Source organism: Micromesistius poutassou (assembly GCF_964030765.1).
Source record: "Micromesistius poutassou genome assembly, chromosome: 15".
NCBI lineage: Eukaryota > Metazoa > Chordata > Actinopteri > Gadiformes > Gadidae > Micromesistius > Micromesistius poutassou.
The window spans coordinates 7,922,248-7,994,336 of NC_140285.1; the positions used below are offsets into that span (position 1 = coordinate 7,922,248).

The following is a 72,089-nucleotide window of genomic DNA, read 5'->3' on the forward strand; positions in this document are numbered from 1 at the left end:
CTCACAAGACATTCCGACTGCAGCTTGGGCCTGGAACACAGAGCCACTGAGCGTGGCTGCTTACAAGTTGTCTTGGTAACCTTGACCAAATAAACAAACTATATTTTTGGCAGCCCGATTGCATTTAAGAATGAAACACACGCTATGTTCAATTAAACATTTAACGATTACATGTAATGGTTTTAGCTCGAGAAAATATGATGCCTGAGCCGACGCAGACGTGGCCATAAATCAGCTGCACGATGTGAAGCCGTGTTGATTCTTTGGTTCCGTTTTGCTTTATTTAGAAAGTGATGCTCTCTTCCTCTTATTCTACTTCCCCTTCCCTCTTCACCTTTTTACACTTGAGTTACATTCAATCGAGTCTTGTGATTTTGAGAAGACAACAGCCCAGTTTCAACTTCCCCAAAACATGCTGTCATTGAACATCTGCAGTTGAGATCTGCTGTGAGAGGGAGCGCCAGTACAGTAAACCCCCACACTGAGCGCATTGGATCGCCTGCACTGCGTCTCTGAAACCAAACGGGAGCGTGGATGCCCTGCAGACGTAGTAACCAGCGCGGCAGGGCTCCTGTTTGTTTAAGTCTGTGGTGGAATTCCCTTTGACACCTCACGCCTTAAAGACACTTTCATCTCGCCCAGTGGTGCCTCAGGGTGTTTTTTTTCCTGAGCATAAAAAAAACAGGCATGGAACGGGAGAGAGACAGCCAGAGAGAGAGAGAGAGAGAGAGAGAGAGAGAGAGAGAGAGAGAGCCAGAGAGAGAGAGAGAGAGAGAGAGAGAGAGAGAGAGACAGTCAGAGAGAGAGAGGGAGAGAGAGGGAGAGAGAGAGAGAGAGAGAGAGAGAGAGAGAGAGAGAGAGAGAGCGAGAGAGGGACGCGAGCAGGGGGGAGCCACAGCCGGTCAGACACACACAAGCAGGGCTTTGCTGAGCCTAATGAAGGGTTGGCACGGGGAGCGGCCGGGCCCAGGCTGGCATGAGGAACGCTCAGGGACTCCTGCGCCTGCACAATAGGTGAGTGTCTGTCTGGACTGTTTACCGACTGGTTCACCGGTGTGGGAGCACAGAGGGCATCCCTGTACTGGCCCCCGAACGAGACTCAAGAGAGAGACGGCCACGCCGCCGCCGCCGCCGCCGCCAAACGAAGGGTGACAAAGAGTGGGTCAGTGGTGTGTGGAGGGAGCAGAAACCCATCCCAGGAGGCTGTACCCGCAGCACACACACACACACACACACACACACACACACGCACACGCATACCTAGCAGCCAGCTCATGAATACTGCACACACAGCAGTATACTATACTCTCACTTTAACGCTACACTCTTTTCACTGGATTATACCCCCATGCCATCACCTTGGGTTAAAACAGGTTTGAAATGATCAGTGTTATGAGAATAAATCCATCCACACACACGGATGGGTGCAACAAAGGTGTTACACGGTGTTGGTTTAATGATACAGCCATCGAGTTGGTTATATTGTTTGTTGTTGTAAAAATGGGTTTCAATGAAATGGACGGCAGGGATGATCCAAAAAAGACCAAAAGCTAACTCCTCCTCCAACACAGGGAGACAACGAGACAAACACACTGGATATAAGTCGATGATTACATAACACGTAACATGCTACATATTGAGGCGTATTTGTTCACTAAAGAATATGAAGAAGGGGCAGAGGGAGGCGGAAACCATCGCGAGTATCGTTGGTCCTTCCTCTCCAATGGGGCGGAAGTGAAGTGAAACTAATGCCCGTCCGCCATGCTCTCTCCGTGTGCTTTATCTCTCCACCTGTGGGAACAATTTTCACCTGCTCCACTGCCTCTGGGCGTTATTCCACCAGCACCACCACCACCCTCACCTCCCCCCCCCCCCACCACCCACCACCACCACCCACCACCCACCACCCACCACCCACCACCCAGCTCGGCCTTGGGAGGCCGTGCAGGCCAGGCCCTGCGGCTCTCCCTCCGGCTCTCTCCCTCCGCTCCTTCCTGCTGAACAGGGACAGCGGACAGCAGCCAGCGGGCGTCAGCCTCGGCCGGCCTTCAGAGGGAAACCAACACAATGGTCTTTGTGATTCCTCAGCCAGCCGCGTGAAACGTTGAGAGAAAACATGGTCGGAAAAAAGTACCAATGACTTACTGAGGTATTCAACCGATTCAGAACAACGCACAGAAGATATTTGGCAGCCCCGACGGACCCCGGGGAGAATTTGATCGGAGTGGAAACGTTAATTTGCGGTCTCGCTTAAACTTGGCGCTTTGAGAGACGTGGGAAAACTGAGATGGAGGTGGTAGCAAACACATGTGTGGGGGAGGTGAAGTTGTTTTTGACCTCAAATAAAGGGCACGACATAACATGCAGCGAATGCACGACTTAGATACGTGACAGACAACCGCCCAAGGGAGATGACGCCACTATGCGTTCCCTCATTTCCATTAACGACTGAAAGGAAGAGAGAAAAACAGCTCTCATTTTCTGCACAATATCATGTGTGCTTGTGCTTTCCTCTAAATACGCAGTACATTAAGGGGCAGCCCCTCATTTGTTTCTTGAGGCTGAAAGTGTTTCAGTATCAGTATAGGTGTGTGAGGATGTGGGATGCAGTCTCTGTTTTCTTAATGTCAACATACATCTGCTCCACCATTAAATCCTTATGAAGTTAAAGGACTAACAAGCTACTTCAGCGGGACACTCTAGGCCTGCGCTGCCTACTGGCTGACAGCTGACAGCTGACACGGTTCAATAGACCGCTGAAGAATAAGTCCCGCCTCCGAGGCTCCCGGTTCCCTCGGTCAAATGTCTATGGGAAATAACATGTTTTTTTTGAATGATCATACATAGCAAACTTTGTAGGTGGCGAAGAAGTAAAAGCTGTGTCACGTTTTGAACTACACACATTTTCCATCTAGTTTCGACTGGCTTTTTGGATTGTCTGTGCCGTTAAAATAGCATTTATAATCGTTTACTACTTTAACGGCACCGACAATCCAAAAAGCCAGTCGAAACTAGATGGAAAATGTGTGTAGTTCGAAACGGTTTTACTTCTTCGCCACCTACAGAGTTTGTTATGTACGATCATTCAAAAACCCCATGTTATTTCCCATAGACATTTGACCGAGGGAACCGGAGGCGGGACTTATTCTTCAGAGGTCTATTAAATGCATGTACACTGATAGGCCCTCAATTTAAGATCTATCCAATCACACACACACACACACACACACACACACACACACACACACACACACACACACACACACACACACAATCTTTCTCTGCAAAGTTAAAGGGGGAGTTCGGAATTTTGGACATCGGACCTCATTTCCAAGTGAGCCAGTGCGTTATTTATCATTGGAGACCGTTTTCAACCTGTTTCATTCAGTCCTTCTAGTTGCTGAAATCACTGGTGCTAGGCTAGCGCAAGTTGAGGGGAACTTCTAGCCTGCCAATAAAAACAGTTTTACCCACTCCACAGTGCACCCGAGGCAAACCAATTATAACGGCAGGCTATCTATGTAAATGTCTGTGTTGATAGAATAATGTTAGAAATAAAACTACCCTTGCATCACATTGCATTTAGTTTATAATCCCTGTAGTTGGAAGCAGGCTACGGTAGCGGCGGACTGACATTATCTGGAGTGCGCTTCTCTGTTTACGTTCTGCTGTAGTGAATTGTTTGCTACACAGGAGTAAAGTGAAAATCCGCCACTGCTGAGAAAGTAGTCCCTCAAAATGTTGATCACTGGATACAAGGACCAGTGATCAACATAGTTTTATTTCTAACATTATTCTATAAACACAGACATTTACATAGATAGTCTGGCGTTACAATTGGTTTGTCTCAGGTGCACTGTGGAGTGGGTAAAACAGTTTTTATTGGCAGGCTAGCAGTTCCCCTCGACTTGTTCCCCTCGCTCGTGCTAGCCTAGCACGAGCGATTTCTGCAACTAGACTAGACTGAATGAAACATGTTGAAAACTGTCTCCAATGATAAATAAATATTTCCTCCACCACCGACCCAGCCTACACCTGCTATGGTTCTACTCTATATTTTATGCAACCTACCCAGTCGGTTGAGATATCTGATTGGGGGGCGTTGTGTTCTCTGTGGTCAAACGTTGCATCTGACATCTGTATGTCATGCTTTAAATCCCACCGCAGGTAACACCCTCAAAGAGAGGATCCACATTGCCAAACCAAAGTGTGTTTACCATTTCATGCAAAGCTGCTGGGTTTAAAATGGGGAATGCAGGAGAACGGCCACATCAGGCAGCAACCAGGAGGGGATCATGTGGCCTGGCCATCACCCTGTGATCAGTGTGCCTCCCCCTGACCCGACGTGCCTGGACCGAGCCCTGCCCCGCTCCGAAAACAACCCTGTGTGAATTCACCCAGCTCCAAAACCCTGTTGCTGTTTACCGTGTAGGGAAGCCCTGCATCTACCAGATCCAAAAAACACAAATTCCATTGCTGGCCTCTTTTCTTCGTTTCATTTTTTCCACTGCCCCTTCCCCCCATCGCCCCCCCACCCCACCCCCCCAATCACCCCACCACACACCGCCCTTCCCTTTTCCTGCGGACCGCCCGCTCCACCCTCCTCCCCACTATCTTACAGGGATCAGGCTGGGTTTTTCTGGAGGGGCGCAGCTGCAAATGGGAATTTCTAGTGCCAGATTGGCAGAATCCCATGGTCGGAAAAAAAAGCTAATCCTCTGCTGGGTTCCCCCGCAGAACGGGGTGGCTCGCGGCCAAAGGGAGCCCCGGCCAACTACAACAAACACAGAGGCTTTCCCCAGCTCTCCCAGGCAGCGCCGTTCCACTGTGTGACAATGGTTGCCATGGAAGTTGTTTTTCAGCTCATAACAGTGTCAACACATCCAGGCCATCAGGAGAACTGACACCTCTTTCTTATTTTTTTCGTCGTTCTTCCTCGTGTTTTTTGAGTGTCTCCTTTTTCACATTATTTTTCAAGAGAAAGTTGAGGCAAAAAAAAAGGGAAAGAGACAGGGGCTGTATGTCTTGACAATGCTCAAACCCCCCCCCCACCCCCTTCCCTCCATCCCCATTTCTGGGACAAGCCAACATGTACGGAGGCGGGGGTTCACCCGTCAACTGACAAACGAGGGGGAAAAACCTGCAACTCATCAATTGTAAAAACTCACCGATGTGGCTGGTGCGGACGAGAGACTCGATTGACTCTCAGAAGGGGCCATTAGGGCGTAACAAGGTGTAGTTGGGAGGACCTTTGCAAAACAAGGAAAAGATTCAACCTCCTGACTGCGGCTGGATGTGGCCTGACATTAATTCTATCAAGAGGGCAACGGGGTTGACAAGCACAAGTATAAACATGCGACTCACGAGCCTCCTTGGCAAACATTGTTTTAAAGATGGGAGATTGGGTGTTTGTTTTTTTTATTATTTTTCCAACACCAACACTATGGCCGAACGGCGGATACGCGGCGAAGCGCAATTGTAAATATCCTTGAATTGTTCTCGGGGAAATGTTTCATCTTTCCTCGACAGTTCTTCGTCCCCTAATCGCCGTCGCCATCGCTATCGCAACATATAGCTTCCCTACGATGACGGACGGTCGGCCATTATCAATCCTGGACACTCGAACGGAAAACAAGGGCAGGAAAAAAGGAACAAAAAATCTCCACCTTCTCTCACTTAACCTCATCAGTGGCACACGCACGACGACGACAGAGAACAAACATCCATCCACGAGTCACACTGCCGCCATGCACACAAAGTAGAGAGGCCCAGACTTACACTCACCGTCATCAAGGTAGGCCTGGTCCAGGTTCTCCTCCTTGACCGCCACCCTCCTCTGGTGGCTGTCCCCCAGGGCCGGGGCCCCCGCCCGGCCCGCCTGCTCGGGGCCCGCCCCGGGGGTGGGAGGGGATCGGACCTTCTGCGGGGGGGCCTTCTGCGTGTACTGGGGCTGGGGCTGGATCACCGTGGCGTAGTGCTGCGGCTGGCCGGCCGCGGCCCCTCCCTGGGCGAGGGGGGACGTGGCGGGGGTGGACTGGGGGGAGTATCCGTCCTCGCCGTAGGTGACGGGCTGCTGGCTGCCGCTGTCGTCGGCCTGCGGAGGGGCGGCGGCGGTGGGGGCGGCGGCGGAGGGCAGAGGGTCCCCCGCGCCTCCGCCTCCTCGGAGCAGCAGGTGGTGGTGTGGGGAGGGGCCGTTGGGGGAGAACTGGATGATGGACGGGTGCTGGCCCGCCGCCAGGTGGGGACCCCCCAGCGGCTGGGACGGAGAGCCGGCGTGGACCAGCACGGAGCGGTGGGGGTCGGACATCAGGGCGGCGCTCTGCTGGTACAGGCCGGGGCTGCTCAGGCCGGCGGCGTTGAGGATGGCGTGGCTCTGCAGCTGCTGCTGCTGCTGCTGCTGCTGGTAGCGGGGGTCCTGGGAGCCTCGCCCCCCCTCCTGGCAGGAGGCCAGGCCGGAGACCAGGCCTTGGTCCGGGTGCAGGATGGCCCGGGCGTTGTGGTAGTAGGAGTGGGGGGACAGGCCCAGGATCTGGGGCACGGCGAAGCCCATGTGAGCCGCCTCGTACTCGTCCTGGGGCTCCGTCTTGATGGAGGGCACTGTGGTCGGGGAGGAGGCGGGCACGGTTGGTCATTGGACGGACAAGAGAACGCGGCCCCATGCGGACCCTTTGCAGGCAGACCCGCAGTGTAGGCTTCCATCCGTGGGACAAATGCAGCCATCGTTCGTAACACCGTTTAGCGTCGGCCACGTTTACGTCATCAGGTAGTAGAGTGAAAACTAGTGAGGCGCACACACATTGACCGTGGACAACGTGCCCTGGTACACACAAAGAGCAGGCTCCCAACGTGTGTTTATTGTGTCGCGCTTGTGTGCTACAGGTAATGTTGACTCAACGTGCTCTCCTGTGAACCTTTACCTGACAACGGGGTGAAGGTGAAATGCTGCGGCTGGCTCCGCTTCCTCTTGCCGTTGATGACGTAGAAGTGGACCTTGACCGAGTGGCAGACGGACAGTTCCCGGTAGGATGGGACCTCCACAAACAGCAGGTTCTACAGGACAGGGGATCCACGATGAGTGGACTTATGGTCTCCTTATTTTAGGATCAGACTGTCACCGTGCAGTAGGGTTTGTGAGGAGCGTTTTCTACGTTAGATATACAGGGACATGGTGGTTGTTCCACTTACCGGCTGACTCTTGTCTTTGTCTACAGTCGCCTCCATCTCCCATATCTGCTGTCCATCTGTAGGACGGTGAACACAGGGGATGAGGATGGTCAGCACAGAGTACGAATGATCATTTGTATATGAAATTAATAAAGAGAGAAAGCATTCTTTTGTAAATATAGCCTATGTGGTTTTTTTTACTATACTTTATATTGTACCTTCACTCGCATTTGGAAATTCCTTATAATAATAATACTAATAATAATAGGGCTTTGTGTAGAAAAAGTGCCCTTAGATTCATTTAACGTATGTCTTGTTCATCCTGTTCAGGAGAGCCGTTTCCATGTGTGGGCAACGTGTAAGTGGTGAGCGCAGCCACAGACCGCTCTTTGTTCGATTAAAGCTAGATGCTATCTCCCCGGCTAGCCCTTTCCTCTTACACCGTGAAGAGCGCTGCGTCACATGCGTAGAACATTTGCATGTTGCATGTGGACCAGCGGCCACTGAGTGCCTTGGTATCATGTTCTTATTAACAGTAGAGTGCAGAGCATGGGTGGTTGGTTGGATGGATGGGGTTAGCGGGGAGATGACTGAAAGAGTTGACAGGCTAGATGTTGTTCTATGTGTTGTGGCCAACCAAACCGTTTTCAGTATTGAGATGATGATAGCAACTGCAACTGTAATATTTGCGGTAACCAGTAATCATTTGCTATTTGAAACTACTGCTATCTACTGAAGGGATAGCAGATTGGAGATGATGTAAACAAATAGGCCATCATTTTATTCAGTTTCATTTTCACTTCCCAACAGTTTAGTTCTGCTTTATAGTAATGTGGCGCTCTGCCACCTCAGAGAGTGCTACATTTAGAGAAGAGAGTTTAGGCTAGTGATCAAAATATGTATTACATATCAACTGCATATGTAAGATGAAATCAATCAAAAAACTGTAAAATGGTGTTTTGTAAACATATCTGTTGGGCTGCATACAATACATATGCAAAACAGGGTACTTTTGGTTCATCCTGATTCCTTATGTATGTTTTCCTCATGTATCTTTCAATACAGCTATTATACAGGATATATCAAAAGTGCTTGTAAATTCCCCATGCCTTTGACACACAGCAGGACTGAGAGTGCACAGTTAGTTGTGATGCCCTTAGTCCAACATGGCTGAAAGTGCACAGTCTGTTAAAGTGAGTGGGATGCCCTCTGTCCTGAGAGTGTTAAAGGTAGGTGGGAAACTCTGTACAACCAAACGAAAAACACTCAAATGAGTCAGCAAGCAAACGAAGGGGATTCCACAAAATGGGCCAAAATCATTTTTTTCTCTGTCTTAATTCTACTTTTATGATCACTTTGCTCCGTTTTCCCAAAACAGAAGTTGATGACCAATGCTTTCTTGGCGCCTGCATTTGTTGTGCATTCGGTTGCAACTCGACTCCAAGGGATACCCTCTGGAGATGATTGTGAGTGGACTGGGCGGATGGAGTGGAGTGGTGGAGTATGTGTATGTGTGTGTGTGTGGCGGGGGGACGGGCGGGGGGGGGGGGGGGGAGGGAGGGGGGGGAGGAGGTGATGCTGGAGCCAGCCGTTAGGGGCTGCTGGGAGCTGCGGAGGCTGTGCTTGGCTGAGGGTAAACCTTCCCCTGAACACGGAGCCAGGGGAGCCACAGCCGTGCGCAGCTGTCTCCCATTCAAAGGGCTTTCACAGCTGCCCTGGTCCACAACGCATGTGTCATGCAGAGACTCTCCAAAACAATAGCAATCCCACAGTCGTTTTTTTCTCTACCGGCGTTTAATTGTCTGTGTTAATCTGCATTGCGTTGTGGTGCAATGGCAGGGAACCCCGGACATGGAAAAATGTGGTCGGGGAGGGGGTGGGGGTGAGGGTGGGTGTGGGGGTGAGGGGGTCCAACATTGTAGCCTCAGTAGCGCTGAGAGAGCCAGCAGTGTTTACGAGCCAGGGGCTATTCTCTCTGACAGGCCTGGAGCCGGTGAGTCATGACACCATATGCTTTCAGGAGGTCTCATCGCGCTGCCGCTGCTCACCAATATAACGCTGGGTTTATAGCAACTGAAGGTGAATCACTAAGGGAAGGGGTCCCCGATGTAGGGGGAATAACACCGCGCTAAAGAGGTGCAGCGTTAAAGGGTTAGGGGAGCCCTGAGCTACCGCTCACCTTGGGTTTTCTCCATGAAGATCACCCGGGAGTCTGAGCTGAAGTTCTGCCCCGTCAGGATCATCTGCTGGCCCCCCAGGACGGAGCAGCCGTCCATGTCCTGCTTCTCCACCAGAGGGAGCTCATGGGCCGAGCGCTGGGCTGCATCCAAACAGGGGAGAGACACAGTAGAAGAAGAAATAAGAGACAGTCTATGGCGCTGCCGTCATGTTGTCTACCGTTGTGGAACTTTTAGCTTTGTAGGTTGTTGTCAGCATGATTTTTGAGGAGTGTGACACACACATTATTACCAGAATATTACATCACCAGGATGATATGTAGGTTATAAGTAATTTCTTATTTTTTTTCTAATCAACAATTTGCATCACACGGAACAATTCATCAATTAGAAAGCAAATCATAAATAGAACCAATTGTATTAGCAACCTCTGTCAGGATTATGTACTCAATCCCACAAAATGTCACTGCACACCCTGTGTAGCCTCAGTTTCCCTCTGCACACCGCTTGGGAACCAGGTGACTAAAAACTAAATCTGGTGGGGTAGGTTAGACATTGGTAGAGAAGGACAGTGCAGGTTCATTCCAAGGTGATGTACCCTGCACCCTAAACCTTCTCACTGAATGCTAAATGTTGAATGAAAACTATGCAGAAATGAGTGTCAATGAACAACAATAGAGGATTGTTGAGCTGTTCTTAGTAAATCAAAGCTCTCCCTTGTAGGCAGAAGCGTTTACAATCAACGCCAACGCTGCCTCAGTGACCCATCCTCAGCGTCATGTGTTTGCTTATTCTGCTTCCACACGCGCGCACGGTACACCTGGTCTGCAACAAAACAATAAAATCCGGAGAACAAACCAGCAGCCGTGTTGTCACTTCTCATCCGCTTGTCAGCTCAGGTGCCATACGTTACCCACCGGAGCGTGAGCTGAGGAGTGGGCAAACATTCGTCTGACCTTTGCGCGGGTTTGTTTGGGCCTACTACCGTGTGAGTCAACAAAACAACGAGGCGGACATGACGAGAGACCCCCCGTCTCTCCGTTTGCTTATCGGCCCGGCCCCCGGCAGATGTGTGCTGCGGGCGTGAGGCTGCACACAACGCAGGTTCACGCTTGATTGTATTTTTACTGACTGCACTGGATCGGATGTTTGTCTGATGGTAATATCCCGGTGGGAGATAGGGCGGCAGTAACAGACTGCGCTGCACTATCTACCAAGGGAAATTACATGTCCTGTGGACAAATCCTGTGTTCTGTCACCAGGACTTTAGTGGGCGGTGGATGTGCAGAGCATTGTTTGGTTGACAAGCGAGTGGCGTGAGGCCGCTCGCATTAAAGGTGCCTTGTTTGACTTTGATTAGGTGGCTAATAAACATGCGGGTATGTCCTCGCTGATCTTTGGTAAACCAAACACACACATGATCCGTGTACACAAAGTCAGACTGCTCGGTGACGAGCTTCTGTATGCATGCGTGTGTATGCACGCACACACACCTCACAGACACAGAAACACAGACACACACACACACATACAGACACAGAAACACACACACACACACACACACATTCTCACAGCCATGCACCCACCTACAGACAAACACACAAAGACACAAGCATACAGACGTGCACACTCCAGCCTGCCGATCAGGACACACCAACCCCAACTCACCAAACATATTAGCAACTCAGCAACAGAATTTCTCCAAACTCACTGGACACGCAAAAGGCGCTTAAACGCTTGCAAGAAGCCTGACCAATCCCTCGCCATTTATACCTTTAAGCCCTGCCAGTCCTAATCTATGTGTGTGTGTGTGTGTGTGTGTGTGTGTGTGTGTGTGTATATATGACGTGTCCTGCTTACAGCACTCTATGGGGTGTGAGGCGGCCTGCAGCGAGATGTGCTGCCCTCCGGGCTGAGGGATGTGAACCCGGAACACCAGGCGCACACGGGTGTTCTTCCGCCCGATGTCCGTCTCCCCTTTCCTCAGTTCGATGTCGGCGTTCCTGAGCTTCAGAATCCCGGCACAGTCGATTCTGTGGAATTAAAAAATGTAAACACGTCACATCAACCTAACGTCCTGTTAAGGAAAAATGCAGATGTTCCGGATGCTTTAAGATGGGCGGATGCTAGGCTCAGTTCTCGATGCTGAAGCCACGCATGAGGGGAAAACGCTCACATGGCTTTCATGTTGTTCTTTGGCTCCAGGGGAATCTCCAGGACTTTGGTGCCGTTGACTATCTTCTCCAGGCTGGTGGTGGTGACCGTCTTGCCCGTGATGCGGTGGACCTGGTAGAAGGCATGCGGCTTCAGGATGCGCTCGTCGGCAGTGCCGATGAAGATCTGCAGGCCGAGCGGCTCCTTGCCCTTGTAGCCGTGCAGCTGTCGAGTCAAACGAGGAGTGTAGGTTAGTGGGGCGGCTCTGCACACGAACGCAGACACAATCGCTGTTCGCTGTCGGCTTCTTGGTTCCTCAAGGCAATCCTTTGTTGCTTATTCTCGTGCTCTATTCAAACAATTTGGAAAGTCTAGATTTTATTTAAGTAGTTAGTGAGTGAACTTGATTAAGCCGGAACTATTGACAAGTCATCACATTTAAGGCATTGGGCATCATTATTAGCTCACCTCATTATTCTTTGCAAACAAGGCTTTAAATAACAAGCAAACAGTCAATTCTGTCTGTTACAGCATGCGTGGAATGAGTATCAAGAACGGGAACCACCCTCTCCAGAAGTAAATGACAGATTGACAAAAGCTTTGTGGAGGGACACACTTTGACACACTGCAGATACAAAGAGCCGTGAATAGATTGCACCTGCAATTGAAGTGGGTGTGTGTGTGTGTGTGTGTGTGTGTGTGTGTGTGTGTGTGCTTATGCGTTTGTGGTGGTTGGTTTTGGGTGCTGTACAGTGTTCAGTAAGTTCAATGACTTTGCATATGAGCAAGTCAGAGTGAGAGAGCGGGAAAGAGGGGGAGAGGCACTGACACGAAACCTGACACCAATAACTGAGGAAATGTGCAGAAACCACCAGTAGTCTTACCTGCATCTAGAACGCGAAAAAAAGAAGGAAACAAGGTCACGTGAAGCAACTTAACCTTAGTACCTTAATATAATTATATTATTTATTCTTTCCTTAACTTTCCTTAACCTCAACATTTTTCACTTTTAACGTCAGGATTTTAGTTTTTAATACTATAGTAAACAGCCGTTTGTCTCTTCCACTCAAACCATAATGTTTACATTGCAGCGACCATGACCAGCTGTCAAATAAGGAGAATTAGAAGAAGAAAAAAGGGGGGGAAAAAAACACTATGGCAAAATGGCTGACAAAACCACTGAAGTAGAGGAAGTTCGCCGTAAACACTCCACGGGCCATGTGAACAGGTGGTTGTCATGGCGCCGGGGGCAGTGATGATGAGTCATGAGCGGGAGAGCGGGCTAGGAAAAGTAAAGTGGAGTATGGGAGTCTCTGGGAGAGAGAGAGAAAGAAAGAGAGAGCTAGAGGGAAAGTAGAGGAATTATATATATATATATATATATATATATAGAGAGAGAGAGAGAGAGAGAGAGAGAGAGAGAGAGAGAGAGAGAGACACACACACAGACTGACTGAGAAGATGCTTAGAGAGGTGGTGGTATGGGGGTGGGGGGGGGGGGGGGGTTGAATGAAAGAAGGGGAAAAAGTAGTGTAAGAGTGTGTGCGTGTGTGTGCGAGTGTGTGTGTGTGAGTTGGGGTTAGTAATGTCTAGCCGGACCGTGTCTATCTGAATGGCCCTGACAAACCAGGCGAGACTGAGGTCAGGGTGAGTATTAATAGAGGCTCAGACATAAAAAGGATTTTGCTTTTAACCCCACATTATATTCAAGACAAGGAATCCAATTCAAACAGGGAACTAATGACCTCCATCGCAAGGAAACAGGCAGGCCTCTGCAAGATGTTGTCACGGTAACACAGGCACAAAAAATAAATAAATAAAAAACAGATGTGAAACCATAAATGAAGTCCAGCAGGAAGCTGTAGCCGTATAAACATCAATAGTAAACAACTTTAGCATTGAGTGTTGAGCTTTGCCTAGCATTGTAGAGGAAGGCTCCTATGAAAGCGGATGTGTCTGTGGTTTAAAGCCATGAGACTATGGGAGGCTGACACCATTGTGTAAAGCCGACAGATACTATTTCGAGCAAGATTGTAAACCCAACAACGACAACAACAACAACAACAACAACAACCACACCCTCGAGTGTGTGCTGTTCAGCTCCATTTTCTTTGGCTTTGCATGAGGACACTGATAGACCTGTCATGTCATATGCATCTGGCGTGGTCTAGGAGTGTGACGACCAGAACACTGGCGGTCACAGTATACCTGCGGAGCTATTGTCAAACACATTTATTTATATATACATGTATATATATATATATATATTTTTTTTTTTAATGTTGCACATGTTATTTGTCTTTTCTGTTGTTGTTTCTTATCTTATTTTTGCATGTCCTCTGATGTAAACTCATGGACATTGTAAATGAGGGAAACCTCAATGCCCCACGAGTATAAATAAAGGTTTGAAATGAAATGAAAAATGTCTGCAAGACAGAGCGCCGGCAGCCGCTGCATAACGACTAGGAAATACCATCGCATGGAAACCACCAGCACACAAGGGGAGTGAGACAACCGCCAAGAGCTGCCAATCTACCACCAGCAGCAACCCCTGTGTCCGCACTCACACGGCTGACATAACTCAGGAGTCGGTCTAAAGCCACACAAAGGTTACACAAAAGGAAATTCCGTTCTGTGTTTTTCATTCGCGCATTCCCAGATTCATGCAGTTCCACGGGGGGGGGGGGGGGTCTCACCTGGACGACGGGATGCCCGCCGGTGGGGGCTTTGACGGCCCCCCGGCTGCCCTCCGTCTCGTAGTGGGCCCGGTGGTGGGGCTTGGGCTGCACGTCGATGTGCAGCTCATAGTGCTCCGTGTGGTTGGGCATGGGCCACTCCAGGGGGGGGAGGGAGGCCAGCGGGATGCTGCGGAGGAACCACCCAGCAAACACAAAGGAGGGGGGTGACGTTAATGCATGACATGCACACACCCACACACAGATGTACATACTCCCATACGTACGTATAACGTACACTTATATAAATACATCTGCATCTTTACAATTGATTCATGATCCTTATATTGTATTTGCTAAGTGAGACTCCATATCACGGTGCCCATCGGTGGAGCGGTGTTAACGCCTCGTTCAGGCAGGTGTTTTTTTCTGTACCTGCACAGGCTGGACACCAGCGGTTTGGGCCAGATGGGCGGGATCACAAAGAAGGGCTCCGACCCGGGCCTGGTCTTCATGTCCTGGTCGCAGGACACCAGGTAGTTCCCCTCCGCGTGGTTCTCAGGGTACAGGGTGTACACCTGGTTGTGGTTGGCTGTCTTCACGATCTTACTGGGCACCAGGCCGGGCTGGACGGCGGAGAAGCCGTTCATCACGTTGGTGATGGGGCTGCCGTGGTGGTGGTGGTGGTGGAGGTGGTGCTGGTGGAGGTGGGGGTGGGCGGCGGCGGTGGTGGTGCCGTAGTGGGCCCCGATGTTGTACTCGTCGTGAGCGCCGTGCGACGGGGAGGGGCTGCGGGAGCGGTGCCCCGGGATCAGACCCTGGCCGCGGTACATGTCGTAGGTGCGCTTCCCTTGCGGCGAGACCGAGCGCGAGCCGGGCCTGGGGGACGGCGAGCGGGGCCCCCCGGGGCCCCCGTCCTCGGCCAGGCTGGTGCGGGGCGAGGTGCCCGGGGAGGTGCGCGGGGAGCCCCCCGTGTGGATGCTCTGCAGGCGGGGGCAGAGGTCGGCGGCGGTCTGCCCGCTGCCCGGGGACACGCAGGGCGACGCGAAGGGCGAGTAGCTCTCCGAGTGCCAGCTGGTGGAGGAGTTGCTGGAGGCGGGGCTCAGGCACTGGGGCTCCCGGTAGGACTGGCTCTCGTGGCCGGGCACGGTCAGCGTGGGCCGGGGGCTGATGTTCAGGGGGTGGTTCTGCAGGGAGTCCCTGTTGAGGTTGTAGTGCTCGCCGCGGGAGGGCGTGATCTCGATGCGGGGGCTCAGGGCCAGGCCGCTGGGCCGCTGGTGGTGGTGCTGGTGGTGCTGGTGGTTGTCCAGGTAGCTCCGGGAGAGCTCCTGGGCGTCGTAGCCTGCGAGGACCTGGACGGCGTGGCCGCCATAGGACGGGCTGCAGGGCTTGATGCCGTAGGGGGCTTCCTCCAAGGGGAAGGCCTGCTCAGACTCTGGGCTGAGGATCTTTTGGGCTGTGAGGTTCGGGTCATCTGGGGTGGATAAGGGGGAACAGAGTCAGAGGGAATAACAAGCAAGATACAGAATAGAATCAACTATAACTATCAGCAGTTATGTTACTGATGATTCATGCTGAACTGGCTGTAAAAAAATCCAATTGTGTTTTACACTATATGGCAATAAAATGAACCTCGAACCTTGAACCTTGAACCTTGAGTTTATCATTTGTATTGGTCCATATATTACTTTTGTTATTACTAGTAATGTAAGTGTCATTGCTGTGATTCCAACATTGTTATTCCACTGTTAGGGCATCGAACAGGGAACATTTTTACATATACAGATGAATCTTTCTAGAATAATCCTTAGGGCCGATATTACAAGAGTTGTAGACTAAAATCTCGATAAAATAGAAAGCAATGCCAACACGTAAACATTGTAAATGTCTGAATAACCACATCATCAAATTTATAATGTTTGGATGACAGATGTCAAATTAACTTTCGCATGTTATTACTATTTGTATTAAATAGTAGCCTAATTAATCTGTGCGAGTCAATAAATAGGCACGGGGATTAAATGGCATGGCATCCCGCTTTCAAAAGCCACACCAACCTTGTTTTCCTCCTGCAAAATCGTCACTAGGAGCTTCGTATTCAAACAAATATTCGAACTGCAAATCCTCATCAGGGTAGTTCATTTTGCTCAGGTCCTCCGCAGCGTCGGTTTCGTCGTAAAAATATGTCATTTGTCTTATTTAGCTGTTTCCCCGTTCAGGCGATAAGAAAATATAACACTTGCGACGTCCCTAACAGAGGCCATGCGACGAGCGAGGGTGAGACTCTGGTGTCGAGATGAGATGCATTGAAGGGGGAACCTGTTCACATGTTGCTGTAGTTGAATATGGAAGCAAGTGATGCAACAGCCAGCGCTCAGGAACAACAGCAGCGAAGAAAGCTCTAAAGTTTCCTTTTGTGCATTTTCTCACTTTAGTCAAAAGTTGGAGGCTGGAGTGTATTTTCTTATCCCCGTTGCTATATTTCGTGTGTGTTTTAATGGTTTAGTTGTTTTATAAATTTGTCTTCAATAAGGCACCTTTTAAGTGAATGGACAGCTTCTCTTTTGACTTACTGCTGCCCCCGGGTGTTTGACATGTGGCAATTACGCAATAGATGGAGGCCTATAAAAATGTACCATGTGTGTTTGTGCGTGTGTGCGAGAGAGAGAGGAGAGGGAGAGAGAGAGAGAGAGAGAGAGAGAGAGAGAGAGAGAGAGAGAGAGAGAGAGAGAGAGAGAGAGAGAGAGAGAGTGGGCGTGCGCGCGTGTGCTTTTGCGCGCGCATTGATAGATGCGCTCTGTTGTATTAGGCTACTTTTTACGCAATGGACACAAGTAATAAGTTAAAATGTCTTAAGGAGCACGTCTATTTAGATCGGCTATTCTCCGCCTTCCACCCTGACTGATAAAATATGAGCCTGTGGGCCCTGACAGGGGCGTCCACAGGACTGGCCCAGACGCAGAGGTAATGTGCTCAGTCAGCAAAGTAGCCAAGATCCTTCTGGTGTGTTTGAGACCTATACAGTACGGCCTATAGTTGTTTAGGTTAACATACATTAATCCAAACTAACTGAATCTAAACATACATTACAGATCCGTAGACGCAGTCGTTGGCTATAGGTTATGATTCCATGTGATTTTTTGTTCCACAAAAAAAATAAAAATAAATGGGCCACACTGTCTTATCACGCTTGCCTCCTCACTGCCCGGGAGTAAATTTGTTTGCGTTTTGAAAAAGACGCACAAACACGTAACGTATGCCAGACTTTCCTCTCGAATATAATCTCTATTTTTTGTATCCTTGATCAAATCAGGGCAGCGTAGTGTGAGTGAGAGTTGTAGCGTTCGGTTGTAGTGACGTAGATAGCTGTTATTTGTAGCCCTACACGGCGACGTGTTTCCCGTCCCTCCCCACGAGCCTCTGCTCGCCGCCGTTGGCACGCGCGGATATTACCGCCCGAAAAGATACTGTGCTCGTGCACTACAAATTAAGGCTGCCCTACTATTTTGCCTTTACTTAAGATAACGTTTTTTGTTTTTTTTAGTAAACACGTATAGTTCAACTTTAAGAACTTCACACATGAAAAAAACTGTTAAAAATCAAATGTTTGATTACCAGAAAATCATTCACACGTCACCACGCGCGGCATCCATACCTTGATCCATGGACCTCATCGCGTGGTACTGGGGCAGTCTCCAAGCCTCCTTGAACATTTGACGGGAAAAAGTTGTAAAACCTAAAAAAAAAAGTTAAAAAATGATTTTCCTCTTGTAACCATAACAGTTGAGACAAGCTTCGTCTGGGAAAAAGAAAGAACTAGGTGAAACACTCCTTTGGTGTGTTCAGAAAGTTGCGCTGTAAAGTTAGGCTGCGTAGACGCAACTCTTCTCTTTATAAAGTTCAAAAGTAGAAGCTGCATCGGCGTCTATCGCAGGCGGTTATGGTATGAAGTCCCGTTCCTAGCTCTAAGGATTACTTGAGTATCAAGAGCGGCTTCCTTCCCCGCTCTGGGTGTTTATAATGGTCCAATGCTGTAAAATAACGGGATTCCCTCTGTGTTTCCTCCTGTTTATGCGCTTTGCCATGGAAACCTGGAGCCGGTCCATGTTGGAGACTCAGGGCTTTCCTGCAAAGCCCACACTCAGGAATCCATGACGTCTCCGGCTCATGCGCCAAGGCATTTCTGCGGCTTCTCTCAGACAGTAGCGCACAAGAACTTCATTGTAGGGATGAAAAAATTACTGTAGGCTGAGAAAAAAAATACGAAAAAATAGTCCCGATGCCTTGATACGCTAGCCTATAGGCCTACATTACATCCCATTGAGCTGCACGGTTTAAATACTGTCCTGTGTTTGCAGTGGTATGTCTTTCAACATCGTTAATGCTTTGCTAGACCAAATGTTGTGCTTCCAACTGTTTATTTTATTTCAGTGAATTATGAAGCCGGACTACTTGGTGGTTAAATCCTGCTTAGCCATCTTGTTTCCATGTTGTTAATAACTATATTCAATGGAAACTTTATGTTGTTTATCCCTTGAATCCCTTGAATGTTTGTTATTTTTAAATGGAAAGATGAGGCATGTTAGGGGAAAAAGTAATGAAAAGCGTCCTTTTTTCAGTACTTTTAAGTACTGAAAAAAGAGTCACTCCCAACAAGTTGTACAACTTTCCAGGTAAATTTTATATAATATGCATTTACATCCTATCATTACATCAATTGTATCAAACACATCAACATACATTTTGGCCTCATGCCTAAGTTCATGTTTGAAAATGAATTGTCAATATTCATATTCCTGATTAAGATTTTAATGACATTGATGATTTAAATTAAAAGTGGGGAAAAGGCAACATTTTGCTCGGCGGTATTGTGGACATGAAAGAGTAACCAGCATCTAACCACCCATCACCCCCCTGGATCATGACCCAGCAGCACCTCTTCCCCCCAAACAAGTAAGTTCAATCTCTCAGAACCATCTCTCACAGCAACAGCAGCAGAATACACACACAAATACACACACACACACACACGACAGTCAGTGACATCAAATATACAATAAAAACAGGATAAATATGTCAGACACATTCTATCTGCAGCCATGTTAAGCCACCATGGGATCAAACACAGAGCCAAGAAGTGCAACTTGTTAGTATTTGTCGCAGTGCTAAACTTATCAACCTCTGCTGGGACTGCACCTACAGGGACTATACTACTCCAAATCATGACAGCCATGCACTTAGGATAGGAGATGATTGTCAGCAGATGTACGTTAACAGGAAGCCTGCGAGGCTGCATGCTTGGATCGGCTCATGTGGATCCTCGGCTCGTATGTTCAAATAATTGAAAGCGTCCCGTATGTTTTTGGGGAGAGGAACAGCATGTTTGCAGTTTGATGGAACATCCTCTTGTGTGGATCATTGGAAGCAGAGGAGCTTCACATGTTTCAGGTTCTGAGATAGTGAAATGACATGACCAGCAAGACTTATGTTAGACTTACTAGCTTATGTTATTTTATTCAGGTTCATTTCTTCCTCAGAGATGGCAGGATGTTAAGATGTCTCAGCTGTTGGTGGCTGATTATAGGATGACAGCTAACATGCTAATTACATATTTAACACATGATATAATACATTAAGTATACACAAACCAAATAAAATGTACTTCCTTTTACTTATTCTCCTCAATGGCCTTTACTAACCATTTTTTTCTTATACCAACTCTGAATTAAAACCTAAAACCCATGAAGGCCATAAATGGAAATAAAGAATTACATGTAGCAAATCCTTCTCTTCTTATGTTTTTAGCAAAGTCATCTAGCTGGAAATATGTGTACACCAATTGCATTGCCTGAAACAGTGCTGGCATCTATGAAGTCAGACGCCAGCCAGCTCATAGGAAAATCAGAGTTTCTTTGTTGGGCGAAGAGAGGATCTGTTTTGGATTGCGTTATATTAGTAGGTCTGATAGAGTTTGTGTAAGAGACTTTCGGGTGAGCAAGAGAACTGACTCTGTAACCTGTAGTAGCTGGAGGAGCACATGTTTCTGGGGGTAACTGTGTGACTGGGCCTCGTCTAACACATGTAAGTGACTCCACCACTATGGAACTCTTATGCAATTGAAATTATGAATGAGTAAATGAAGACGGCACAGACTGGGAAAAGGAAAGCTGCCTGAGTCCAGACAGCCAAAATGCATTTCCGTTTTTTTAAACTTGGAGAGCCAAATTTTTCCAAGTCTGTGCAGTATTTTCCATCACTCGAGAAACAGCTCAGTGAAGTAGGCTAGTCTGGGTTAGAGCTTTGCCCCCTGTTATAGTTTTCCGAGGCTAACATGTGTGATTGAGTAGTTGAATCCAAACAGTGGAACTTTGATATGGAAATGCTACATTGAAACATGGCTCATGGAAATTATATCTGGGACATTTTGGGGACAAGAGTGTGCATGAATTAAAAATATAAAAGAGTGGACTTATTCATTTGCCTGATATAAATAAAATCGTCTTTTCATATAATTCATAGCAATGAAGTTAATAGAATTATACACTTAACTTCCCAATGTATTACTGTGACTGTGACACAATTCAACTTGACTTTGGAATAAAGACTAATAATAAAGACTTCTTAAGAAATTACTTTTGTAGAGTGCTATATAATGCTTTCACTTTAGAACAAATCTATGTGTTACTATTATTTTGGATGAGTTAACCTAATCTACACAAAAATCTGGGGAATCACTTAAAGTGCAAATATGTAGACCATTCCCCTTAACCATTAACACTCATCACAGGATCTGTGCGGTCCTTGAAGCAATCATAACCCTTGATTGGCTGAGACAAGTATTGGACCAATCGTATAGCATGTGTCGGTCTGCTGTTCGGACCTGAACAACTCTGACATTTAATGTAATTTATAACCCTGCTATAACATGCCTCAATGGATAATACAATACTGTTTCAAAAAAGCTTATATATTCAGATCAAAATTTCTTATAAAAATAAAATATAATAGTAGATTATTATCAAACCCTTGATGAAAGATACATGCTTGTAAATGTTTCACATAAAGTTTCACATAAAGTTTCCCTCCATAATACAAATTGTAGATTTTCGAGTCCATGTGGATTGCATGGATCTAAGAAGCTCTATAGCTTGTGAGGCGGTACGCAGCCCACCGCTGGCAGTCTTTGCTTTGGAAAGCACTGGTGTTGCCATTGTGTAATAAGGAATCCCGTTTCCTTCCTGCCACAACTGGAGATATGTGGAAAACATTTTGCTTCTTTTTCCAAACGGTATGAACTCATATGTTCCATCAGTATGGAAACTGCATACCTCCATGCCGGGTAAAACAGCCTTGTTATGTAACCTGATTCAGATCGATATTCTGGAGTGTCTTGAGTCCAGTGGAAAGTTGCTGACTGACTAGCTCATGGAGTTTTCCCTCTTAGCAGCAACAGTGTGGAATAGTAACAAGGAGACAGGATCACTGTCTCTGGCTTCATTACACTTTGCCTGACCCGGCTTTCCAATTCTATGTCCACCTGTCCATATCTCTCTACTCCAACAAGTGCCACCAACCCTAACCCCCACAAAACACATAAACACATCATAAAAAATTAGACATTCCAATCTAGCGAGCTTCAGGTAAGATATACAGGTTCACATGCAACTTTGATCTGAACATCACAGGGAGATTTGATGTTCAGTGTGATGATGGATGTGTTGCCCTGGTGCTCATTTATCACAAGGGGTCCCACACAGTAGGCCAGGAAACATCTGCACAGCTTCCTCAGCCCTGATGGGTGCTAGGACAACTCAAAGCATTCCTGTCCTGCTCGGCTATAAATAGCCCTAGAAAAAGGGTGTGCGTGTTCATTCTTTGCGATGTTTCTACGGGGTGCCTGGCATCACCAGGGTCTTGTGTTTACACAGGACTAAGAACAGTCTATAGTAAACAATTCATCTTTCCTGAATAGTTGGGTTAGTACTATATAATGTCAATCCAAACTAACGTTAAGGGTGACTAGGCCACTGCAAACCTTACACTGTGCTGCTATCCTATACACACACACTTGTACACTACAATGGATTATTTATGCTAGGCTAATGATGCTATCCTTACTATCTATATGTTGAGGTGACAAAACATTCATTCATCTCTTTACCAAAGGGGTTATGACGCTCACAGCAGCTCCAGTTGACCGGTCACAAACTTCCCATAGCATCCATAGTATAGCGCTCTCTTGGAGAGAGAGTTGGCATGGTTACGCTGGCCGTACGGTTGTGTCCGTCCCACACGATTTCCATAGCGTCATTTGTCTTAGCCACTCAAGTCAATGAGCGTATGACATATTTTTGGTGTATTCTGTCGTGAATTAGAAAGAGACACACTCTCTCTTACAATGTTCCATTGGGAGGAGCATGTTAGGATATTTCCAGAATGGAAAAAACAATCTAGTAATGAATGTTGTGAGGTGCCAATAATAAGACGTAGCAACATGTATGCTCCCAGCCAGGATATTTAATGCAGGTCCCATCAGTAAGCTATACCCGTTTCCAGTTTTTCTGAATCAAAACTCACTGACCTGTTCTCTCTCCACTGATTGGATTGTACATTTGGCCGTCGTCCAATCGGGCGCCCCGTACAAGCCCAAAGAGGAGAGACCTTGAACGTCGAAGCCAAGAGGCGGCTCTGTTTGTTCTGGGGTGGAATTTCAGCTTTATAAGACTGATTAAGTTTATGGGTTTCCATTAATGGTATAAACCTACGCACTATGGCAATAAAACAATGTTGAGTTTTGACACTGAAATACATAGTTTGGTACAATTACAAGGAGTTTGAAAATAAAGTCTGACTCAACTAATCCAAATACATTCACATCAATGCAAGATGTCTTCACTTAAAATAAAGAATGACAGTCATAAGTAATAAACAAAACAAAATTAGTTTATAACCATGTCAAACGGCAGGGGAGTGACTGTCTGAGACAGTGTGTTGATTATGAGATGGCAAAGGGGGTCTGAAGATATTCTGCCACCAGGGACTCCCTCCACTGGCGAGAAGGGGCTCAACATGTCCGGTTTTTACTCAACGTATAGGATTCAACACATTATAGACACACATATGCGCACGCACAGAGACCTAAAAAAGAAAACATGAGACTTTATTCATCATCATCAACATTATCAACTCAGTTCTTCATTTTTTTTTCATTTCTCGAGAGATAAGTTAATATAATTAAAACAAAAATGCTTAATCAAAAATAGTTATTTACAAGCACGATCACATTAATCATGTCTTAACAAAATACGTGTTAATTAACCTCCATTCATCTTCCATTTACAATGTCACTATAACAAAAATGTGTAATCATTATAAAGGTTGTGCAAAAAGTTGCAAAGTAAATGGGTTTCAACTTTTATATTTAATCAATTTACCCAATGAATCAGTACGGATGGCACCTAGTAGCTTTTATTTTTTTCTTCCTGGTTTTCTACAGGTTACCATCATGAGCACAGTCACCATTTCATCATGAAATGATCTGTAAAATGGTCCAAAAACACACACTTAGACAAAAGGAAAATCGAGCAAAATCATAATAACCATTTGCTTAATTTGCGGCCAGTATAATTAATTCCTTAGAGGAAGATGAGAGACATCTCATTGACTGCGAAGGTGTACTAATTCTTAAGTGAAGATTGCCACAACCTACTTGGCTAAGGGCTTTTGATTCCATCCCAATCATATATGACTCAGGTAAATTCATGGGGGTTAGCTTTAGCATTGGCATTTAGGCCGTTTGCTCGTGGTCAAGAGAACCAGACAAGAGGGCAGCTGGATTTAGCTTTGGGTCAGTGCAGTGAGTCATCATGCAAAGCTAAAACATGGCCAGTGTTAGCTTCTAGAAGTGGACACATAGGAGGCCTAGTATCCCTGCTTGTACATCTATATCTCCTGTGTGTGTGTGTGTGTGTGTGTGTGTGTGTGTGTGTGTGTCAAAGAGAGGGAGAGCGGAAGAGCTAGCATGGCTTGTACACACCGCCAGTTAGGAGCCACGACGGGCCGCAGTGAACTTTTCTCTTGGCTGACCATGTTCCTTAAACACAAGACATGGGCTGGTTTAACATCAGAGACCAGGGGTCACTCTAAGTAAACAACCACACCGCCTCCATCATGTTGAGGTTTAGTAGCAGGAAATGACGCACAAACGAGTACACAACAAACGCATCGACGCGTTCCATGCTCAGTGAAATGTTTCGGCGTATAATTATCAGTAGCCATTTATAACGCATGGTTAAGGGATAGTGTGAATCGGGTCCTGAGAATATATACGACCGGCTTGGGCTGAAATAAGCCTTCCCTCTTTGTTGTTTCGCTTTTGATATGGCTCTAAAAGATCCTTACAGCCCCCTTAAACCAACCTGGCTACACCTCTATCAGAACGAGAGGGTAGAGATCTCACCTCGTGATTCACTCACCCAATGCATCTTTCCCTTCCATTTCCAAATAGGGTTTAGTAATGTCGATTACGAGACAGTCGATCAGCTTTCACCGCCCGACGCTCGTGTTAGTATTAGTAAGTTATTCTCATTGACATCTTCCAGTGTACCGAGCTCTGTAGGTGTTGTACCGCGCCGAGGCCCCACTCCACAGGCTTCGCATCACTTCTCATGCAGCATAAAAACACCAGTGTCAACCACCAGTAAAAACACATCCGACACAAATCACGACACACTTTCCCATTCGGCAACAACAACAACAACAACAAACAAACCATCCAAACAAACAAATCATTGATCTTCTTTTTTCTTTCCTTGCGGATGCGCCCCGGAGGGTTCGGTTCAACCGGAGATAAATAATACATGAATGAATAAATAAATATTGGGGGGTGGGGGGGAGGCTCCTCCCCCCGGCCCTCTCTCTCCCCCCCGAAGCGCAGGCCAGGCCGTGGGGGCCACTCCCTCCCGGTGGGAGGCTGGCGGCGGGCGGGTGTTGGGGGGGGGGGGGGGGGGGGGGGGTGAGGGCGAGGGCGGGGCTGCTCCTCTACGAGGTGAGCTTGGAGTAGCTGGGCGGGGAGAAGCGCCGGCGTAGGTACTTGAGGATGTAGAGCGGCAGGCAGCTGACCAGGGTGATGACCGTCACCTTCCACAGGAACGACACCGTGGCAATGAAGTACACATCTGGACAGAAGGGGTGGGGGGGGGGGGGGGGGAGAGAGAGAGAGAGGTCACATAGGGTCATGGGTCACGATAAAGGTGGGATGAGTGAGAGACGCACAGAGCCAAACGATAAATGGGGTATGATTCAGATCAATGTCCTACAAAAGAAGACAATCAAAAGAAAAAGGGAAAAGTATGATATTTAATAACACTTATAATTTCATGATTGTAACAGGATCGGTTGTCACTACAATGTCTTAAAGAATCATCGAAATCGACAGAATTTAGCAACATTACATTACAACATAATAGTGTTGCTCAATTCTGCTGCTTCTCGCAAATAAATGCTGCTTCTCACACTGCTATTCTTGGCCATTGCTCGGAATAGAATTCTGGATAAAATCCATTATGTTTTGAAAATCAAAAAATAAATAAACACTGAAAAATAAATAAATGGCTCAAATAAAATGAAACTGAATTTAGGTACAAGCCATTGTTCTAAATAAAGATGTTTTTAGACTAAATTTGCCTTTAAGACCGTAGCCTACAAAAGTGTGTCCAAATAGGGCAACTTTTGACCACATTCCAGTCATGATTCTCAGTGGTCTAGATTGCAGGCTAAAACTGAACCTCCACACCCTACATAAAGGCCCAAAATAAAGCGCTGGAAAGGTTTGAAAAGCTCCATTTTAAGCATGCATGACTAGACTTAGCAAGCAGAAATGCAATTGACATTTTCCTTCACGCAGGCCAAGAAATAGAATATCTAACAGCCTGAAAACAAATATCACAGAACATAAATAACGTGTTTACCTTTGACAAGTTTATAAAAAAAACACTAACAAATCTGGATTGTATGTAATAGAATAAAGAAAAGAACCAGTCTATTTTGCATTGTTTGCAATGCCTCGCAGAGGCAACGAGGATTTCCCCTGTAGCAGGTCCACGCGTCAGCATGTTCACCTCGGCTTTCCTGACGGCCCCCAACATAACAAGGACAATGGAAGCCCCTCCCGCAATTATTATGACACACTGCTGTATTCCAAGGTTAGGAAGCGCGAGCAATCCCCCCAGACGGGTATGTTTAGAAACAGCAGGTTGGTTTTTTCAGTGTCAACAAGCAATGTCCAAATAATACACCGTCAAACCGTCTATGTATAATTGCAGTGGTTTCCAACAGTTCTGGGCCTTGTGATCCCGAGTTAAGGTCAGCCCCAACTTGCGGGAGAGAAGCATGTAGGTATTACGTCTGTAACAACACATCCCGTCTGTAACAAACAATTTAACTATAGAGTAAAAAAAAAACAATGGGTGTGTCCCAGACCTTTCAAAACAGTTCGTAATTTTTATTGATCAAAATGTTATCTCCAAATGCTTCTCTCCCGCGACCACATATGCGAGTCCCATAGTGTTGGGGAAACCGGATGAATGTGTTTCAATCTGTGTGTTTCAGAACGGCTCTCACCGATGTAGTCGTGGAGGAAGACGAGGGAGGCGACATAGCACGACAGACTCAGCAGCTCCGCTACCATCATCAGCCAGTGCCAGGTCTGGATGGTGAGGGCCACCATGAGCAGCTCCGTGAGGATGAGGGAGGTGAAGGAGATGGCCACGATGTGGACAAACTCGGACTCAAACAGCAGCATGGCGCCGTACATTATGATGCTGCCTGCGGGAACAAGGACGAGTCACATTGACACGACGATACCTCATCACAGCTAAATGGTCCTCATTTATATAGTGTTAACAGTGTTGACTGACATTCACCCGTTCATGCACACAGTCACACACCAACGGCAGAGTCAACCACGCAGGGCGACAGCCGACGCATCAGGAGCGATCAGGGATTAGCGTCTCACTCAGGGACACCACGACACTACCCGCTCTACCTCCTGAGCTAATGCCCCCCCACAGGACATAAGGGTCCTTCTTTTACTCTGATCACTCTGTCTCACTCAGTCTGTTCCCATTTTAGACAGCTGGAATTAACAATAAAAAATGAGTGGGCCTGAAATGGTGAAATAAGTGACATGCATCTCAATTCTCAGTCTCTTTGCATAAAAGTGAGACAAAAGAGTAAATATGACGCCTGCAAGCAATGAATGGTAGGCTTTTTAAACATTATACATTCTGCAATTTCTACTCCACATAAGGCAGGCAAATTAGGAGAAGCATTGAAACACACACATACAAAATCGTGCTGTGTGCCCGATGGCGCAATCTCAAAAAATATTTTAAAATGCTGGGACCAGGAATGTGTTTATTATATGTGATAAACCTTACCTTGGTAGATGCTTATTAGCACCCATATTAGGAATGTTTTGAAAGAAAGCGGTCGGCCCTGTGAAGACAAAAACAACTCAATTGACGATAGGAGCAATATAATATATTTGTGATAATGTCAAGTGATGATCCCTCCCTTACGTAGGAGTGCGGTTAGGGTTGGGTAACAGCTGCTCATCTTAGCTGGCATACACTTCCAGTGATGTCCAGAAATGCATTTAAGACAGGTCACTTGGCCACACACAAAAAGTCTCTTCAATGTACTAAAAGGCTTCCTATTTTCTGAAACATCCGTGTTAAGTCTGTTCCAGGAATAAGTACAATGAATCGAGGAAACTTGTGAAAAGCTTGTTTGTTGGATGCATTCGTTTTTTGGACAACAAATCGGCTTTTGTGGGGCACCGAAGTCAAGCAATGCATCTGCAAGTTTCTAGACAGACAATCGTCTCAGGAATGTTTGGCAGATGCACACAGCTCGTCAGATGGTCTCTTCTGGAGAAGTCACTGAATGTTGTCAACAAGAAAACCATAAAACGATGCTGCCCATGTCCCTGAAAAACGTAGAATACAATGCTTTGTAAAGGACCCAACATCAAACCACACAGCTCATCGTCACACACCTTCAGCAGATCTTTGTATAGCTCTGGGTAGAGCATGGCCACCTCTGACTTCACGTCCTTGTCCAACACCAGGGAGAACACAGGGAACATGGTGTAGATGGTGGAGTAGCTGCAACACACACAGTGGTCAGTCAGGGTGGCCATATTGTATTTGTATTGTATTTGTATCGTAATGTATTGTATTGTATTAGTGTTGTGTTTCCCCCCCGCAAAAGAAGATCCTTCTACCATCGGGTTCAGTTCAACCTAAAAGTGAATTTCTGTCGATGACATAACAAGGCCCCCCCCACCCACCACCCCACCCCACCCACCACCCCACCCCACCACCCCACCCCACCCCCGATTATTATGACATGGAGCTGGACAGGGCTTCAGGCACAGAGAGAATGTCAAGTGAAACAAAGCAAGCAGATCCCCAAGGGAAAAGTCACGCTTAGTTAAAGTATTTAGCTCACCCGACGATTAGGAATCCTTGGTAGAGCGGGACGGAGGCAAAGTAGAACACAGACGAGAAGACGGCCTGCAAGCAGAGAGCACAACGTTGTCATTGAGCTATTAAGTGTGAGTCATCATTTACTCGCTTTTCATATTTATCGCATGAGGGCATTGGAGAGGACCCTAGAACATACCAAACACAAGTAAACAACGAACTGTGGTAAAAAGAGGGTAGCACCATGTTCAGTATCTAAGTGAGGAAAACCTTCACAACCAAATAAATACAATGAGGAAATCAATAATTCACAACACCACACACTATCACACTAAACATCACACTCTTACACACACAGGTCTTAATACTAATGATGTTGAATGACCCCTCAGGGCTGCAACCATTGCTGTGTTGGCAATAATAACTCTTACACTTGAGACACATTCTATCAAAACATGTGGCTGCATATGAATATTTAACATTGAATATTGGCGCAGCTGGAGATTTTCTCCGGCCAGGCGGGCCCGGGACAGAGACGGGTCAGTAGTTTGTTGTGGTACGTCTCGACGTGACAGACAGGAGCCATGTGGTGCAGGAGGAGGGGGGGCCTTGTGAGGTTTCAAGAAGGCAGAGCGGGTCAAGTGAGTCACAGGCTGTCCCACAGCGGTGGTGGTGGTGGTGGTGTTGGTGCGAGGGAGGGGGGGGGGGGGGCTGGACCAGGACCTTGGATGCAGCTGTTGGAGTTGGAACCGGGCAGAAAGGCCACCACGGTGCCCACTTCGTCTGACTCATCACAGACCTCGCCCTTTTGATGGTCAGACCTTTGAACGGATCCGCAGCGCTCTTGACCACTGGACCTCGCCGATCATCCGTGACCTTAGTCTGCTTTGGTTTTGGCTCGTTGGCTGAAACGTCTGAAGCGCCAGATCTTTTTCTAACATCAAATCGATTTTTCAATTCCTTCTTTTGGGGTAGCTAGAATCCTCTTGACCGTTTCGGTAACACACAACCTCACATGAGCCAACGAAGTTGATACACTGAAAACAAACACACCTGAATGCATACACCTGGTCCGGCCACTAGGGGGGTCAAACGCAGTAGGACCCCCCTAGGCACTTGCATTTGCACTAGGAGCCTAGTGCAAATCAATAAGCGGTCAGGCGACGACTCTCGTAAATCAAATGTGAGACAAACCATCTAATGATATCAACGATGGTTACTTGTCTGGAGCAGGGCCTACCTGCATGGTGCTGATGCACAGGCTCCGGTGGATCACAAACTGGCTGAGGGCGGCCGACCTCTTGTAGCTGTTGCGGCCGTGGACCATGAGCAGCCGGCCCAGGTGCTTGAACTGAGTCACGGAGAAGTCTGCAGCCAGCGAGGCCTGCTTACCTTCCTGTCGTTGACAACACGGGGGGAGGGGGGGGGGGGGGGGGTGTTTGAAGGTCAGCAAAGGCGTTACCGGGGTTACTGTTAGAGCACAAGAGACAATATTGGAATGAATGCGATTGAAGATCAAAATAGTTTCTGTATCACTACCCGTCCTATCATCCCATTGTGCTCAACATACACAATTGTGTTTTCTAGCTGTTTGTCTTGATTTGTACCCTGTACTACAACATATGCTACAAAAAATACCCTGGTTGCAGAACTGCACGGGCCGACGCAGCCATCTTGATACTAGAAGCACGGCTGTGAGGACTCCCTGACAGACATCCATGCGCTCCTTATCTCCTAACCTCCATGACGTTCCCTATCCCCTCCATTCCCTATCCCCTCCGTTCCCTACCTCCTAACCTCCATGCCGTTCCCTATCCCCTCCGTTCCCTACCTCCTAACCGCCATGCCGTTCCCTATCCCCTCCGTTCCCTACCTCCTAACCTCCATGCCGTTCCCTATCCCCTCTGTTCCCTACCTCCTAACCGCCATGCCGTTCCCTATCCCCTCCGTTCCCTACCTCCTAACCGCCATGCCGTTCCCTATCCCCTCCGTTCCCTACCTCCTAACCGCCATGCCGTTCCCTATCCCCTCCGTTCCCTACCTCCTAACCGCCATGCCGTTCCCTATCCCCTCCGTTCCCTACCTCCTAACCGCCATGCCGTTCCCTATCCCCTCCGTTCCCTACCTCCTAACCGCCATGCCGTTCCCTATCCCCTCCGTTCCCTACCTCCTAACCGCCATGCCGTTCCCTATCCCCTCCATTCCCCAGTAAAAAGACGGGAATGCTCTGAGTGTCGTCTCTCCCTTGACCGGTGACAGCCAATATTGGCAGGAAAGACAACAGGGGGGTGCGGCGGCAGGGAGATGGCCGTGGCATTGTGTTGATGAGAGGGACAGATTCTTACTTTTCCCTCCACTCCCACGCCACAGTCGGCTTCCTGGATCATGCTGACATCGTTTCCTCCGTCCCCTGAAAGAAAACAACAGCCGTTCAAGTGTCAGGATTCACATCTATGACTCACTGCTGCGTGTGGGTATGTGATGTCTGTGCATGTGTGATCTGCGTCCATGGGTGTGTGTGTGTGTGTGTATGTGCGCATGTGCGATCTGTGTGTGTGAGATCAGTTTATTTGTGTGTGTGTGTGTGTGTGATCTCGGTTTGTGTGTGTCTTTGTATTTCTTTGGCAACTGATTATTTGTGTACATGTGTGATCTCCGTGTGTGTGTGATCTCCGTGTGTGTGTGTGTGTGTGTGTGTGTGTGTGTGTGTGTGTGTGTGTGTGTGTGTGTGTGTGTGTGTGTGTGTGTGTGTGTGTGTGTGTGTCTCTGTATTTCTTGGGCAACCGATAGCTTATCCGGAAGCACATAGTGCTTTGTTAAAGGTCCCATGGCATGCTATTTTATGGATGCTTTAATATAGATATTAGTGGGCCCCTAATACAGTACTTGAAGATGTTCAAGAAATTCAGCCTTGGTGCAGAGTTACAGCCACTACGAGCCAGTCCCACAATGAGCGCTCCACAAACGCTCCGTTTTTAGAGGCGGATCAAGGTGGAGGGTGGGGGTGTGGCCCTGAGCAGCTTGCAGCCACGTTACCATGCGCTAGTGTTTACAGTGGAACACTGAACACTCCGGGTGCTCCGGCGGGAGTCCTGAAGCTCTATATCTAAATAATATCATATTATATTTAGATATCTATATAATATAATATATATTATCATGGTCAAAAGCTGTTTGCGCCTCCGGATGATATTATGAATCTCAAATGACTGCGTCGGGTTCTCAGACGCCTCTGGTTCTTCCAATTCCACGTCAATATTAAGTACAGACTGAACTGCGGAATGGAGGAGAAAGGGATTGTTTGTTTGTCTGCGTCGGGTTGGTTGAGAAGGAATTGGGAACCACTACATGGAGGAGAAAAGGATTGTTGCCCAGGCCGCCCCCGGGGCTGCCCGCTGAACGCTGGCCGCCCCCGGGGCTGCCCGCCCAGCCCCGCTGCTGCGGCAGCGGTCCGTCGGAGCCCCGCTGGCCGCCCCGCTGGCCGCCCCCGGGGATGCCCGCTGGCCGCCCCCGGGGATGCCCGGCTCCGATGGACAATCCTGGGCAACAATCATTTTCTCCTCCATGTCGCGGTTCCCAATTCCTTCTCAACCAACCCGACGCAGCCTAGTCTTTTCACCAAATGGGAGCTTTATGCAAGCTTGCGTTATTGTGTTGCATGTTATGCACCATAACACCAACAGCAGAACGGTTATCCAAATATCAAAGAACACTTGCGTTACAGTGTGTGTATTCACACACACACACACACACACACACACACATGTGGCGCTCACACGGTCCTAGCTCATTGTCTCATTGGCGGGCCAAATTCTCTGGGCGGGCCAAGCAGAGAAAGGGGAGGTAACATGGCACCGTATGACGTCATATGGGGGCGGAAGCCAAATCGAAGCGTTTCAGCGATCCTTTTTTCAAAGACGGAGTAAGATAGCTACTTCTCGGTTTACACCTAATGAAATTTTTAGCTACTGGGGGACCATAGGGAGGCTAGGGGAACTCGACTTAATGTTAGAAAACCTCATAAAGTGAAATTTTCATGCCATGGGACCTTTAAATGAAGCTGCGTGTGCATTTTGAACAGCCACAGCAGGGGCGTGGGAGCCCCCTGTGGGACCCCCAGCGGTGGGGAGACTCACCCACGGCACAGGTGAGCTTGCCGGTGCGTTCCTGCAGCAGCCGGACGATCTGGGCCTTCTGCGTGGGAGCACAGCGGCAGCACACCACCGCCGGGCTTTGGCACGCCAACTCCATGAACTCATACTCATAGAACTTCAGACACACCTGAAGGATCACGCATTCACGCACAACCACACACACACAGAACATTATTTGTATTTCTTATTTTGATTTAAAAAAAATGCTGTCCTAGCTTGGTGTAATTTTTCATTTTTTTATGTGCATTGTCTAGGTTTGTATTGGCCATTGTGTGTGTGTGTGTGTGTGAGTGTGAGTGTGTTACACTTACCTCTAGTGAGTCCCCTGATATCACGAGAGCACAGTCGTGTTTCCTTCTGAAGGAGTTTAGCTCCAGGTGGGCCTCCCCTCGTGTTGTGACCTAGTGCACACACACACACACACACACACACACACACACACACACACACACACACACACACACACACACACACACACACACACACACACACACACACACACACACACACACACACACACACACACAGTGAGATCAAATATACAATAAAAACAGGATAAATATGTCAGACATATTCTATCTGCAGCTCAGCAGTTGCATATTAATTAACCCCCCCCCCCATGTTGAGGTTTAAAATTTATTGTTTCGTTACCGACATCGCAAAAAAAGTGTGCACAAAATGACAACGTACTACTCCAATATTGGTCTTGGATATTGTTAGTCTGTCAACAAGTGGCCTTGCTAGCAACACCCTTTGACCAGCGAGTACGTCAATCCAGCCAGCGGCACCGGTGTCGTCCAGGAAGCCAACCCAGATGTAAGCACTGGAGTCCCTATCCCCATCCCCCCCCCCCGCCCCTACCCCACCATCCTCCATCCACTGGGAGATGGGGGGGGGGGGTGCGGGAGCTTTCCTTTTTTGAAACCCCTGCCAACCATTGTTGTGCACTTCCACTGAACCAGCGTTGTACGCAAGCCTTCCTCCTTCTACCTCCTCTCCCCCTGGCAGCCGCCCAGAGGGGAAGGCGTGGGGGGGGGGGGGGGGACCCAAAACCTGAAAAACAGATGAGGAAGCGCGGGGCCTCCCCTGGGAGCGGCCGGCCGTGAGTTCTCCTGCCTGGAGGTCCGGGCGCGAGCCCTGGGTTTTGTTGTGCTTTGACAGGCAAGGGGATTAATTTGGTCCTGGCTGGGATTGTTCAAGGTGAGAGCTGGGGAGGGGTGGGTGGGTGATGTAAGGTGGCCGGTCCACGGGCGCTAGGCCAACAACCCTAGCCTAACCCTGAACCCTCGCCCTTCCCGAACCCTCCAGTTAACCTAGCCTTACCCTCACCTACCCCTAGCTTAACCCTAGTCTTACCCTACCCCTAACCCTGGCACCTACCCTAATCCTCCATTTATTCTAGCCTAAAGGGCTCTTTATGGTCCCACGTTCACGCAACAAGGAGGACCACGCAGGACCACGCAGACGCTTTGACGTAGTCGTGAACGTTTATGGTCCTGCTTCGGGTTTTAGTGAGCGGACCAATCACAGCCCTTGCGGCTGCGTCGCCTCGATGGAAGCTTACAATTTTTGGGAGGCGCACGTCAGGCCCTTGTGGTGGATGCAAGGAGGGTCCGCAAGGACGTAAGGGGTCCGTAACCCCCTTGCCTTGAGTGAACGTGGGACCATAAAGAGCCCTTAACCCTTACCCACCCCTAGTCTAACCCTAGCTCTACCCTAACCCTACCCCTAGCCTAACCGTAGCCTAATCCCAGCCTACCCTAACCCATACCCGTGAGGCCATTCAGGAAAAGAGTGCGTGGTTAAGACCGGAATACGCTCTCACTCCTAGGGGTGTACGGCATAAACGGTATAGAAAGTACACCGGTGTGAATTTGCGCTACGGTATGGATTTTGACCATACCGTGAGACCGGTGTGACCGTAAGTAACGTAAATACAGTAACGTAACTCATTTTTCATGTGAAAAAAGTTACGTGAAACTACTGAAAATATGGTAACGAAAAGTAGTTCCTTTTTCAATTCGGCGCAACGTTACTTCTCCCAGGGACCGATTTGACAGCGATACCGCCTTCTCAGGCAGTGTGCTATTGTGCAAGCACGCAGGCATGCAGGCGCGCAGCCTGCGCAATAGTCCCTTCACAAGCTCTCATTCACCGTACGAGACAGACGCTGGTAGCGTGAAGCTGTCTCCGCATCTCAGACATTGCTTCCACAGGCATTTTCCAAAGCCGGTCCTTATGACAAAAAAAGCCAGCGGTGGAACGAGATAACAAACGCCGTCACTGTTTACCTGTGTACGGACATGGTTCCCTTTCAAAATGTCGATAGAAAGGGCTTTAAAGAGACGGTCAAAACACTCGATCCCAGGTACGCGTTACCTGCCCGCACACACTTCAGCCAAATTGAGATGCCAAAACTATACAGCAAGGTCCGCGACCAAGTGGAGAAAGAAATCCATACTATCCATACTGGAAGTAACTTAAAAAAAAGAAAAGATTTAGCATTTTTTTCTATTGCAGTTTCGCTCAATAAATGTTCTTAAAATACTTCTTCTATACAAAAATAGCTGCCCAACCAGTATTTTACCCCTTCAGAAGCATTTATATCGAAATTAGAATATAAAATTAACATACCGTGATATAATACAGTACCGTCTATGCCTCAAATCATACCGTGATATAAATTTTAGTCCATACCGTACAGCCCTACCCATTCCCCCAGAGCACTTCAATGGACTGCTGCCCACTCCACACACACACACACACACACACAGGAGGAAGAGGGGGTACTTCCTGTACTCACGGCTCTGAAGATGTGTATGTCCTGGTTGCGCGTGACCAGGTGAGCGTTCTTGGCGGTGCAGGTGGCCGTTTCCATCTTGTCTCCCGTGAGCATCCACACCTGAACAGGTCCAACGACGCAGGGTCAGTGGTTTGAGTGGTTAGGTTTTAAAATTACAGATTTGATCTAATTATCTAATTAAGGATAGATATTGGTTTTCTTCAATATTAACTTATCTTTACTACACTTTCTAAAAAAACACTATTCAGCCATAACTCATTTAGCAGATATTTATCAAGGTATTTTACGTTGGATTCAACCCAGAACATTCAGATTTGGGGTTGACCACCCATTGCACCTATTTGCTGTGTAACCCTAGGGTGCTGTCTATCTGTCTAGCTCTAAGGTGCTGTGTATCCCTAGGGTGCTGTCTATCTGTCTAGCTCTAAGGTGCTGTGTATCCCTGGGGTGCTGTCTATCCGTCTAGCTCTAGCGTGTTGTAAAACCCTGGAGTATTGTCTATCTGTCTAGCCCTAGCATGTTCTGTAACCCTAGGGTGCTGTCCATCATCTAGCCCTAGGGTGCTCTGTAACCCTAGTGTGCTGTCTATCTGTCTAGCCCCAGGGTGAGACCTTGATGCCGGCGTTGCGGAGGATCTCCAGGGTGGGCCTGACGTCGGTCTGGAGCTGGTCCTCCACGCCCGTCAGACACAGCAGCTCCATCTCCATCTCCAGGCTCTCGATCACCGTGGCAACCTTCAGGGAGCGGTCGTGGACGCTGAGTTTGGCCTGGACGTACCGCGCCTAGAGAGCAGGTTGAGGAACATATGCATGCATGAAGAAAGTTACCATGATAAAAGTCATCCTGTTCTATTCATTTGTGAAATAGCTGCATCGCATGCATGTTAAATGGATCACTTGTGGACCAGATGAGTAAAAGCATGTTTCTCGCGTTGGACAGAGGAAGCACAGACATTGTTGCCCCAATGTTACTGACGGCTACCATTTCTAATGATCAAGTAACCATGGTTTCGGGTGGCCGCACAAATACTATGAGCCATTGAAATGTCTTCTGGTGATTTAAGAAGTGAGATAAGGCTAAAACAATCTGCGTGACTCATACAGGAACCCAAACGCTCTGTGAGTCACTGCTGAAGTGACTCACTGTTGCCCACATGCTTGGCTCAGTTCATTTCAACTCTCACACGTCCACACTCTCCCATTCACAGCGCCGGGGCTCTGCAGGAGACCAGGGGGACGGGGTGAAAGGGCTGCTCTGCACCCTGCAGCAATAAGGGCCGATGCTTGCATGGAGGGGAACGGGTATGCAATAGCAATAGCAAAAGAGGCATGCTTGTGTGTGTGTGTGTGCGTGTTTGTATGTATGCATGCATGAGCATTACCTTGTATATTTGTATGTGCTTGTGAAGGAAGAGGACTACTTGAAGCTTTCTCATTTAATAAGAAAAAATATGGCATTGCCTTGTAATGTACTAATAATACATCTATATATGTATACTACTACTACTACTACTACTACTACTACTACTACTACTACTACTACTACTACTACTACTACTACTACTACTACTACTAATTATTATAATAATATTATGATCATACTTATATATTACTAATAATAATAAATAAATAAATAAATAAATAAATAAATAAAAGGTTTATATACTTATACTTGTACTAATACATAATACTAATGGCCTTGAGTTATGTAAACGGCTTCTGGCCAACATCCACCTACAGACTGCAGCTCCCATAATGACTTCAGCAAGACTCAATTATCCCTCAAGGCCAAACAAACAACAGACTGGGCCAGCCGGGCAGGAGAAGCCAAGACTTTGCTTTACATAAGCACCCCACTGTGGAGCGGTGAGCGGCCCACGCCGGCCCCCCCCCCAAGGACCCTCACCTCAAAGTCCTGGTACTGCTCCTCCGTGAGAGACTTCTTGGAGACCACCAGGACCCTCAGGCCTTCCCGGGCCATGTTTCCACACTGTTCATATAAAAACAACCCCGCAGGAAATCATCCGTCAAAGTTCTAGCAATTCATCGCCCACGTTTCGCCTGCGGCTCTGTGTTTTACTGCTTGTTACGCTGGGAGACACAGAAACTAATGACGCGCTGGACTACACGTACAAGAAGTGACTCAACTAAATACAGCAACAGTAGCGGCAATATATGATCTAAATACACACACAGAAAATGATGAAAGTGTTAATGTTCACACATTTTATTAAAAATAAAACAACCAATATGCACCTCCTCTTCCAGCCAGTCGTTGTACTGAACGATGCCGGCCATCACTGCGTCGGCTCCCTTCATGTAGAATGTGATCTCTCCCGTCGATTCATCCTAAAACCAATAACACACTCCACACATTAAATGCATAGGCTACGCAAAGGGACCAAAACAAAACGGCAGTTGAATCTATACGTTTATTGTTATTTTGCCCAGCACGGTAAGGAGCGGTGGGCGGTGATACGACTGGGAGAAGCAGAGCTTATTTAGGTATGCCCATGGGATGTAAAGCGGTTCGAAAACACAAGGAAGCCAAGTTACAATCCCAGGCTTCCTGCTTTTTGAGCAGTCTAGCCACGCCAACGAATAATACCATGAGTCATCAGAGTTCACCACAAGTTGAGGTCTTTCTCAGATCACTCTTTGAAAGGCTTTTTTTTGTTTCCTTACTTGTACAAATATGTCAATTAAATTACTTCCATTTATAATAAACAAAATAAAACCTAGTCCTCAAACAGTCATGTGATTCATAGGTATTTTATTACTTCTATTTATAATAAAATGAAATAATTGTATGCCCCCCCCCATCGCCAACACAATTAATTAACATTGATAATACAACTGACCCCTACCACCTAAACTATTAATTAACATTAACAATACAACTCACCCCTACCACCTAAACTATTAATTAACATTGATAATACAACTGTATGACCCCTGTACTTACACTATTTGTCTCCCCAGCAATGATAATATAATGTAATAAAATACAATTTATGCCCCCTGATCACATTGGTCCAAGCCTTACCCGAACAATAATTCCCATCCTCTTGCTCTCATAGGTGAAAGGGAAAATCTGGAGGATGGTGAAGTTCAGTATTTGGCCACTAGGGGTCCGCAGTTGCATGGAGGATTGGTCCCTTCCCACCAGAGTCAGGCCCACACTCTCTGTCCACTGCACCAAAGACACCTGACGGAAAAAAAGATGGGAGGGGAAAACATCAACTAATAACATTGGCGAAAAAGTGAATGCAAAAAGCACACTGTTTTGGTACTTTCCAACGGGGAAAACCATTAAAGTGCTTGCCACAATTACATTGGAGGACTTTAAAAGCATCATTCATCCCCATGAAGATGTCCATCATAATATTGATTAACCAAATATTTTTTAATGGTAAAAACCTTGCTCCGCCATCATGCCCATGAGATTAATCGGCACATGAATCGAATTAGCTGCAACAATACTAAAGGACACTTAAGTGTGATTGATTGGTTAAGAGCACGAAGACCATCCAGGCTGTGATCAATAGCCAAAGCATTTTCAGCACTCTAGACTATTGACCAAAGAAGGAGAAAAAAAGAAAGAAAACATCACATTTTTGGTCCAAACATTGTTTGTGTTGCTAGGTCCTTCAGGAAGGACCACAGATGACATCCATTAATGAATTGTTACTGGGGGGGTATGGTGCTGAGAGAGAGAGAGCACTCGCTTTTTAGATGGAGGGGGAGAAGGGAAGAAAGATGACAGAGTTCCAATATGTTCCAGACCGGAGATTACAACCCAAGATCTCCCAGCCAATCCATCACGGCTCCTCTGACGAGAGTCCGATGACCGAGTGCGTAAAAAGGGGAGGCTAAAAAAGGGAAGACGGTGATCCAGCTACCGTTCCAGGAGGAACCCCTCTCTGTGGTTCTGGAAACAAAGAGGAAGAACCGCACAGAGTCCCGCTTAAGCTCCTGGGGTCGGCGGAGCACTAACCAGACGAGGGCCTCAGTGACCGTCGTCGGGAGCGGGGACGTACGCAGACTGCATCTTAGTCACAGTCTGAGCGATATTCACTGTGGAGGAATGCCATGAGGCAGCATTCACCACAGCAGCCCTGTGTTGCTGCTGTCTGGAATCACTTGCCCAGGCTTCTGGGCTCAAGATGAGGGGCTTGACTCAAACATCATTCTTAGTAGGATTTGGGATTTTTTTTCAAAGGCAGATGACTCATATGTAAACAAACGGTCTTTGAATCACCCTTGATCAACATGATAAAGTGATTTGGTTGTAATTTAGCTTTAGCGGCATAAAATCGATTCCAACTATGGACCTGTACATCAACACAGATTTATTTCCATGGTGAATATCATTTGATTAGAGAATTCAGTGGTTTCCACTGTTCACAGTGATCGTATAAAAATATGAAACACCAACGGAAAAGCTTCAGTTATGATTTTAGTCATAGACATAAAAAAAGCACAATTTGAGCAACTGCCAAAAGCCTTGCGCCCACACAGTCTAAATGGGCTGTGTCTATATTAGGACTTCCTGAAAGGCCACAGGAATGATAACCAATCACAGCTTTGACGTTAAGCGTGGTGAAATTCGATAGACATTAATCGCATGGTCTAGCCTTCGCACAATTGAACATTCAGCTACAAAAACAACATTGCCACACAATAACCGTGGGGTTTCTGTTGCTCATTACTGCACTGCACTTCATATAACCGTATCCAGCATAGCATACAGTGTCAGCAAATGTAAAAGACCACTAAATCAATATCTTTGTGAACAATGTAGTACACCGATTCCGTAGATCACCAGAAAGGAATCACCGGATACTGCCGATGACTGCATTTATATGTTTGCTCAAGGAGGAATTTTGAAATAGGGGGAAATGGCCTGAGCTCAGTGCAGTGGGCTGAGGAGCACATTAAGGAAATCCGTATTTACACCGCAGGAAATGGACCCTGTTGAATTCCACAATCTTCTTCCTGAACTTCAGAGGATTCCTACTGATCAAGGACATAAATGTGGAACACAATCCTCCCCCTTCAGGTTCCTACAACCTAGACGCAGCCTATAGAGTCCACGCCAACAGACCTACACTGCTCCACCTTAATCTCTCTCTGCTCCACCTTAATCGCTCCCTCTCCCCCCCCCCCCCCCCTCTCCCTATTCGGCTCTGAAACAAATTGCCATATTTCAAATGCATCCGATTATTAGTGACAAGTGGCATCTTTTGTCTTATCATCTGCGGGCCACTGAGGTCCACACATGCAGAAGCAGCTTTCACAAGCCCGTCTGAAACCACCCGGGGGCGGAGGGCAGGCAGGGCGCTGGTACCTCGTCGGGGCTGGCGGCCTGGTACACCCGGCAGGTGTCCTCGTAGTGCTGCTCCGCCTCGGCCTGGTCCGTGACGCCATTGGCTTCGTACACGGGGGTGACGTTGTGCACCAGCGCGATGGCCTTCACCGCCTCGTGGACCCGGCTGCTGATGGTCTTGCGGACCTTGGTGGCCGCCGGAGCCCTGGACAGCGGAAGGTCGTGGTTGGGCTGAGGAGGAAAAAAAAAACGAATGTTACTGATGTTTGTTGTTGATGTGTTTTATTTTTATGTTATTTATCTCAATAAGAGCCTTTTCAAAAAGGCCCTTGTTTGAAAAGCTCTTGCGGAAGTGAAGCTTTTTGAGGCAGTGTAAACAGGACCGCTAAGAGTGTTTTTTCTTCTGTGTACATATTAAAGACTGAACTGACGTTGTGCGGAAACTCATCTTCAAAAACGTCCCTGAAGCCATTTGCTGACCCCTGTTCATATCATTAGCGTAGAGGCCAGTGGCTCGTAAACAAAACCAGATGTGTAGAGAAAATATGACTGATTAGCGTTGGGCTTTATGGCCGTTCTATTTCGGGAGGCTGTGCGCTCCGGAGGGCTGCGGCGTCATTAAACAGGTCCGGCCAGCACTAGCACTAGCTAACTAATCCAGTTTCCTGTCTCGCTAACCTCTGGTGTCAAAGGGACAAAGTGTGCCATCCGAGGTCAGGAAGCATTCAGCCAAACAATAATGACAAAACCTGATGCATTTCTGAAAGAAACTGTGCCCAGGGCTGTTTGCACACTGCCCCAAGGCTTTCTGAATCCAATTCGTGTTCGGTTTGTTATTACTCATGTTTCTTCCTTTAAACAACACTGATTTCACAAAAGGGGGGTGGCAGGGTCTTCAAATTTGGCAAACATAAACTTAATTTGTGTAATTGTGTCAGCGCTTACCACACAAGGCAGAAAATACAGGAACTAACCCTAACCCTAAACAAAAAGAAGGAAAAGAAAAGGGTGGACATGCCCACAAGGTGGCTTGATTCAGTCAATGTTAACACATAACGAGTGCAGATGGACATTTGGGATGGACACAACAATGCATTGTCGGAGGCATGGTGTTCACCTGTGTGTATGCGCTGAACACATGGCTCTGGACCTCGTCCATGGAGTCCATCCCATAGGCCACCGTTCCCAGGTGGAGTCGCCTGAACACCATCTCATTCTGGGTAAGAGTCCCTGGTTAACATAAAGAAAAAGATAATAGATGTATTGTTTCAATCTGTGATATTTAAACCAATTAAATCATATTTTTTGTATTTAATGTGATAGGATTATCTTATCAGATTTTATTCTCACACATAAGAAATATCGGCCAGCTGGTTTCTATGCAAGTTTTGAAGAAGGTTAATAGTTTTAAACCAAATCTACCTTCCAGCATAATTCATTGGTAAACAATAAACCCTTTGTTTGATTCTGATAAACAAAAAAAACGAAAGAGAAGTGAATTGAATCCAGGCAACCATTCCCTGCGTCCCCATGTAAGCCCCTTTTGTAACCTCGGCATCCTTAAAAGCATTTTCTGTCCATATATCAAAATGACCTTAAGAGGCCCTGCACATATATTAGGCTGACATCTGAACTATAGACCCCACCGGCTTCATCGCGCTCTGAATGGTGAACATGCCTGATGGGTTTATTGGGCGGGGCGGCTGTAAATCTGACAGGTTATGGCTTATTTCTCAGGAAGTGCCACTGGAGAAGTTGTGCTACTGGGAGGGTGTGTGAAGCAGGGGCCCGTTTTTGATTGAATGAACCAATAAGTAGCGTGTTTAGTGGCAAACGGTGGGAGCTGAACAGGCAAAAACACTCCAACACACTCACTCACTTTGGGCTCCGTAAGCGGCACTTATACAGTCGGGTCATACACAACAAGAAAACCAATGTCTGTATAGGAAGATGACCATGGACATGGGATGTGGAGTCAGTGAATCCCCACCGGTTTTGTCGGTGAGCAGGTAGGAGATGCGGCCCAGCTCCTCCGGTATGGTGCTGGCCCTCACCACCGTTCCCGGGATCTTGGAGTCTCTGTTGATCATCCAGCTGAAGACCATCTTCCCCAGATCCAGGTTGACACGCAGGCTGGATGAAATAGTAACAATAACAACCGAATCAATACTAGTAGCAATAACAAAACAAATGGAATACATCACATATGAGTTTAGTAATCATGAGGAGGAATTTGAAGAAAAAAAGTAATTTAATATTGGAATATTTGTTTGGGTAACCAAACAAAACTAACACATGACGGTATCCATTGACTAATGGCTTTGGCACATTTTCCATCGGCTAAGGTCGCCTTCAGGTAAGGACAAACGTATGACTTTAAAACAAGGCAACGTCCAGAGAAACCCACCTGATGGGCACGATGTTGGAGAAGAGGAGCAGGAAGCGGAAGATCTGGAGATACCAGCGTCCCGCAAAGTGTTGCAGGGCCACCATGACAAGAGACACCACCACCAGCGCCCCAAACAGGATCTTGGTCAAACAGTTCACTTCCAGGTCAAACAATCCCATCTATCACCGAGACAAGAACAACACAAAGTATGCATATTGATATTGTCAGCGAGGAATGACAATGGGTCGAGGGCCATGCGTCACTTATGTTTGACTTTTCAACCAGCGTGTAAACAGGGAGATGCAGTTGCTGCGTGACATCGTACCTTGTTCTTAGGGTTGGACGTGTTCATGACCCCTCGCAGTTCCTTGCCCGTGTAAATGACCACCCCCACTATAGAACCTAGAAACACACAATCATCTCAGGCCAAAAACATAACATTTCAGAAAACCATTGAGCCCCCCCACATGTCAAGCACAGAGATTTCCCAGACCTATTGTTGACATGAAGAGATGTTCGTAAACTCCCAATAGAAGATCTAGATGGCCAATTACATAATGACTTGCACATGGCTCCATAGGTTAAAGTGTAATGGCTGCTCCTCCACGGAGGAAGCGTGCTGACTTGGGCTAGTTAGGCCTTACAGTGCCCTCTGGCTACTTGTCAATATACCAAACGTGTGTGTGTGTGTGTGTGTGTGTGTGTGTGTGTGTGTGTGTGTGTGTGTGTGTGTGTGTGTGTGTGTGTGTGTGTGTGTGTGTGTGTGTGTGTGTGTGTGTGTGTGTGCTACTTTATGTTGTCCACCCACATGCATTCGGAAAAGACAAAATATCTATTACCATATCCGTGGCGGCTCGAAGGAAAGATAATGATTGATCGTAGCTCGTCTGTAAGCTAATGGCTAACAGGGGGTCGTCATTCAACTAGATTCAACTCTGGGAAGCTGAAGTGAGCGAGCTAGCCAGGACATTTACCGGAGGCAATCACAGTGCTCGCCCACAGTGTGTTCTCGATGCTCAGGCTCTCATTGACAGGGGGGTCTCCGTCCTCCTGCCACACAGAACAAATTGATCATAAGAATGCGCCGAGAGCGTACACACATGAACCAAACCATTCAGTGATGTTCCAGTCTGATATTTGGATATAGACGTACCCTTGTGAAAGTGCCGTTAAAGGTGTGGATGTCTATGTTGGGTTCCTCTGCATATACATACGATCTGATTTGAAGAAGATCCTGTGGAAAAAGAAAACATAGTTAGGTTGAACAAAAAAGATGTTGCAAAGCGGATGGTTCATTAAAAATACATAAAAAGACACTGGGCTTAGAAATAATATGTCTTCAACAGACATGAGCAGCACAACTGGGAAAACTGCCAGTGACGCCAGAAAATAGAGTTAATACCCCCAAGGAAAATCTATCTGAGTTGAAAACCAGGGCTTTACTTTACACGGCCAGAAGTATTGAATTGTGTAGCTGGAGAGTAGGCTCAGCAAGGAATCCTACAGGTTGGGCCTCTGAAGGCTTGAAGGCTGAGCCTCTGAAGGTTGGGCCTCTGAAGGCTGAGCCTCTAAAGGTTGGGCCTTTGAAGGCTGAGCCTCTGAAGGCTGAGCCTCTAAAGGTTGGGCCTTTGAAGGCTGAGCCTCTGAAGGCTGAGCCTCTAAAGGTTGGGCCGCTGAAGGCTGAGCCTCTGAAGGCTGAGCCTCTAAAGGTTGAGCCTCTGAAGGCTGAGCCTCTAAAGGTTGGGCCTTTGAAGGCTGAGCCTCTGAAGGCTGAGCCTCTGAAGGCTGAGCCTCTGAAGGTTGGGCCTTTGAAGGCTGAGCCTCTGAAGGCTGAGCCTCTAAAGGTTGGGCCTTTGAAGGCTGAGCCTCTGAAGGCTGAGCCTCTAAAGGTTGGGCCGCTGAAGGCTGAGCCTCTGAAGGCTGAGCCTCTAAAGGTTGGGCCGCTGAAGGCTGAGCCTCTGAAGGCTGAGCCTCTAAAGGTTGAGCCTCTGAAGGCTGAGCCTCTAAAGGTTGGGCCTTTGAAGGCTGAGCCTCTGAAGGCTGAGCCTCTGAAGGCTGAGCCTCTAAAGGTTGGGCCTTTGAAGGCTGAGCCTCTGAAGGCTGAGCCTCTGAAGGCTGAGCCTCTGAAGGCTGAGCCTCTGACTTACAGCAGCAGTGGGGAGTCGCTGTGTGCAGGCCACTGGGAGGCGTAGCTTCCAGTCTGTCTCTCCATCCAACTGGTCGGTCCGCAGGAAACAGGAGCCTGCCAGGGAGGGAGATATGAGTGATTTATACATTCAGCCCCTAGGGGGCGCCAACACATCGACTTTACACACTGTGTAAGGGGTGTGTGTGAGCGTGTGTTAGACCCATTTGATTACAATCAAATGGGTCTAAATATGGTTGATATAAAAAATAAAGTAGTAAATCATTAGTTAGTGTTACATTTAAAAGTTATTTACACTATTTACAATCACTCACAGAATGATTAGCCAAACTAATGCCAATCGCTAGAGGGAATGGTTAATAACCACTTTGTAAAAATACAAATAGTTTTGTGGTTATTGAATGGGTCTGGGCTACATGTAACTAGGGGGACAGAGTAGCGGGGGAGAGGAGACTACTCTAGCACACCCCCCACCCACCTCCCTCCCTCCCTCCCTCCCTCCTCCACCGTTGGCTGACATGCGTCATCCTGCCCAGAACCCCCAATGCTGGCCTAGGCTCCTTTATAATTGACCTAATGGCCTCCACATGGGAGAGAGATAACCCAAGCACTATTTCCAGTCAAACAAAGCTGGTGTTTTTCTTCCAGCAACAGGAAGACACAACCACAACACCCAATAGCTTCAGGCTCCCAAACTAGAGGCTTGCCACAAAGCAATGCAATCTCTATATTGCCGCATATGGGCTACCTTTAATTGTCATATCCATTACAGGTTATTTTTTTTTCTTTCTCTGAGAGGCTTCTGTTTTGAATGGACAAAAGACTATTTTGTATATGTGCAAATATACAATGCAACGTAATTTTTCAAGTTTGTGCAATCGTTTGCCTTAATCCCCATTTGATTATTCAGATGATGCATCCTTCACACGGCCTTCTGCAAAGCATTTTTTTTCTCTGGTTTTGCATGCCTTAAATCGCCCTTCCATTATCTTAAAATTTGAAAGACAAAAGAAGGAACGGCACAGACCAAAATAAAAATAAAGGCGTGTTATTTTGCATAGCCATCATCTTCACATTATCTCCACGCACACACATACAATACAGAGTCACCACACACCACCCATGCATTCACCAATGTAGCACTACACCAAATTACAATGCTGCCCGTATATGACTTCCTGTCCGGGCGTTTGGGGGCTAACCCCGACATCTCAACACCCCTTCTTTTATCTCAATTTTTTTAATCTTTTTTTTTTTTTTTTTTTACAGGCCATTTCCCCAGTCAAGCTGGTAGCTTGCCTGTACGTGGAGATGCGGATGAGTGACTGGCAGATGTTTACCATTTCTTTCTGTGGTCCTTAAAAAGATCATGTCGGCAGGAACACGCTGGTTCTACAGGCGGAAGAAGAAAAAACAACAACAACAAAACAGGACTTTAGCATCACATCCTGATCCTGCACGTTTCCTCCTTCCTCCACCTCCTCCTTGTTCGCCCTTTAACTGTATTAAGTGAGACCTTCAGTGTTTTATGTTCCACATTACATGGAGTCTGGCATGCTAAATACCAAGACCCCCACAGTAACATATCCCTCTGTGATGTAGGGAACCATGGGGCCTGGTTGTTAACATTACCCTGAACATTAAGCCCACACTGTAACACCTCTTCATGTATTCACAAGATGACTGCCTGGGCCGACCCTCTTGAGAGATATCCGATAGCCAATACTTTTTTTAAAGGGGATTTCTTTCAGCTTATTTTGCCAATATTTCGTTTTTTGTTTAATTCAGAAAACTTTTTAAACCAATCAATCATGTGAGTAGAAATGTGTGTTGCAACACACATGAGTGACCTTTCTTTCAGATGTGTTGAAGTGGGTGATTGAGAAAGAAGTCTCCTGTTGGAAACTGAAGACAGGCGGCATCTCATATTTCACGCAGACAGACTTAAGAGATTCCTCCCCGGCAACAAGGACGAGTTGCGGATCAAGAAATCAGTATGCATACACCAACTGCTGAGACATGTGAATTGGAACAAAACCACTTTTTGTTTTTTTTAGGTTTGGGTAGGAGAGGGGAAAACATCAATAAATAGTGCTGCATATTATCTGCGCCGGCGATTCAATAAAGGCTATTTAAAGTGTATCTGCGCTACATGGGCATTGAATTTGACAGACTGAAGCAAAGCATTGACCACAAGATTACAAAATCATTACTAACTCCTTTCACCTCTGTCCCAGGTCTAGTGGCGGTGAAGATTAACTGCCCACTTGTCCCTTAGCTTCCTTGTCATGGAAATAGAACCTACTATCCTCTAACAGAACAAGACGACACACACAACAGGGCCCAGGTCCCAGGGCTAAGCCTGCCCTACCCCTATATTACCATGTGTTGCTTTGACGGAAAAGTACAAACCTTCTCCACCATGATAAGGTCCCCCACTTGAATTCCACTGCTTTTAACTTTCACCGTGCCTAAAAAGATGAAGGCAGATAATCATTAAACCGACGGAAGATAGAGATGAAGGGCAGACAAGGGTGGTAATAGTAATTCAAAGTTGAACAATAATTTAAACCCGCTCAGTGGACATTTCAATCTGCTTCGGACTGAGTGCAGCCAGATGGTACCAGGCAAAACTCTGACCCATCCATGTATACTTTCAACATGGATTCTACAGGATTTATGGCCCTCTGACATCCTGTTACCATTAACGTCATTCAAAGGCATAGTAAAACCTCTCCCTGCAAAATATGCTTTGTGAATCTGTGACCTCTTGTGAATATTGTGGTCTGTGCTCCAACGGCTCCTCTGTGGATTTTGTGTGCAGAAAAGTCATTTTCCGCACACAAACTCTTATGAAAGAATGCTGGGTGTGTTCAGCCCTTTCTCTCATTCCATTTGGAATAAGGAGGCAAAATTGTTTGGGGGGGTGGGAGGGGGTCACTGACCCCTGCCCCCTGCCGTGACCTCGAGGTTTTGCATATGTAAGACATTAAACCACATTAATATTGCTAGGCAGTTTGTTCACATGGCTTTGCATAGTTTCATGTTTCCCTTAACTAGATGTCTAGGTTTTTTACAAGATAAAAAAAAGATGATGATGATAAAACATAAATGATATGTTGGAGCAATGGTGTGAGATCCATTCCATGCGATAAAAAGGTTTCATTAAAAACTAAGAAAGAAAATTATAAAAATACATTGAACAATAAAGTTATCTGGTAATGAATTGTTGCTTTGTGGTGAACTTTGCTCCTACATTCAGCCATATTACACCATTAAGTTTACACCATCAACCGGCCAACATTTGCACTGAGGCGGCTATCATGGAGGCCACCAGTCATTTTGTTTATGGTTTGGACAAGCTGCCACATCAAGGGAAACCACAAGCGGTCTCCTGCATTTTATTGCTAGTAGCACTTTATACCAACCTCTCTTATGTACACTTTTACATCTCTGCTTTGAATTACCCACCATTTCCCCAAGCCCTTATATGTTTTAACAGGACCCAGCCCTAACATCTTATAGCATCTGAGAAAATAAAACAGCACGGCAAGCATATATCAATCTTTGATAATTATGGGCAAGTATAGCAATCAATAATGTTGGTACTCTTACCCCTTGGCAAAAGCTTAGAATAAATATGTGAGTTGACTTCCTTGTCCCTAATAGAACACCGGATCTCTTCCACTGCCTCTCTCCCGATCGTGATGAACAACACCACTAGCTAGGAAGAGATCATGATACAATTAGAAACAAAATGTTTAAAGCATCATTCAGTACAGAAGTTGCATATTCAACTAACTTTATTTTTTAATCAGCTTTCTCCATAACAGTAGGCCAATAATGATGGAAAACATTTATCCAAAACTACAATTATGACGTTATGAATATTATTGATATTATGAATATTTTGAATATTAGGATAGACTAATCTGATGACAATAGACAGTGTTGATGAAGGGCTACGTACCAAAGGAACCCAGTAGGTATAAAGAGCCCCAAGTCGCAGTTCGTCCACAAACTGAGAGCAGGCCAATATCAGAAAGTATAAATTGAAGAAGTACTTGAATTGATTGTATAGAACCTGCAAACATAAAAAGACAAGCTTTTTTTTATATCTTGTTTACATTCAAGCAAAAGGAAACGTATGCATTTTGAGCTTTACATTCATTTGGAAAGCACACCTTTACATTCATATTAAGAAATATATTAGAACATTTTCATTAATTAAAGAAATATTCCCTACTGGAGACACCATAATTCAGACTAGCAGAATTGAAAAGTGTCTAGAACCCAAAGAGCAGATGGGGGAGGTTAGGATAAACAAATACTTTTGTTTCTGCAATGTCATATCACGCCACTTCCTCTTGTGTCATAGCACCAATGTGCAAGGTTACCAACAAGGGAAATTCCATTTTGGTGTGACAGAAAGTTATTACTGGTACATGCGAATGGATAATGTAATCTAAATAGAATAGATCTAAATAGAGTGCACATATGTCCACAATATGTTTATGATATTGCACTCAATAAAAACGCACCACACTTTGCAATGCAAAAACGGTCTGGCCTTGTCTTATCCCTTTCAAACAAATCTGGGCTACTTTTAATGTCTAAGTCCATACACAAAAATCCCATAAGACTATAAGACCACTGAATGTCTGGAAAACAAATTCATATGTAAAACAGGTGGAGAATATGTGGCTGGCATAAGCAGTACTTCGACTACAGACTGTATTGTCGGGCAAAAACCACAACCACTCGTCTCTATTGATGCCTATTATGTGACCTAATATTAGAATCACCATATAGATCTAACATGGGCCGATATGAATGTGTTCCATGAGGCTTGATGAGCATGTGGCTCAACACTAGCAAATATTCAAAACATGCCTATACAGGCTGTGACCTGCACCTTACAACAAGGCAAGAACAATTTGCACACTTCGTCACTACTTAAATATGTTGCAAGTTTGTAAGATGATTTAAAAAGTGTGGATGTGTTAATCAACACTTCATAATACTGCCAATGCTTGCTATGTAGGTAACAAGACATATTTAATACTTTAAATATGTACAACAATTGAATGAGATTAGAATGCGCTAGAGCTCTGAGGACTAGACACTAGTCCCTACAGGTCTGAGGACTAGACACTACTCCCTACAGGTCTGTGGACTAGACACTAGTCCCTACAGGTCTGAGGACTGGACACTAGTCCCTACAGGTCTGTGGACTAGCCACTAGTCTCTACAGGTCTGAGGACTAGACACTTGCACCTACAGGACGGTGTGGTCTGACACTAGTCCCTACAGGATGTTGAGGGTTGAGCACTAGTCCCTACATGAGTCGAGGGCTGGGGAGCTGGGGGAGTGTGTTGGGGAGTGACCCGTGGCTGACACTCACCCCGGGCAGGAAGGTGAAGAAGTTGTACTTCTGGTTGTTAATGACGTTCCTGGGGTATCGCTGGTCCCGTTTCTCTGGGTGGCCGAGCCACACGGTGCGGGGGCGGAGGTCCCCCATGCCACAGCACCCAGACACCGGGCAGCACCTGGTTTACAAATACATTCATACAATACAAACGTTAGGAAGACTTTGTAGAAAACAATGCCAAATAGTCCAAATATGTAGGATGCCATTATTTTGTGGTTTTGGCTACATGTTATTAAAAGGAGGATATTAAGATGACGTTATGCTTAAGGTTACGGTTATTATTTGCCATGAATGTAAATTTGTACTCCTTATGGATAATACTGCATAGCCTCCTTTTCTATGATTGCTTTGTTTAAGGCGAGAGAAGGAGAGAAACATGATATGCCTTACTCAAACAAAATGTGCTCATCAAATGCTCATCCTTATGTTGAATACCATACATTATTTCATCTTAATTATGATTAATGTATTGATATACATTGTTTGAGTCCAGCTTCATTGATAGATTGGTTGTAGCATTAGATTAGAGCCTATTGAAAGCATAAATGTTGTGCTACCGTTATATATATATATATATATATATATATATATATATATATATAACGGTAGCACCACAACATTTATGCTTTCAATTCATAATTAAGATGAATGTAGTAAACATTACATTTGTTTTATTTTGCATCTGGATTCAAACTTTCTATATATATAATAAAACAAATGTAATGTTTACTACATTCATTTATTTGTAGCAGAATGCATGTGCAATTTCAGACAACTGAGGAAACGGTAACTACCGGTATTCTCTATCTGGTCAATGAAGGCCTGTGATGCCAACCAGAGCTGAGAACTGACAGAACTCATGTTTTTATTACGCGTATAGCCGTTCTCTCGATATATATTGATGCATCTACTTTATAGCACATATACCGATTATATTACGCTAAAGTAGACCAAATGTGTCATTAAGACTGTACTTAAACATGTGTTTAGGTGACATCATCGATGCTATCCATGGACGCCAGCCTAGGATCTGTGCAGCCAACATCTAGCATCTATTCTCGTTCCTTTTCCATCAGACACAAGGTTATCACCGAGATAACCTAACCCCGGGCGAGTTAGAATAATAGCAAGTGTCGAAGCACGTATGTTAATTTTAAACCCGCCATGGCCTGCATGTTGGCAAGCCGTCTGGGTTTGAGACAATCCCATAGTCAACATAGCAAATATTGACATGGGCGTCGCGCTGCACTTGTTCCAACGGAACACGGATGTCCCAGCGCCGATCCGTCAGACCATAAATTAAGATATAACTATACTACATTTTATATATTACAGTCAAATGTGTTCAATTGCCATGTTGAACAGAAATGCTTGGTTCGCTGTTTCGACACTGTCGAAAATACGACATGTAAACAATGACATCAGCATCGACAGTATAATCAGAGACGAGCGAATACCGGGTCTTTTTCGTTGTAAATACTGAAACGTTTTTAGCGTTTTTTATTCGGTATAACACCCTTACCCATTCCTGTGTTTACTGTCATGTCTTTTCTGGCGTCTCACGGGTTGTAAAGGAATATTGTCCGTCATTCCTGCAGCCTCCGCTGAGCTCCAGCACAATCTCTCCGCTGTCTGCGCTCTGGGCGGAGGCTCGAGAACTATCCTTCAATGGGGTTGTAATGAGTCTGTAACACACAGCACTGAATCCACCCTAACCTTTAATTAATGCCAGTATTATATAAGTTACATTTTGTAGAATGAATCATAGTATTGCCCTTCATTGTAGGCTACGTTCTAGCTTTTCGAATTTACAATATACGTAAAATGCAAAGCATTATATTCCCATCATGTTAGCCAACCTGTGTAGTGTAGCCAAATGCGTTTCATCTTCTTCCAGCCATACATTTGAAAGGAAAGCCATCTGTAAGAGTCACATTGATTTTATTTTTTTAAAAGACCTGAAAGTAACACTTAGTGAGATAAACAATACATTGTAAACAGGCAAAACGGCTAGACATTACTTAACTGTTTCAGAAGCTTTTATTTTTTTTTTACGAAAGGCACACTGTGGCAAATGCATATTAATGGGGAATGTACAGCAGGAGCCGTAAGCTTTTCTGACCATTCTGATTTGTGTAAAGTGTCCAGTGATACATTCATTACTGTTGAACTCAGCAGTTTGAGAATGAAATAGATTTTGCGTCACGAATGTATCAGCTAATGAGAGCTCGGCATTGATATTAGGGGGGCAAGAATGAAAACCTATTATCATAAGCTAAATGAGGTAGAATAGACCCCCTATCACATTTTTATGTAATATAGAGTTGACAGAACATGAGGAAAGATTGCAGATTAAACAAAACCAGTTCAACACATTAGTCTGAAAAATAAATTCAGAAGTAAAAGTTAAACAAAGTGAGTTGCTATCCCCGAGTAGAACATGAAATGCATGTATACAAACAAAAAAAAAAAAACATGGACTTGAACTGCAATGATAGACTGTAAATCCAACATTTGAAAATATAAATAAAGTGCAGGCACGACAGCATTGAACATTCTGTAGCTCAGCCAACTAAAACAGACTGCAGTTCTACAAGTGGACTAGAATGGAGTAGCAAAAACATTTTAATCAGAATTTGTAAACTGGTGTGATAAAAAGGTAGAAAAAAAAAGCACAATGCAATGTTATACTGTAAGACATGCTTAAGTATAAGTCTAACGGGCCTTTATTGTAATTGAAATGCATTAAAAAATAAATTTGTATTAGGCACTTACCAAAAGATTATACATGTCAACCAACATTTCAGCATCAGTAACCATGTGAAAACCTGTTTGTTATCTACAGTGTCAATTGGATGACAAATGGCATCTGGTTAAAATAAAAAAAATGCTGGAATCATTCTGACATTTACTTCTGACTCGTCAAAAAGTAACATAACATATACCACTACAAAACTGTACAATTTGATAAAATCTATAGCACACAAGGGGAAGGTGAGTAGTCATGTACAAAGAAATATGGTTAAGCACACTATTATTCCCATAAACACTACAAAACAGTATCCATATTCAGTCACACCCTGAAACGTTTCCCAATTCTAGAGAAAATCCTTCAAAAGCATGTCAGAAAGACAATGTGTAGCAGTTTCAAGTAGTTATACATTCAACATCTGGATACACAAGTCACACAAAAAAATACCCGCATGTTAAAAAAGTAAACAGCTACAGTAGTTATATCAAGGTCAACTACAAATAACACTTGTGATTGGTTCAAATCGAAGAAAACTGCATGACAGTACAGACTCTCCATCTTGTAACATTTACTCTGGATATTGATTGTACCGGTTGTTTCCAGGCGTTACTGGCTCAAACCTTCATGACTAATTGACTGCTATTTTACCCTCTTCCATGAAATGGGAAAATTGTGATTTTGACACACCGTCAGAGCCGTTCTTTTCCATTTCAGCCATGGAAGCAGGCAAGCCAGAGTGGGACCCGTCCATCTTCATTAGGCCGCCGGTAGAGCCAGCCATAGGCCCACCAGCAAGGCTACCAGGATATGGGATCCCCCCCCCCTGGATGACTGAGATTTCATTGGTCTTCATGGCCAGGCCGCTACTGAAGACAGCCGCGTACTGGTTCCATAGTGAAGGGTCAAAGTTCATGGCTGGAGGACCCAACTCTTTGGGCGCTTGCATCATCTCCTGCATCTTTGCATCGGAGCCCATCGCCATCAGAGCCATTGGATTATCCAAAGACATACGCTGGCCACGCCTCGAAGTGTTGTTCCACATGTGGGTTCCAACATGTACCTAAGAACAAACAAAATATAATTAATGCTCTTTTGAAAAGTCTTGTTAAAAAAAAAAAAGAATGAGTGACAGCTTTTTGTGCGAGAGGATGTATACCTTTAGATTTCCCTTGGTGGTGAAAGCTCTCCCACAGATGGTGCAGGCAAAGGGTTTCTCCCCGGTATGAGTGCGTTCATGGATCTGAAGGGCACTGGCCGATGAGAAATTCTTGCCACAGGCATTGCAGAGATGCTGTTTGGTAGACCTTCGCGACACACTGGAGCTAGACGACGTCATGCCAGTTCCCTGTGGCAGCTGGGAGCTAAACAAGCCATGGGCCCCCAGGGGATTCTCCGGAGGAATCTTCATCTCCAGACTGGCAAGACTCAGGGGCATTCTGGTGAAAGGCAGGTGAGCTGCAGAAAGAAAGATTATATTATGGACAGGAACAACAATGCATTATTTTCATAAAAATAGCTGTCAAATAAGTTCAATAAAAACATAAAACATTTTTACCATAATCTCCATTTGTGTAGGGCAGGCCAGGTTCGTCTTTAATAGCTCTAGGGACAAAGCTGCTGGGGGCTGTGAGGTCAAGGGCTCCACTGGACTCGTTGCCCTCTTGAGCGCCACCATCAGAGTCTGGTCTCGAAGCGTGCTGTGGAGAATCGTCCTCAGAGTCTGGAGACTTTGTGTGGCCATTGGCCATGTTGGTTAAGGGGGAGGAGGAATGGTAAGACATGGCGCCCTCCGAGATGGCAGGACTACGGTCACTGTGAAAGTCCTGCTCCTGCGACGCAGCGGGAGACTCCTTGGACGTCCCCTCACTCTCTGAGGCGGTGCTGCTCTGGCGCTTCATTGAAAGAGCGGAGGTGAGATTCTTTAAATCATCCAGGCTTGAAAAGGGAGATTCAAGAGGGGCGGTCTGTTGGTGTGCTGGTTCTTCAGTGGTAGAAGGTGGTAGAGGCGCGTTGGTCAGCACTTCTTTGGAATGCAGCTCTGCCTCTGGCTCTTCCATACTGTCGTCATAGCCGTTGATATCCATGGACCTTTCGTCGTCCAACATGGAGTCCATTGCTTCAGCAGTTTCGATTTGGTTGTCTGGCATGGGGGTGTTGGGGATCTGCCCGCCCATGTGCATGCGAATGTGCTGCTGCAAGACCACAGCGTTGGTAAACTTCTTCTGGCATATGGGACAAGAGTGCTGCATTCTGAGCGGCGTGTTGGCCCTGTGCACCCCATAATGGGCCTTCAGGTTACCCTTTGTAGAGAACGCACGGCCGCAGATCTTGCACTTGTAAGGCCTCTCGCCTGTGTGCGTGCGGTAATGCATTTTAAGGGAGCTCTGGCAGCTGAGCACCCGGTGGCAAATTACACATTCGTTGGGATCCTTGGTTCTCTTCTCCAGGCCGTCGACCATCTGCTGGAGTTTTGCAGTTCCAGAGCTTTGATCTCCCAACTGGCCGTTTCCATTGACGTGGTGCAGGGATCCAATCAGTTCTTTAGATTCTTGGACTTGTTCGAAGCCCATATCATGGCCAAACATGTTTGAGATAACTGATGCAGACTCACTTGGTGATGGGGAGGGCCTCAGGGAGAACTGATCACTCATAATGCCTTCGAGTGTATTTTTCAACCCTGGTACAGATGATTGGTGGGGCCCAGCCAGACTTCCGACAACTGGTTTCACGTCGGTGAGGTTGGCCTCGTCATAGGGCATGGACATGCCATAGGGAATTCCACTGCTGGTAGGAATGTTATCGAGGTGCTCTGGAACAGGATGGGGGTTCATCTTGATGTTGGGGTATTTCTCCTTGTGCCTTTGGAAATGCACTTTGAGGTTTCCTTTGGTGGTGAAGCGGTTACCACAGATGTTACATTTGAAAGGCCGTTCTCCAGTGTGAGAGCGCAGGTGGATCTGCAGAGCACTGTCGTTTCCAAAGGTTTTGCCACAGTACTTGCACTTGTGCCTGTAGGGTGACTCGCTACTCTTTGATTCAGAAGGATGATTCAGCATCTTGGCCTTTGTTTTTTTAGAGGCCTCAACACCAGCCTGAAGGCCAGCAAAGGGGCTGGGGAAACCAATGACCCCTGCAGTCTGTGGCAAAATGGCTGGTAGGCGATGGGCCAGGTCTGAAACGCCCTTTGAAATGTCAGCTTTAGAGGTGAAGTTGCCCAGTCCTTCAGTCAAAGAAGTGGGGATACCAGAGATTTGAGGTAGTCGACTCTGCTTCATGGTCTCCATGGAGAGACTCTGACTGCCTGTTCTCTTACCTATGAGAGCTGCGGCAGCAGAGAGCTGTTGAGAGAGATGGGCACCGAGAGCTTTGAGCGGGTCCACCACTGCCCCGAGGGCAGAGTGGAGGCCTTGAGGTGCCATCATGGCCACCTGAATTCTAATCTGTTCCGTCAGCTGGATCTGATGGAGCTGCTGTTGCTGGAGACACACCAACTGTTCCAAGATCATTGGTATGGTTTGCAGCGCCTCTTTGGATGACGACAGAGCCGCGTGTTTTGAAGAATGCTGAGTCACAGCCACCTTAGTCGCACTCATTGACTCTAGGGTTACGTTTGAATCTTGCATCTTGGGGGATCTGAAAGTCATCTCAGAGCTGGGCGACATTTCTGTTCCGTCTTTTTGACCCGACTCCTCAGCATTCGATTTGATCTCATCTGCCAACTCTGTGTGGTTGTTGGATAGGGAGTGACTGCTTGACTGGCCATCATCAGGGTCACTATTTGAACCATCGGAAGAACCTTGGGAATTGTCCTCCGGAACCCCGTTCCCATAGCCATCCCTCAAGATTACCACCTGTTGACTTTTAGTGCAATTTTTCTCATGTTCCTGGAATTCAGTCTCATCAAAGAATTCAGCGCAACACTTGTTGCAGACCTTGGTACTGTCCATTCTGAATCTCTTCATCTCCCGTCCTGTTTCTTCAGCTTGTCCATATGGAGTGATTCCTAAAATAAGGAAAGACATTTAAAATGTTGATTAAAAAAAATAGTTTTGTGGTGCATAAAAAGATTCACAGTTGTTTGTTTCACCTGAAATGTCAATAAAAATATATAGCTAGAATATTCAAAGGAAAGTTCTATACTAGGACAATAATCACGGAATCGCCAGCAGAGGGCGCCATCTACTCTTCAAAAGTACATGAGGCGCAAAGTACCGATTACAGATAACCAACAATGTCAAATCATTTGGGATTATTTCACAAAAGATTAACGCATGCTCATAACAAAAATGGTGGTTAATATGACATTGAACATACGTCAGAGTTGGTATGAATGGTTGCGAGATTAATTAGCCTACAGGAAACATCTGAATGTAAAATAAATTAGCCTACATTAGTCAAATTAAACTTTGAATACATTTTTATTCAGCGAATCTCCTCACCATGGTGCATTCCTCAAATAGCCTATGTATGAGCATTGTCAAATGCTAATGCACTCAGCGAGGGGCAAGTAGTCCTACTTGTTTGCATTCTCACACAAAAATGGTGGGGCTGTTAATTGCTCACCAGGCATCATACAGTGGGGGGGAAAGAAAAACGGACTCCCGCATTCTTTGTGAAAATGTAGACGTAACGTGTCCTTGATAGTTCATCAATGATATACACAATGATTCATTAAATGCACTTAACGAAAGACGTGGCAGTCAGTCAAACCTGCGAATATTAGCGTTGTTTAAATCGAAATAGATCCAAATAAGTAATTAAAAAAACACTTCCACTTCGTGGCACGCAACCTAGATGAGTGATTCTGATCACCTATTGTAGGGTTCATAGTTGAAACGACTTGGCAGATCGATGTAGGTAGAGAATCAAAAATGAATGAGAAGAAAGAAAAAAAGGCATGTGGCGTAGTAGGCTATATAATAATGTGGACATTTGTAAGCGTTCCCATAGTTGTGTCATCAGGATGTCCACGACATGGTTTAAATAGGGCAACACCAAACGCACCCCCACCCCGTCTCCACAAAAAGCTGAATGCTCCATCCCCCCACCACTCCACATATGTACCAAAGGAAACAGTCATGCATTAAACTGGGGGATTTATTGCCTTTAGGTCAGCTTACTCCCGAGTCACATTTCATACGCAGTTGTTGACTACCTTTGTTTAGAAGGAACAAAAAAAATTGCTGGAATTTTTTTTAAAGCTGGACCTCAATAAACACGTGCTGTTGAATACACTACAACAAACCTTGTGAAAAATTACACATTGTCGGGCCAGCACCAACATTGAGAATATACAAAGGGGCCATTTCCAATTATATAAACCAAAATAACCCATCTGATAGGCCTACACTTTCGACAAAAAAAAAAAAAAGATTGGATACAAACTCAATATAACTGCATACTATAACTACTATTCACTTTATAATGCCACTTGTACCATCAGTAGGCTACTGGCAACACAAAACAAATCTATCAAGTTTGGAAATCCAACAGGTAACGTGAGCAGAATCAAAAAGGTAGTCCTTTAAATCAAAACACAAAGCGACAGGAATACCACGAACGAATGCCAGCTTTTGGTTAAAAGTTGAAAACTGAACTGTAATAATTTTCAGTCGAGTAAATTACTCGTGGTCATGTCGAGCCTCCATAAGTAATCGATGAGCCACTGGAACTCGTACGAGAAAACCAATGACCTTAAACGATGAATGAAAAAGAGTCAGCCTATTATCTTCACTTTGATCAAACACTTTCGATAGATTAAAAAACTCCGAAGACAGTTTAAAGACCGAAACTTGGTCAACAGCAAGGGTCACTTTGCAGGTCAAAGTGCGAGAGAACAATGCCAAGTTAAAACTGCTACTTTAGAAACAGCGTGAGGACTAAAGCTAACTTTCAGTAAACTCTGTGGACACAAACCAAATTTCCACTCTCTTACCTATTTCTGTCGAGCCGGGTTCATCCGAATTGATGTGCTGCGGCTTTGCTTGCTTGCGCCTCGACATGGTGCAACCATCAGCAGCAAATAGTCCTGCAATATTTCTCCCTTCTTTCCAAATTCTTCGGGTTGGAAATTAGCCCCTCAAGTAGAAATGCGCATGTCAACGTAATTATTATTATCAATAATGCATTGCGATTTATCATGCCCCCCTGACAGCTGATTGGCTCTAGTCCAAGCGCTCACACATTATTCAAATCGGTCCTATTGATGAGAAGAGCAGAGTGGCTGAAGGGGGCGGGAGGAGCGCTACTAGTGGATGGACGAGGGAGGAGCACCAGTCCATCGTTCTTCCCTTCTTCATGATTCTTTTTGTATTCCGAAGTAAAGTAAATCCTTCCTTACTTACTTCTTCAACTGGATAGGCCTACTCGTTGATATTTTACGTGAAACATCTTTGATTATTAATGTGTTGTCTCAAATACTAATAGGCTTACAAATTGCGTCTTATGCTTTATATATGTCTTACCAATAGTTAGATTAAAACGGATAATCGTGTTGTTTTCTCAAAGCTTTGTTGAAGCTCCCTTTCACCTCAGAAAAGAATAACTATTAACCATTATTATAAGATGTATCATAGCAATACTATATATATATATATATATATATATATATATATATATATATATATATATATATATATATTCTTTTTTATTTAGACCTATGTAGTATTTCATTCATATTATCATTCAAGGTGTTATTTGTTTAAAAATATCACTTGTGTTATATTGAAATTGGTGTAAAAAGCGATCCTGAATGTTGAGGATAATATATTGTTGAGTATTGAGTATTGCATGTCTATAGATTCAGTTAACGCAAGGGAACTTAACTGAGCTGATGCTTAACAATATAACCTGTGTTTTCACAAAGCCGAATCTGTAGGTTAAGCCACCACTTATTTGGCTATGCCAACTAATGCATTTTGGACCCTTGATAGGTTTGATAGATTTGTTTTATTTGTCTTCGGGGAATATAATAAACTACCCCTTATTTCCTTTCAGATAATGTCTATACACTTCAGGGAAAACTGTAGGTAAGTAAGTTTATGACAAGCACCATTTGTCTTCAGCATTAGCTTTGAACTTAATGTTAACGGTTGGGACTGTCATTCTGTTTGTCCATGGGGTTGTGGTGAATGTTAAGGGTGGAAAAGAATTTATTGCCCTCATTAAGAGACAGACCGGTCCAACCCATTTTGTCCTGTTGCAGCTCATCTTTGCTCATCTCATCAAAGGTGAAGACCAGTACTCCTCAAAAGCATGGATCCATGATCCACTGAACACAATATTAACCAATATACAGGTATGCCTATACCTTCTTATAGAAAAGTATGAATATAACCTGTGAGATATTAGTAATTTCTCATTTGCAAAAGTGGAAGTGGGAGCATAAGGCCTATTTGAGGACATAAAATGTACAAACAACCAAACAAAAATATCTATCAAGCTAATTTTATCTCAATAGGCGGGAGGATGACATCTCTTTTGTCCAGATTCAAATTCAGCACAGAATGTGCTTATAATACATCATACTACTGCAATGTTCAATGTTCCAAAACGTATGAACAGCTATACTTTAATCTGAATGTTTGTGGAAGTCATGCAGGGCTTGGACATATAGTTGCTTCACTATTAATTATTTGTGTCACTTGGGAGTTATTTTTGATTAAGGGTATATTAAATGACTAAATGTGAATGCAAATGCATACTAGGGAGCATACAGGAACACTGATATACATGACTAAGCGTTCATGGAATTGGAAATTCTCTCATTCTGCGTGAAAGGGGATTTTTATGACGCCATAGCTGATAATTGTAAGACAAATACAACCCAATATATTGGGCAAAGCAATTGCCCTTATGGGCCCTGGTTGAAGGTGAAAAAGAGGGGATAGATGTCTAGACAGTTTATGACCCCAATAGGAAACTATGCTTGAATACACTGCTTCTGCTACAATCAATCCAAACAATGTAAACTGTGCGCAGTTGTGCCATAAATCCACACTTATGTTGACCAAATCATGACCAATATCCTCTATATTGCCTTCCTTCTGAGCAGAATGTTGTGATATATGGAATAAAGAGTGAGCCACTCAAACACTCAAATGGAGATCTGGAACAGAATTGAATTGTGCAATTGTGTTTACTCATCCTTCAAAATGATAATGCTTTAAAGCTCAACTTATATTTCTTCTCCTTTCACCCTCACCACAAAGAATTTTTCAAAGCATGTAAAAGCAGTATTTATGTTTTTTTTCCGGAAATGATTGTGTGCATGTTTGTATTGGAAAAAGTTTTTTAAAGGGAAGGATTGTGTAAAACAGCCGTGGTGTTCTAAGGAAACAATAAAGAAAATAATTGATAGTACAAATGACTTCCAAAAACCTTGACCTGGGCCTGTATCTGACAAGAGTAATTGTGCCTAGTTCACCAATAAATAAAAGGCTGATCAGTGGTCAACAATGGAGACAGAAAACCACCTATGGAAAGTTGCAATTCAATTGATATTTTCTATATCCTAACCCTTTTCTAAAAGACGGCAAGAATGTACCTATTTTAAAGAAACAAAGTAACAACGGTGGCCTTGAGGTGGACAAACAAAGACAACTGAACACTTGGTATAGAATTGTGAATTGAACATGTGTTGTTTATTACGACTCAGTAAAAGATGAAAGGACCAAAGAAGGAGTTTAAGAAGGATGAGATATTTCACGTTGGTGTGAAAATCCTTTAAGTCAGATGAACTCTGTAAATAGTGTTCTCAACAAATGCATCATATAAGCCATGACATAATCTAGCCTAACAGGTTGCTGCCCTTGTCTCCAGTTGTTTCAGTATTCCCACAGCCGTACCCTCCGATTAGTTTCATCGGTGGGCCATGAAAACCAGTTCCTTTGGTTTCAGTCCTTTTGGTTTCTGTCTAATGAAGGTACAACTGGTTCACTCCAAAATGAGTGCTTGTTGAGACAAAGCATATAGGAGACAAACTATTGATTGAATATCAGGTTTTAATGCGGTAATGTCCTCAAACATGTTATCATTCTTTGGCTCGAGGGTAAAACTTTAGTTGATATTGTAGGGGGACCGAGGGGGTCGAAAACTGTGGGGGAATCTATGGGTTAGCGGTGGCATGCTTTCATGGAAGCCATTACATAATATTTCTGTCTATAGCTTTGCTTTGCACATTTCTTGCTATGATCCTTTACCATTACTGAGGTGCATAAAACTAAAATCTATGGACCCGTTTGCAAGTTCCACCTCCCTTTTTAGTAACTTCTGTAACTTCCGTAATTTCTGAGACTTCTGGCATTTCAGAGACTTATCTCGATATCTGGAGATTGATGGAAGCTTCTGGAGGCTCATTGAGGCTCACCTCTGTGCTGTATTCAACCGCGGACCTTTCCACCACCGACCGAGGGCAGAGAACAGCCTGCCAAGGGAGCATGCTCAACCGGTGTTTTTGTAGCAGAGAAACATTAAGAAAGGAACACATTTCCTGAAGCAGGAACTGGGACTGTGACAATAGAACAAGACTATTTCTGGTGCCATTAACAGGCTCAGTGGGCTCTTTCCTGGTCACTTTGGTAATTGGTTAATTAACGTAAAATGTTAAAATGTAACATTTTGTCACATAACACCAAAATACATCACCAAAGGAACCCAATAATGTATCTACTAATGTATCTACTAAGGCACTGACTTTTTCTTCTTTTATGGATTTCCAACTTATTGCTTTTAAGTATTAATTCAAAATCAATGTACATCATTTTTGTAAACATTGGAGCTTTGTGGCAGCAGTGTTTCAGCAACATAGGAGGCTGTTGTACAATACAATCACAGCTAAAGGGGCCCATTCGGCATTTTCCGAATCCATCTGAGCGTATTCTTTTGTCTTCTATGATTGTCAGTTAAACACAGCATTATCCAGCACACAGAGGCTGCATGGCAGTCATTGCTATAGTGTGGCTTTTATTATTGATCAAAAGCACCTCCTTTGAATGCTAATCCCTTTCAGAAGCACATGTATTTTGTTCTATTATTTTGTAAGGTCAGTGTACAATAAAGGCAATGCGCACTGAGGTGGAAACATTTCACTTCTGTCAATCCAAGGTCATGTTATGTACTTCTAACTCTGCAGCTTTGACAGTTTAGAGGTTACATTAGAGATACTTTTTAAATAGGATTTAGATATGTATAAATGTACGTTATTGACTTATATATATATATATATATATATATATATATATATATATATATATATATATATATATATATATATATATTCTAACACATTATAGAACATAAACACACGTTTGTATTGAAAAAAAATCTATAAAAAACATTGGCCATTGATGTGTGACACCAGCTGAGGCACAGCCAGTTGAGGAACAGGAAGTAATAATGATTTTTTCTTTAAACAGAGAAAACCATCCACTTGGGGACACAGGAAGTACTAATGAATCCGTCTTTAAACACAGAGAACCAAGCCAGTTGAGGACACAGGATGTACTAATGAATCTGTCTTTAATCACAGAGAACCAAACCAGTTGAGGAACTTGAAGAACTGATGACTCTGTCTTGAAACCCAGAGAACCAAGTCAGTGGAGGACACAGGAATTGCCAATGACTCTGACGTTAAAACTCAGAGATGTGAGTCCTTAGAGATAACAAGTTGGCTGTTTATTTGTCTCACACCAGGAAAACGTTGGGGGTTGGGCTGCGGGAATTTATATTCCCAAGCACTCTATACAATTTAGCATTTTTCTCCGTCTCTGGGCATAGGTTCTTTGTTATGTTAAACTTTCTTATGAGAAACAAGTCTTTGTGCATTTTGCCTTTCTAGCAATTTAGGTTAAAGGTTTTGCAGTGAAATGCGAAATGTTAAGCATAAAAAAAAAAAATGATTACATGTATTTTTCATCTAATGGTGACAAAGGAAAGTCTGTGTGGTTTTCTTTCCCTAACACTTCATAGCAATCACAACGGTCAACAAGGAACTGGCCCAGCCCCATAGAAGTGTGAAAGAGTGTGAGGCTCTATTAATGGGAGGCTGGCGGGTGAGGGGGAGAGATCAGTTGGCCCACACATGGCTGTAATTTAACAGAGAATTGCCCAGTGGTTCCTGTGCAGAGGTAAACATACCAACAGGCCCGCTTTTGTTAATGCGTGAATATGACAAGTGCTCCCAATAACAACAATAGAGCATGTGGGGGTTAAACAAGGACATACTGTATGTATGGAGAGACACCCACCGTATCCGCTTCTCAGCCCCAGTCAGCAACTGATTGACTAGAGATTGTCTGGTTGATTCCCTACGGCTCACCGGTTATTATGAGTTTGTGTAACGAACCACTGCTGCTACCACAGTGATTTTGGGGAGTGTTCAAATCCCACACCCTCAGGCACATTTAATTTCACTTACATTGTTAAGTTTAGATAATGATTTCAGTTGTTAGCAGGAAAGGGGAAATCAGGGCTAATAATAATAAATTAAAAAAACATGCCGTGAGACAGAGAGAGAAGGAGAGAGAGGCAATAGAGAGAGATAGAAAAGCAGTTGGCCAGTCACCATCAAGCTGTGAGTCAACAGGGGGCCAATCCTTCAAATCTCAGAGGCAATCTGCGCCAGGGGGTCATAAACGTTTACAGGGTGGGAAGTGGTGGGACAGGGATGCAGGATATCAGCCCAGTCCCACCTCTAATTAGCTTATGGGAATGCGCGAGATACACAATAGCATACACAAGTATTTTGGAACGGCAGAAAAAGGCCTCTGTGAGAGTCTGTGTACAAACTCAGTAGGCGTTACTCCACATTTACATTAGAGAGGTCTCTGAATGACAAGTGATGTCCATATTCATACAATGTGAGGATTAAAACAGAGCACTCTATATGCTTCTCACAAAGGACACGAAAGCAAATGGGTCAAAGGAAATGTTTGTAAAGAGGAATTGTGAGATTCAAATGTTTCACTGACTTCATGTGTCTGTAGAAAATGTATTTGTTGTAGTAAGGATTTATGCTTACATTTAAGGATTAAGCAGTAGTTGCAAGATTAGTCATAAAACAGTTATATATTTATTATATATATACAATTCTATATTTAGAATTCAATATTTATACATGTGTGTATGTGAACATATGGGGACATTTTAAGCAAAGTACATCAAATAGTCCCTGAAGGACTAATATTCAATATATAAAACGATTATCCCTAATATTAACAACATGTTAATAACACAAGTGAAATCATCACAACTCTCTACTTTGATTTGAATTACCTTATATTTCTTTTAGAAAACTTTCTGCAAAGGTCTTATTGCCGGTCTTCCCGTATCTACATTGATATATAATGTTGTTTTTTTGAGGGAGAGTCAGGCAGATAGTAAAGTAAGTTCTAGTAAAATATGGTCCCAGTGATGTGACGTCTGAAGCACAAAGTAATGACTTACATTTTACACATGAAGGTAATCATACTTGCTGTTATTTATAAAATGAATTTATTCCCCATGCTGAAGTCCCATTTCTTAATAAATGAATATGTTTGTATTTCATTATAGTCATAAAGCTTTTCGTTTTGTTATCAATCCCAATGTATTTTTTAATAGTCAATAATTGTAAAAAAAAAATAATAATAAGCAAAAAAAATAAATAAAAGTATTTAATTATTTCAAAGGTTCCTAATTTAAATCATACCCTTTGAAATAAAAAACACATGCAAATTTATATGAATTTAAATTTTTTAAAAACTAACTTAACCATGCACCCCGTTGAAACTATTAATGCCACCTTTGCACGTTTCCATTGCATATGAAAGGCGCTTAACAATGACTCTGGTCATAATACTTTGGCCCAAAGACTATAAGACACCTGGTGTACTTTCACTGTAGGAGGAACAGCTCTCAATAACCAGAGATGGCCTTTAACCTCAAGGATTGATTGCTTTTCCTGGCCTGTGAATAGAACAGCTGAATGTGCCTAGAGACTACTGTACAAAACTTTATAAAATCAATCTGGTTCAATTGAACCGGTGGTTGTTCAGTAAAATAGTATATTGTTTCAAAGTGTTCTTTTATCAAGGTCCAAGTCATGAACATCACACATGTATCTGTTCTTCATTTATCCATCTTCATTTATCCAACATTAATTACTTTAAAGCATTGTGCTTTATCATTTGTTTGCACCGAGAGTAGATATACCAAAAAGTGTATCCCTGTTGTCGTGACAACCAAAGAAATGGCTGCCATGCAGAACAATGGTCAGATGGGCCTTCGGGAGGCCCAGCGGGTGCCCCCCCCCATCCACACATCTGCTGCACCCCATTCACACTTATGGGGATGTTATGCCGATTATTCTCTATCCCACTTCCCCCTTTCAAAACTGACAGGTTGAATCAGAATCACATTAAGAATTCTACCAACATCTGTCTCAGAACGATGATCGATCGAAGTGACGTAAACACACAGCCAAACACAAGCACACACATACACACACACACACACACACACACACTCACGTGTATACACATGCACACACACCCAAATACACCCATGCACACACACACACACACGCAATCACCCACACTAACACACACACAGGAAGGAAGAGGGAGGATAAAAGTTCAAGGGACTGTGAAAGTTATTCAACAGGTGAAAGAGTGTGTGACCAAAGTGCTTAAATGCTTTGCTAAATTTTCATTGAGGCCGCCATCAAAGCGGAAGAGCACCTTAACTATGTTTGAATACAACAAGGTCATGGCGACCTGAACCCAGATGCTGATACATGGATAAAACCTATATGTTATACTACAGGTGTGGTTCATCCTTTGATCCTGAACAGTATCCATGGTGAGTTTAGCAAAACTGAACATTTGAATTGTTGCTCTCTCTGCCTGTAGGCTAAGCTAATATGCACATTAGATGAATCCAACAGTACTCTTAACTCGAGTTTGGAATGAATAAATATACAAGAGTAAATTAAAAACATTTTTCCAGGTCTATGTCCTGTCAAACATTTTATTTGTATGCTATAAGGACCCCTACACATACACACACACACTCAAACCTACACACATACATACAGAAACGCAGACACACAACAAACGCAACAGGTTAGCACTGACCTACAGTGGTAGCACTTGTTGACTACCGCTCAAGGGGCTATCCACACCCCCACATCCATATTGATTCAACAAATTTGCCACAAATCATTTTACAAATGCCCAGTTGGGGGGCTATAGAGGCGGGTGGAAATACCCCATTCACACTCTGCCGTCCCCCGCAGAGCTGAGGCGCGGGCCCCCGGCTCGTTAAGCTGACAGCCCTCTGATCCCCCCCCCCCAGCCCCAGCCATCTGCAGGGTGGGCTGTGCCGGATCAGGAAGCCATTGTGTCACCAAACTTTAGAAAAATATTGGCTGCAAAAGAAGAAAAAAAAAAAGGGGGGGGAAAGAATAGAAAAGGTCAAACAAATCAACACACACACTGTCCACCAGAGGAGGCACTGTTTCCTGGTGGTTCGCCTCCTACTACTTATTAAAGATGCAAACAAAGAGAGAAAAAGCCAGCCGATAGCATTGATTACAAACACCGGTGTGTTGTTTAGTAGGTTGACCACTTAATGGGTGAACCTGAAACGCCCCACTCATACACTTACTATACACACAACCACGTAGACGACCACATACACATGCACACATACATCCACATATGCATATACATATATATATATATATATATATATTTTTTTTTTCATAAACACAAGCACACACACAAATCATACATATATACACGAAACATACACGTAGACACACACATTAACACACACATAAATGTTGTTACACATCATACAATCAAACACACATATGCATACAAACAGTACTGCATGAGTGTTTATTTGAACAACAATAATAATTATAGCTGCTGCGCAGCAATGGGTCGGGTCCGGGCTAATTTTGGCAAATTCTGAGCAACAAACAGGAGAATAGGAAGACAGGACAGTTGACCTTATAATGTTCAATTTGCACCAGTTGAGGATTGAACCCACAACCTCTGGAACCAAAGACCATTGTCTATCGCACTGAGCTAATTGGCAAGTAGCATTTCAACAGTGGCTTCACAAATTGAGTGACAGCTGTTGTAAAGGCAAATTTAAAAAATGGTCAAAATTTCAGAAATTCAGTCATCTAAACAAAAATCTGATAATACATAAATTGCATCTTGACAGCATGGAAATGTTGGTGATTTGTTTTTAATGATAAGTGTTTTGCTTCATAAGAGAAAATATGATGTTTAAAAATTCCACTCTCACATTGGCTGCAGTTGTTCCCATAAGAGCAGAATTCAAAATGTTCTCAAAAATTCAGTTTTTGAGATAAAATTCTGATATTTGCCAAACTTCATCAACCATGACTCCAGAATATTCTCAATTTTTTTCAGGAAGATTGAAAATGTATTTATCAAGAATTTGATGGTATACGTTTACAGTACTGTTTACAGTCATACGTTTTCATGCACTGTAGGATCAATTTTTGCTTAATCAAAAATCAGAGAAACAAGTTTTGTTGAAGACGGTCTGGAGATGCTCTGTCACCAAGTTTGGTGACAATTGAGCAAAAATTGTGGGAGGAGATACATTTTAAAAGTTTTACAGTTATTGAAAAAAACTGACTGATGGACTTCATAATTTGTAATGAGTTTAAGTGGACAAAAGTTTCAGCAGTATTGAGGCTACATTGTGGTGAAGTTTCAACACTGTAGCATCTACTGTTGGTTTGGTAGGAATTTTTTAAGTTTTTAAATTTAAACGCTTATTGTGCCCCCCCTAGGAGGGGGGGGCACATGTCCTTGGAGTTGAGTGAATCTGGCATGGGACTGGACCTTTGTGCAAAGTTTGGTGAGTTTTCACCCATGGGAAGTATGACTTCCTTGGAAGAAGAAGAAGAAGAAGAAGAAGAAGAAGAAGAAGAAAGAATTCCTAGGAATACAATAGGTTCCCGGCAGCTTAGCTGCCCGGACCCTAATGATGAGTGAAGAATGAAGAATGAAGAATAATATTAATAATTATTATTTTATTTATTATAATTACACTAATTATATAATTTCTAGCAACAAGTGACATTCTCTGGAGCACAGAAGCTCTGTTGTGCTCTCACCTTTCAACCACACACACACACACACACACACACACACACACACCATTTGGGTCCGCCTCCCTGACCAAAAAGTGGTCTTTGTGAATAAAAATGGGCGTGGCCCTGGGGTGCGCGTGTGTGTGTGTGAGTGTGGATGTGTGTGAGTGTGTGTGTTAGAACATGTGCTGAGCCTGATCCACTCTGGGGAAGGTACATCAAAGCATATTAGGTTCAGTTTCTAGAACTTTCTGTAAAAATGATATTGATTTGAATGAATTCCAGACATTTTCATTGTGTTTGAAAGTATAATTCTGATTATGTTTATGCAAAAGGAAAATCCATAGTATACATTATATACAAGCGTGTTAATAGATATGTTCCTGAACCTTGCAAACGTTACACATAAAGTGTATTGATTGACAGCCACAGATGATATGATTGACATCCCTGAGTAAAACATGTCCTAATGCTGCAGCTAAACCGCAGGACGTCCCGCGTTGGCTACACGGGGTCTGTGTTCTTTGTGTGTGTGTTGTGTTAGTATGTTTGTGTGGCGGGGGGAGGGTGTGTGTGTGTGTGTGTGGGGGGGGGGGGGAGAGGGGGGGGGCGGGATCTCTTTTCCTTGTTATAACCTCAAACACATGCCCGCATGCTCCTATTATTTTAACTGCTTCCAGTGCCTTCAGATGGTGCGGGCCGGGCGCTGCAATCCCGGTGGCAACATTAAAAGGCCCGGGTTTGGGTTACCGGGCCCTCTGACGGACGCGCACGCCAGCCAGCATCCTCTGAACAGCTGCATAACCTAATGAATGACGTACTTCTGTCTGTGTTTGTGTGTTTTTCCCTGTGTGTACATGTGTGTTTATTGGTGTGTGTGTTGTTGAGTGTATTTGTAGCTTTGTTCCCATTTGTGTGTGTGTGTGTGTGTGCGTGTGTGTAAGAGAGAGAGAGTGTGTGGTGTTTATCAAATACAACCCAAATCCCATCCATTCAAATACAATTGCATTAATGAATGAAAATAACGATGACGCAATGCTTCACATGATGCACACTCACACACACACACACACACACACACACACACACACACACACAGACACATGCATGCACATGCACACACACACACACACACACACACACACACACACACACACACAGACACACACACACACACACACATGCACACACACACACACACACACACATGCACACGCACACACACACACACGCACACACACACACACACACACACACACACACACACACACACACACACACACACACACACACACACACACACGGGGCCACTAGCACAGACTTCCCCAGGTCCCCAGACCAGGGTCTCTGGCTGTGTGAGTAAGTTGCTGAGGGAGACAGTAATATGGTAACGCATACAGCAGCTGCGTCTATACTTGTATGTATTAGAAAACGGATCCTTCCGGCTGAGCTTCAGGATCCACCAGCGGGAGCTCCCTTCTCAACACAGAGGCCGCTTTGATGGCATTACCCCGCGGTAACTCCTACCGCATGTTTTCAATATCACCGCCCTGACCGTTCAACACAGCCAGACATTCATATCCCTCTTATTGACCATATTTAATTTAGACGCCTCCTGTAGAAACAGCGGACTGTAATACTGTCTTTGATTCGATTCGATTTACATTTGTGGCGGCGATCAAGAAGCACCTTTTGAGTTTGAACGACAATCAAATCCAAGTGTATTCTGTTTGGTGGATGCAGCAGGTGTTGTATATATGATTATGTTTCAGTGAGAGGAAAGAGGCGCAGATGTAGAACATCGCCAGCTTACATCAACATATATATTGATGTTCATTTGTAGACACTTTTACTGTATGCAAAGGTCTTGATGAAATATATGAAGTGACTTTCACTTATTGTGCCTTATTGGCCGTTTCTAGAGAATGAGGGGAACACATACGTACATGCAAACACCCACACACACACACACACACACACACACACACATAGACACGCAAATAGATTCATGCAAACACACGCACACGTACGTCCCACAAACACACCCACACCCACACGCACACACTCATCTATGTTTCCAATTCCCTCTCCCCCAGCAAGGTACAGAGGTTTCTTCCTCCACACAATGAGATAAATATACTAGTCCACTCTTGCCTGCAGATTTTTCTCATAAAAAACTCTTTGATAGTTTAGCCGTCTGGCCGGAGCTGAAAGAGCTCCTCATAAAAGAGGCCCAAGAAAGGTCAGAGGTCACTGCCTCCCTAGGTCAGGGGCCCTGGACGTTGTTATAGTGGACTTTACTAAAGT

At 45.0% G+C, this 72,089-nt stretch overlaps 3 protein-coding genes across 6 annotated transcripts in view; all 3 read right to left on the bottom strand.

Annotated features, from left to right (window-relative positions):
* The window catches only part of nfatc2a (nuclear factor of activated T cells 2a), a 20,835-nt gene extending 2,868 nt beyond the window's left edge, over positions 1 to 17,967 (bottom strand). The window contains exons 1-10 of one of the 4 annotated variants that reach the window (XM_084479314.1): positions 16,228 to 16,368; positions 14,606 to 15,644; positions 14,192 to 14,360; positions 11,518 to 11,720; positions 11,202 to 11,374; positions 9,344 to 9,484; positions 7,186 to 7,241; positions 6,918 to 7,050; positions 5,785 to 6,597; positions 5,169 to 5,249 (exon numbers count right to left, since the gene is read on the bottom strand). In XM_084479314.1, the coding sequence (XP_084335440.1) occupies positions 5,206 to 5,249; positions 5,785 to 6,597; positions 6,918 to 7,050; positions 7,186 to 7,241; positions 9,344 to 9,484; positions 11,202 to 11,374; positions 11,518 to 11,720; positions 14,192 to 14,360; positions 14,606 to 15,644; positions 16,228 to 16,360 (2,904 nt within the window). In that variant the 5' untranslated portion in view covers positions 16,361 to 16,368 and the 3' untranslated portion in view covers positions 5,169 to 5,205. Of the gene's footprint in view, positions 1 to 5,168; positions 5,250 to 5,778; positions 6,598 to 6,917; positions 7,051 to 7,185; positions 7,242 to 9,343; positions 9,485 to 11,201; positions 11,375 to 11,517; positions 11,721 to 14,191; positions 14,361 to 14,605; positions 15,645 to 16,227; positions 16,369 to 17,825 lie in introns of those variants that run through there. The other 3 variants (XM_084479315.1, XM_084479313.1, XM_084479312.1) reach the window with 3 other exon arrangements.
* Positions 17,968 to 23,312: 5,345 nt separating this feature from the next.
* Positions 23,313 to 52,546, bottom strand: atp9a (ATPase phospholipid transporting 9A). The gene is made up of 28 exons (XM_084479318.1): positions 52,433 to 52,546; positions 50,884 to 51,028; positions 49,450 to 49,563; positions 49,095 to 49,203; positions 47,892 to 47,950; positions 46,820 to 46,871; positions 45,481 to 45,575; positions 44,487 to 44,567; positions 44,308 to 44,383; positions 43,659 to 43,735; positions 43,352 to 43,512; positions 42,935 to 43,077; positions 42,062 to 42,174; positions 40,966 to 41,175; positions 38,662 to 38,823; positions 37,872 to 37,964; positions 37,522 to 37,605; positions 36,228 to 36,398; positions 35,617 to 35,715; positions 33,125 to 33,214; positions 32,796 to 32,940; positions 31,005 to 31,069; positions 29,900 to 30,055; positions 28,685 to 28,749; positions 28,230 to 28,338; positions 27,610 to 27,667; positions 26,792 to 26,995; positions 23,313 to 25,347 (listed from the first exon to the last, which is right to left on the bottom strand). The coding sequence occupies exons 1-28, from the start codon at positions 52,498 to 52,500 to the stop codon at positions 25,211 to 25,213; spliced, it is 3,141 nt and encodes a 1,046-aa protein (XP_084335444.1). The 5' UTR covers positions 52,501 to 52,546; the 3' UTR covers positions 23,313 to 25,210.
* Positions 52,547 to 54,290: 1,744 nt separating this feature from the next.
* Positions 54,291 to 59,664, bottom strand: sall4 (spalt-like transcription factor 4; the record flags this gene model as incomplete). Its single annotated transcript, XM_084479030.1, has 4 exons — positions 54,291 to 54,722; positions 54,819 to 55,117; positions 55,218 to 57,665; positions 59,598 to 59,664. 4 exons carry the CDS (start codon positions 59,662 to 59,664, stop codon positions 54,291 to 54,293), a joined length of 3,246 nt encoding a protein of 1,081 aa, XP_084335156.1.
* Between the last annotated feature and the right edge of the window lie 12,425 nt (positions 59,665 to 72,089).

Bases quoted from the DNA above. Each gene is read 5' to 3' on its own strand.
- atp9a (XM_084479318.1), bottom strand. From the start codon at position 52,500: ATGACGGACAATATTCCTTTACAACCCGTGAGACGCCAGAAAAGACAT. The intron at 38,824-40,965 runs GTACCAGCGCCC...TTTTTCCGTCAG, and splicing joins AGGCCGCCAGCCCCGACGAG to GTGTCTTTGGTGCAGTGGAC. The intron at 26,996-27,609 runs GTAAGGTTTATC...TTGTTCCCGCAG, and splicing joins GCTAATAAGCATCTACCAAG to GCAGCATCATAATGTACGGC.